Raw genomic sequence first — 69,566 nt, 5'->3', positions numbered from 1 at the left:
GTTGGATAATCCTGGAATGATGTACATGTTCACATGATCATATCAATTTTATACATAGGTGTGCTGTATGTCTCACCTTGTTGCCAAAGAAAGCATGCCTTTCTTTTCCACTTAAAAGTATTGGCTTTGCTATTTTTTTAAAGTAAGTACTCTTTACTCAAACTTCTTCTACTACATCGTTTAAGTACACGATTCAGACACAGGAAGTCTAAGCTTTCCTTCTGTCAATTTTCACCGACAAAATCCACATTCCCAATTATCATTAGGAAGCTTTTATTAACTGGCAACCAGATATGACAAATGATTTATTTTTTCTTTGCTTGTTTTCTTTTATGATTTTCCCTCTGGAATCCTGACAAGAAAAATAACTAGAGAAGAAGTATTTCTCTAGTCAAGAGAACCGAAAATGTCAACACATTCAGAACAGGTTACCATGCCTCTCAGACTGTTCTACTAGTTTAAACAGAGACGTTTCAAACTTTTTCTTCATATACATTATCATAGTTAAATTTTGGTCTGAACCTGTACTAATCATGGATAAATAAATGATCTTGCAACAACGGCACAAATAACCCCACACATTTTGCTAAGGATGCTGTGGAAGAGACAGAGATAATACGAATCGTGTCAGATAAATTTGAATTGCATAGCGAGGACAAAAACAGAGGATCACTAAACATGCTTGCTTGGTAATGCATCTATGTCATTTTTGATAAGTGTCATTATCTTATAGGAGAATCCTAATAACAACCAATTAAGCTTTTTCAGTAATAAAGAAGTTTACAAGCAAGTATCATATAACAATTGAACTGGTGAGAGAGGTCAGGTCACAACAAGTCATCAAAAGGTGCAAATGCATATTGAGGGTCAAAACCCAAAACTACAAACTATTCACTTCACAGCAGATGCATTTGAATAAAAATATTATAGAACTGAACTGGAGCCTACAATAACTACTTAAAGCGAAAAAGTGATGTCAATGTAGAAAAAAGATAGTGAAACTTACAGAAAGCCAGCAAGCAACCAAGAGAGCAGTTAATTTAGCCATCGATTGAGAGCCCATCATGACCATGACCACTGATCTCTTCATCTTTCTTCAGGTGGCCACAGACATTGCATTCCATTACATTAGAAGGAGTTCCATCATCTTTGGGGGGCAAAGGGGCCAGAGTGCCCCAGCAATTGGTTCTATTACACATGAAACTGAGGAAGAAATAGGCGTGTGGGAAATCAGATTCCACTTGGGCTTGGGCTTCTTCAATGTCACTACCCGACTCTGGTTCTGATTCTGAGGCTGCTTCCATTTCCTGGTCTTGGTCCTCGTCCATGCCCTCTGCTTCTTCCTCACCCTCAATGTTTTCCTCATTATCAGACCAATTGGCTTCGACCTTGCAGCGATCACATTGACAAGCAAACCCATAGTCCTCCGCCAAAGTCCTCTGCCGGTTAGAATAACTCTGGTTCACCGGAAAATAGCTCAAGCAAATCTCCCTTCCCGCCGGAACATCATGGATCATCCTGATCACCATATCGGTGTTGCGGTCGCCGTCAGCGTCGACATAATCGAATCTGCAGGCATTGGGGAGGCAATCGTGGTTGAAGAACGAAGCCTTTGGATAAATGGCGTAGGCTCTGCTGGACCTCTGCGAAGTTTCCGAGAAGGGCTCCATTAATCCAAAGGCATTTAGCTTGTCCTTGGCCAGCAGAGCCGCCGAGAGGTCCGCCGAAAACAGCTGCTGCTCTTGGAGAGCGGGAGGAGGAGCGCAGAGGGAAGAGATGAGATAATGCAGAAAGTGCGCAGCCGCGGTGGTGTCGGCGGCGGCCGAGTCGTCTGGCTGGCCCTGGAGAGACAAGAGCATCTGGAAATTGAACGGGGAAACGATTGCGAGGTTGTAGGCGGCGATGAGGAAGCGGGCCTGGACCTGACGCTCCAGCGGTTGGTCGGAGAGAGGGGAAGGGGAGTCGCGGAGGCGGCGGAGGGCTTGGCAGACCCAAGGAGAGTGGGAATAGGAGAGAGCAGAGGAGAGGCAATTGGAACTGCAGAAGGCATGGTGTGAACACCATGGACATACACAAGCTGAAGAACCAGCAGCTTGAGGTTGAGGTTGCTTTAGGGTTTTGAAGCAGTGGTTACAGTAAGGGTGAAGAGAAGGAGAGATGAGAGGAAGAGCAGAGTATAGGAGGATTGGAGAGTCTCTGAGAACGATTTGACCGCCCTTCAGTGGCTGAGCCGCCACCAACGCCCTCCCTCTCCCTTCTTTCTCTGTTACCCTCAATAAGTCTTTTGTCATTTCCATTTGCGTCTACGCTTTTCAGACGCTTCAGTCTCAGATACTCGGAGAGTTCCACCGCCGTTTTTTTTAGGGTTTTCTCTCCTTTTTGTTTCCCATTTCCCGGTTTTTTTTTTTTCCTCCTCCTTTTCCTTCTTCTTTTTTTTTTTGGTCCTCCTCCGTTCCCTTCTTCTTCAGGTTATTTTAAGAATACTACTAAATAACCTTAAAATTAACTTAGTGTTATAGAGAAGTGAAGCCCACATAGATAAAGCTAGATGATATTAGTTAAAAGATGAAATTATGATGTTGGGGAGAAATTATTATGTCTCCCTTAAAAGCCATTTGCTTTGCCTATAAATAGGCATTATATTTGCTTGTAAACAAACACGAAAGAGAGAAAAGAACAGAGTGAGAGTTAGAGAGAAGAGAAAGAGTAAAGTCTATATGAGGAGAAATTCTGTAAGTGTAAACACCACAAAGAGAAATATAATTCCACTCCCAATATTATAGTGGTACTTCTCATACTCTGGTTATTTTAGTTTTATAACACGTTATCAGCACGATAGTATCTCCTTTTTATTTTTGAATTCCTCCCAACTCAACACTATGTGGTTATTTCTCTGTCTCCTCTCTGTCATATGTCTACTCTCACTTTACTACTACGACGACATGCAAACTTTCTTTTTTGTGTTCTCACAATTTTTATGTTGTTATGCTTGTTTAATTTATTTCTTTGTAACGTAATATACCTCATTCTGTGATTTTATGGTAGTGTAATTTTTTTTACCCATCGCGTTGTAACACAAATTAATGTAATAAAATGATGGTGTGATCTTAAAACCCATCTATTATATCTTGAATAGTGTGGCGCAATTATATTGCCCACAATATATGATATATTATGCACTTCATATATATTAGGTGGTGGTTTTTTTATCCCCACATTTATTTTATTTATGGTATGGAGTAGGTTTATTACCCATACGGCAATATTTATTTAAAGGTGTGGCCCGGATTTATCGTCCACACAGCTACCTTTACTTTTATTTAAAAAGTATGGAACAGAATTAGTGCTCATACAAGCACATTTACTTTTATTAAAAATATGATGTGAAATTAACCCTCATACTTAATGAATTTACTTTACCGAACATTTACTTTTATTTAAAGTATGATGTGGAATTAACCCTCATACTTTATAAATTTACTTTACCGCATATTTACTTTTATTTAAAGTATGGTGCGGAATTAACGTCCATATAGCAAGCAATTTACTTCATGAATTTACTTTACTGCATATTTAATTTTATTTAAGGTATGGTGCGGGTTTATCGTCTATACCAGCAAATTCATAGCACTTTATTTTTATTATCAATTAATATACCTGAATAATGAGGACTTGAAATTCCTATTAATAAGTGATTTAATGTCCCAGATCCCGAGCCTAAAGTTTCGGATGGCAAATTTGGCAAAACTAGAGTTTGCTGCCTTGGACCTTTCCGGGGACAACTATTTATCATGGGTCCTAGATGCCAAAATCCATCTACTAGCCAATGGCCTCGGACAAACAATTGTAGATGAGAATGATGCTTTGCCTGAAGAGAATGCGAAGGCCATGATCTTTCTTCGCCGCCACATCCATGAAGCGCTGAAGTGCGAATATGTGGTGGTTGATGAACCGTTGGTTCTATGGAAAGCTCTAGGTGAAAGATACGATCACCAGAGGATGGTGACTCTCCCAAGAGCTAGATACGAATGGACTCACTTGAGATTTCAAGATTTCAAGTTAGTGTCCGAGTATAACTCTGTTATGCACAGAATTACCTCATTAATGAGGCTATGTGGGGAAAATATATTTGAGGAGGAATACAGACATAGCAGTTTCAAGAAGTACTCGGAACTTGTATCTTGCCTCTTGTTAGCTGAGCAGAATAATGAGCTCTTATTAAAGAATCACCAATCTCGCCCAACGGGCTCAGCACTACTTCCTGAAATAAATGCTGCATCTCAGGAAGTCAATGCCACTTCATCTCGTGGCAGTATCCACAAACGTGGGCGAGGGAGCAAGCGTGGCCGCTGGCAAGGAAGCAGAAAAGATCATGGTGCTCGTTCAGAGGGTTTAAGTCCAAGGAGTGGTCCATCCACGGATGGCAAAAATGCATCCCGTAATAAGGGAAAGGCACAGACGAGCCATGTGCCTAGAAATGTTAAAAGCACTTGTCACAGATGTAGTACAAAGGGACATTGGGTGCGTGCATGTCATACGCCCAAGCATTTGGCAGATCTTTATCAAGCTTCACTTAAGAACAGGAAAGTGGAGATAAATTACATTGATCATGTTTCGCCAGCCACAGATGGCTCATTAGAAATATCGCGTCAGCTAAACAAGACGCATCTGGATGTTTCTGATTTTGTTACTGAAAGAGGGAATGAAGCTTATGAGTCCGAATTAGATTAAATTTCTTAATGTACTATTTGTATTAGCTGAAGTGTTGTTTAATTTTCATTTCAATCCAATAAAAGTGGTAATGTTTTCTTCTTTATTGATTCAACTTATTTTACTTATTTGAAGGCATAGATGTAAATTATGGATGCTCTCAAAACAAAGGGTATGGCAAAGATATTTGTCTCGCAGACAGCGCGACTACTCATACGATCCTTCAAGATCGGAAGTATTTCTCAAAATTAATGCTTACAAAAGTAAAGGTAACAACCATATCAGGTCCTACAGATCTGATTGAAGGCTCAGGAATAGCCCAAATTATGTTACCAAATGGAACAATACTGTCCATTCCAGATGCTTTGTATTCATCTAACTCTAGAAGGAATCCGTTGAGTTTCAAAGATATACGTTTGAATGGCTACCATGTTGAAACAAAGAAAGAGGAAAACATGGAATATCTTTGCATTACCTCCAGTGATACCCAAAAGCGTATATTGGAGAAGCTTTGTGCTCTCTCATCAGGGTTGTATTATACAACCATACGGACAATTGAGGCACATAGTGTCATGGACCAAGAGTCCATTGACTCAAATGCTTTTAAGCTTTGGCATGATAGGTTGGGTCATCCTGGATCCACCATGATGCGCAGGATCATCACCAACTTTAAAGGACATCCCTTGTTGACTAAACACATTATGTTATTAAGTGACATCTTTTGCCAAGCTTGTTCACAAGGGAAGTTGGTGATCAGACCATCACAACCAAAGGTTGATGTTGAGTCTCCATCATTTTTGCAGAGAATTCAAGGGGACATTTATGGACCTATTCATCCCCCATGTGGACCATTTCGGTGCTTTATGGTCTTGGTGGACGCATCTACCCAATGGTCACATGTTTGTCTTTTGTCCACTCGGAATATGACATTTGCTAGACTTTTGGCTCAGATAATTAAATTACGAGCCTAATTCCCAGATTATCCTATTAAGTCAATCAGACTCGATAATGCTGGTGAATTTACATCTCAGACTTTTGATGACTACTGCATGTCACTAGGCATTGACATTGAACATCCTGTTCCCCATGTGCATACTCAAAATGGCTTGGCAAAAGCTTTAATTAAGCGTCTTTAGTTGATAGCACGCACTTTGTTAATGAAAACAGAGTTGCCAGTTTCTGCTTGGGGATATGCCATTTTACATGCAGCATCACTTGTGCGATTGAGGCCCGTTGCCAACAATCAATATTCTCCAATACAACTTGTATTGGGGAATCAACCAAACATTTCACATTTAAGAGTTTTTGGGTGTGCGGTATATGTGCCCATTGCACCATCGCAACGTACTAAGATGGGCCCTCAACGCAGATTGGGAATTTGTGTTGGTTTTGATTCACCATCTATCATCAGATATCTGGAACCCCTGACGGGTGATATTTTTACCGCACGGTTTGCGGATTGTCATTTTGATGAGACAATCTTCCCACCATTAGGGGGAAAAAAATATGTGTCTAAAGAAGAAGGCAAACTCATTCCTGAAGAACAACATGAATTATCATGGAATGTACCCACATTGTCTCATCTCGATCCTCGTACTGCTCAATGCGAAAATAAAGTAAGAAGGATCGTTCACCTCCAAAGTATTGCAAATCAGATGCCAGATGCATTTAATGATGCAGCAAAGGTGACGAAATCTCATATCCCAGCTGCAAATGCACCCGCACGAATTGATGTCCATAATGGACAAAGCAATGTGCTAGTAAATGGTTTACCTGCTGCACGCCTGAAGCGTGGCAGACCACTAGGCTTAAAGGATTCAGTTCCTCGAAAGAGGAAGTTGATGGCTAAAATGAATCAAAATGAAATAAATGGAGAGCCTGCAATTCATAATTCAAATGCCCCCAAGAGGGATAGGTACTTCCTGAAAAGGAAAATGTCATTAGTGAGACAAGTGCCCCTGGAGTGGCAACTGTACCTGAAAGTCAAGAAATCTCCATAAATTATACGTCCACTGATGAATTGTGGAATAGAAACGAGATGATCATCGATGATATATTTGCATTCTCAGTGGCTGCTGAGATCATAAAAGATGATGATATTGAGCCGTGCTCTATTGATGAATGCACACAGAGGCAAGATTGGCCTAAGTGGAAAAATGCAATCCATGCAGAATTAAATTCTTTGAAAAATAAGAGTGTTTTTGGACCTATTGTTCCAACTCCACCCAATGTGAACCCTATAGGTTACAAGTGGGTATTTATAAGAAAGCGCAATGAGAAAAATGAGATCTTAAGGTATAAAGCGCGACTCATTGCGCAAGGTTTTTCACAAAGACCTGGAATTGATTATGTGGAAACGTACTCTCCAGTAATGGACACAATTACATTTCGTTACTTAATAAGTTTGACGGTTTCAGAAAAACTTGAAATGAGACTCATGGATGTCATTACCGCATATCTGTATGGAGAATTGGATACAAATATATACATGAAAGTCCCAGAAGGATTCAAGCTGCCTGAAGCAGCCATAAATAAACCACATGGCATGTTCTCAGTTAACTTGAGAAGATCATTATATGGGCTAAAACAATTTGAGCGAATGTGGTACAATCGTCTCAGTAAGTATTTACTAAAGGAAGGATACACAAATGATCCTATTTGCCCATGTGTGTTTATTAAGAAATCAGAGTCTGGATTTGCGATAGTGGCAGGATATGTCGACGACATGAATCTAATTGGAACTTATGAAGAGCTCCAAAATACTGTTGATTATATGAAACATGAGTTTGAGATGAAAGACCTTGGAAAGACAAAATATTGTCTTGGCTTGCAGATTGAGCACAGTGCTAATGGAATTTTGGTGCACCAATCAACTTATACTGAAAAAGTATTGAAACAGTTTGGCATGGATAAAGCCCATCCACTTAGCACTCCAATGGTCGTTCGGTCGCTTGACACTAAGAAAGACCCATATCGTCCAAAAGGGGATGATGAAATGGTCCTTGGCCCAGAAGTACCATATCTTAGTGCAATAGGTGTTTTATTGTACTTAGCACAATGTACCAGACCAGACATATCATTTTCAGTAAATCTGTTAGCAAAGTATAGTTCTGCTCCAACAAGGCGACATTGGACCGGCATCAAACATGTTCTACGATACCTTCGTGGGACAACAGACATGGGCTTATTCTATTCCAGTGAATCGACCAATGCCCAGAGTATTGTTGGGTATGCTGATGCAAGATATCTCTCTGATCCACATCAAGGACGATCACAGACTAGGTATGTATTTACATGTGGAGGAACTGCAATCTCATGGCGCTCAACAAAACAAACACTAGTGGCCACATCTTCCAATCACTCAAATACTTGGCCTCCATGAAGCTAGTCGTGAATGCGTTTGGTTAAAGTCGGTGATCCATCACATCCGAAGCACATGTGCCATACCCTCAGCAACAGACACTCCGACAATCCTCAATGAGGACAATGCAGCTTATATTGCTCAGATCACAAGAGGGTATATCAAGGGTGACAGGACTAAGCACATATCACCAAAGTTTTTCTACACACATGAGCTCCAGAAGAGTCAAGAAATCAAAGTCAAACAAATCCGCTCAGCGATAACCTAGCAGATCTCTTCACCAAATCATTGCCGAAATGTACATTCCAAAAGTTAGTGCATGGCATCGGATTACGACAACTCTGCAAGCAATCAAGTTGGAGCATGCAAAATCAGGGGGAGCATTCAAGAGTCCTCTAACACAGGACATATGCGCGTTGTACTCTTTTTCCTTCGACTAGGGTTTTTCCCACCGGGTTTTTCCTAGCAAGGTTTTAACGAGGCAACATGAGCGCATTACCCTTATGTCCCAAATAAAGTTGTACTCTTTTTCCTTCGCTTAGGTTTTTTCCGACTGGGTTTTTCCAAGCAAGGTTTTAATGAGGCAACCAATCTAGGGACATGTAGTCTTCAAGGGGGAGTGTTATAAAGAAGTGAAGCCCACATAGATAAAGCTAGATGGTATTAGTCAAAAGATGGAATTATGATGTTGGGGAGAAATCATTATGTCTCCCTTAAAAGCCATTTGCTTGCCTATAAATAGGCATTATATTTGCTTGTAAACACACACGAAAGAGAGAAGAGAATAGAGTGAGAGTCAGAAAGAAGAGAAAGAGTAAAGTCTATCTGAGGAGAAATTCTCTCAGTGTAAACACCACAAAGAGAAATATAATTCCACTCCCAATATTACAGTGGTACTTCTCATACTCTGGCTTATTCTCTAATGGGCCCGCTCACAGATTGCTTTTGTGCAACACTATGTCACTAATTGGTATCTCCCTGGGCATAAAGAGGTGGGCCAACAAGGTTATGATTTGGGCTTAAATAATACCCAAAGTGAAGTGGAGCCTAATTTCAAAAATTCCTTTGATACCATCCCTAAGCCTTTTCGTTATGGGCCTGAGAAGTGTGTAGACTTAGCTTTTGAAAGGATGAGTTTCAAAAGAGATGCAGATCCAGTGTGGTCTATGAGGAAAGGGGATAACTCTCAAAGATGCAGGAGACTAGTGAGGGTCCTAGAATAGAATCGGGTCGAAAAATTAGAACTACTCGCTCGTTCAAAAACCCCAGACCATTTAGAAGACAGGAGGCAAAGTCTTCCAAGGCAAGGGTTCTTGATTTTTCTGAAGTGAGGCTTACTGATGTACATGCAGAGGCAGACTTGCACTTGAAATGGGGTAGGCATGAAGCAGATGTTCATGGTGGAAACAATGAGCTTTCGGAAACTAAAAACAGCGGCGGTGACTGACCTCAAATAGCCATACGGAGACCATGAGTTACATTTCCTGGAATTCTAAGGGGATGGGGTCTAACCAGACAATTCAATCTCTTCGGAAGATCATTAAATCAAAAAGACCCTTTATTGTGTTTCTTATGGAGACCAAGCAAAAACATAATAGATTGTCTAAGCTTGGGAAAGAGATGGGTTTTCCTTATGGTCACTATGTTGATCCGGTGGGCTTGCTGGAGGTTTGTGCTTTGTGAGTGACTTAATACTGGTGTTTTGTGATTTCGGAATTGAATTCCATACAACCTAGATTTATGGCACCCCTTATAGAGAGGAGAAATATGATTGGTGGGAATTGATTCATCATGCTATTGGTGCTAATGGTCTACCTTGGTTATGTATTAAGGAGTACAATGAGATTCTGTAGGCGTTTAAAAAGAAAGGAGGTAGGGTCTTTAGCCAAAATCAACGAAGGTACTTGCTAGACTTGATTTTACTTGGAGTGGTAGGAGGGGAGATGGTTTCGTGGTGTAGCAAAGGCTTGATAGAGCTTTAATTGATGTGGCTTGATAGGAAATGTGGCCTAGCACAGTGGCCACTCACCTCCCTACTATTGGTTCTGATCATTGCCCAATTTTGGTGAAGATGAGGTAGTGAGTTTTTCTTATAAGAAACCTTTCAAATTTGAGGCCTTTTGGGCTGATGATCCTAAGTGTAAAGAGGTAGTTGACCAAAGTTAGAATGGCTTGTATGGGAGAAACTGCTATACAAATTGAGGAATTCATTTGATGTGATGTAGGCAGGCTCTTAAAGAGTGGAGTAGGTGGAAATTCCTGAATAATCAGAAGAAAGTTAAGGAGTTATTAAATGAACTTGATGCGGCTCAACAGAATTGGGAGTCAAATAGTGATCAAATTGAGTTGCTTGGAAAAGAGATTAGTTGCCTGTGGAAGAATGAGGAACTGTTTTGGAGGTAACGATCCAAAATAAAATGACTACAGGAATGAGATTCTAACACTACGTTTTTCCACAATAGTACTTCTTAGAGAAGAATGAGGAACATAATCACAAGAATCCTGAACCCCATGATACCCAAGTCAGAGCCTCAATTGAATCCCCTTTTCAGCAACTCTTTCAATCTGATGGAAGACGTTGGCTGATGCATTTGTTTTTGTGAACCCCGTTATCTCTGACAAAATGAATGAGCAACTCTGTGAGCCTGTCACGCTTGACGAAATTAAGGCTATTATTGCTTTCCAAATGGGTGCCCTCAAAGCCCCTGGACGCAACAGTTTCTCAGGTATTTTTTTTACCAAAAATTCTGGAGTATTGTGGGTGAGGATGTCTATAGAATTGTGTAGAGTTTCTTTGTAGGTAAATGTCATATAGGGTGGATAAACAAAATGAGATTGCTTTGATTCCTAAAACCATACATGAAAGGATCAGTCCTGAATTCCCCATTGGAATCCATGACGAACCCGCTCCCTATCCGACACTAGGCATGTGTCGGCCTAAATTACTAAAATACCCTTTTTATCATAATTCCAAAACAACTTTAGGGCTTGACTTTTACCCAAAAAAATTGACAGAGCCTCCATTGAAACTGGCTCAAAACCCAAAAATTCACATACGCAGCAAACATAATTACTTCCCAAGCGTTTTGCAAGAATAAGATATAACTGACATGATAGACAAATTATAAACTTTCGGCTGCACCTAGGTTAGCCTAGGTTGCATATGTACCCTTATTATGGGATCAAGCAATACGTAGTTCTTTCTACCATAAGTCACAATCAAGATAATACATAAATGTTCAAAGTGAAACCAATAATAAAATTTAGAATCATTCTTTACCTTGATTTCAACAAGCTATATAATTGAATATCATGCTATGAAATTATCTACCTAACTGTTCAATTAGTTTATCATTGTACATCCAAACACTTACATAACCATACCTGTTACCTGAAAGCAATACCTGCAACCATCCATATAGTACAATCACATACCAATGAGTATATGAGAATATCATCAAATCCGAAAGCAACAGGGGAATGAGAAACTAGCAAACCACATGTGTTGACAAGTCGGGCAGGTGACTAAAGATTCTGGCCTAACTTGTGCAGATAATATGAACAGAGTGGTGCAGAATATCATGTTAATTGTACCACACGTTGGTACTGCACTATTTTCCACATAGATGTACCTTAAACATAATCCGTCAATTCTAAGTGCTACACATGTGGAACGGTCAACTCCACATGTGTGTCGCATCCTAGCAAAACTCAGGGACACGTGGCCAACTTGAGAATGCAAAAAATCCGTCAATTCCCCTAGCAAGACTCAGGGAGATATACTCAACCTGAGAACACAAACCGTCAATTCCCCTAGCAAGACTCAAGGAGATATATTCAACATGAGAACACAAATAATCCATCACCTAGCAGGATTCATGGACAAATGGTCAATTGAGAATGCAATTCTAGTACAGGGAGATATACTCAACCTGAGAAAGCAAATCCCGGCACCATACAGTTCAGGCGTCCCTGATACTTGTGTGGCAAGTCATATGTGCCTAAACAAATCCAACGGCAATTGAGGTGTTCGAAGACAATCCGAAGCCAACTATATGACCAAAGGCAATCGTATGTCCGATGACATTCCGAAGAAAACTGTATGTCCGAAGACATTCCAAAAACAATTGTATGTCCGAAGACATTAATATTTCCGAAGGCAACAATATTTTCAATTTCAAACGATTTAACACATATATAAAAATAAACATAAATATATCACCAAACAATTAAAATTAACTTAACACAAATTCGTACAATAAAACGTAAATATATGTACTGGGAAAGTAAAGGCGATAGAATAATAGTTCCATAAACAATTAATAAAAATCTTGAAGCAAAATACCAATTTAAAATCAAATAACCAAGCCACAAACAATTCCCAACCAATTAGTCCCAAACTTGCCAAGAAAGCAAAATGGGACACAAGTTCTGTGAGTCACACAGTTTGTTTTGATACAAAAAACAAGAAGATAGAGGATGCTTTGGAGCCAAGCCACATGAAGGATGAAGTAAAGAAAATGAAACTCAAGATGGTGGCTATAAATACAGTTGAGTACCAAGAGTAAGAGGAGGATGAAGGAGAAAAGAAGACAAAAATAGAAATAAAAGTATATTGTAGGCGCCGCTTAAAGCTTAGGTTAGGGTAGTTCTAGCTGTTGTAGCTGACTCCCATTGCAATAGTCGCTTAAGACTTAGGTTAGGGCAGTTTCTGGCCCAAATTACTAAAATACCATTTTTACCTTGATTCCAAAACAACTTTAGGACTTGCCTTCTGCCCAAAAAAATTGACAGAGTCTCCCTTGAAACTGGCTCAAAACCCAAAAATCTACATGAGCAGCAAACATAATTATTTCCCAAGTATTTAGCAAGCATAAGGTATAACTGACATGACAGACAAATCAAAAACTTTCGGTTGCACCTAGGTTTGCCTAGGTTGCATACGTGTCCTTATTAAGGGATAAAGCCACATGTAGTTCTTTCTACCATAAATCACAATCAAGATAATACATAAATGTTCAAAGTGAAACCAATTATAAAATTTAGTATCATTCTTTACCTTGATTTCAACAAGCTATATAATTGAATATCATGCTATGAAATTATCTACCTAATTGTTCAATTAGTTTATCATTGTACATCCAAACACTTACATAACCATGCCTTTCACCTGAAAGCCATACCTGCAACCATCCACTAGTACAATCACCCACTAAGGAGTATGTGGGAATATCATCCAATCCGAAAACAACAGGGGAAGGGGAAACTAGCAAATTACATGTGTTGACAAGTCGGGCAGGTGGCTAAGGATCCTGACCTAACTTGTGCAGATAATATGAGCAGGGTGGCGAAGAATATCATGTTAATTGTACCACACGTTGGTATTGCACTATTTTCCACATAGATATACTTCAAACATAATCCGTCAATTCCAAGTGCTACACATGTGGAACGGCCAATTCCACATGTGTGTCGCATCTTAACAGAACATAAGGACACATGGGCAACCTGAGAACGCAAATAATCTGTTAATTTCCCTAGTAAGAGTCAGGGAGATATACTCAACCTAAGAACGTAAACAGTCAATTCCCCTAGCAGGACTCAGGGAGATATACTTAACCTGAGAACGCAAATAATCCATCACCTAGCAGGACTCAGGGATAAATAGTCAATTGAGAATGCAATCCTAGCACAGTGAGATATACTTAACCTGAGAAAACAAATTCCGGTACCATACAGTTCGGGTGTCACTGATACTCTTATGGCAAGTTATATGTGCATAAACAAATCCAAAGGTAACTGAGGTGTTCGAAGACAATTCGAAGCCAACTATATGTCCAAAGGCAACCGTATGTCCGATGACATTTCAAAGGCAACTGTATGTCCGAAGACATTCCAAAGGTAACCGTATGTCCGAAGACATTAATATTTCCAATTTCAAACAATTTAACACATATAAAAAAATAAACATAAACATATCACCAAACATTTAAAATTAACTCAACTCCAATCCATACAATAAAACATAAATATATGTAATGGGAAAGTAAATGCAATAGAATAATAGTTCCACAAACAATTAATAAAAATCTTGAAGCAAAATACCAATTTAAAATCAAATAACCAAGCCACAAACAATTCCCAACCAATTAGTCCCGAACTTGCTAAGAAGATTGATGATGCTTTGGAGCCAAGCCACATGAAGGACAAAGTAAAGAAAATGAATCTCAAGATGGTGGCTACGAATGTAGCTGAGTACCAAGAGTAAGAGGATGATGAAGGAGAAGAGAAGACAAAAATAGAAATAAAATTATATTGTAGGCGCTGCTTAAGGCTTATGTTAGGGCAGTTCTGGCTGTTCTAGCTGGCTCCCATTGCAATAGCCACTTAAGGCTTAGGTTAGGAAAGTTTCTGGCCCAAATTACTAAAATACCCTTTTTACCCTAATTCCAAAACAACTTTAAGGCTTGACTTCTACAGAAAAAAAATCAATATCGCCTAAAATCTACATGTGCAACAAATATATCCCAAGCACTCAGCAAGTACATGGTATAACTGAACATGACAAACATATCATAAACTTTCGGCTACATTTAGGTTAGCGTAAGTTGTATACGTACCTTATTAAGAGATCAAGCCACACGTAGTTCTTTCTACCATAAATCACAATCAAGATAATACATATATGTTCAAAGGGAAACCAACAATAAAATTTAGAATCATTATTTACCTTGATTTCAACAAGCTATATCATTGTACATCCAAACACTTACATAACTATACCTTTTACCTGAAAGCCATACTTGCAACCATCCACATAGTACAATCACCCACCAATGAGTATATGGGACTATCATCAAATTCGAAGGCAACAAGGGAAAGGAAAACTAGCTAACCACCTGTGTTGACAAGTCGGGCAGGTGGCTAAGGATCCTAGCCTAACCTATGCAAATAATATGAGCAGGGTGACGAAGAATATCATGTTAATTGTACCATACGTTGGTACTGTAGTATTTTCCACATAGATGTACCTCAAACATAACCCGTTAATTCCAAATGCTACACATGTGGAACGGCCAACTCCACATGTGTATTGCATCCTAGCAGAACTCAGGGACATGTGGCCAACCTGAGAACGCAAATAATCAATCAATTTCCTATCAAGACTCAGGGAAATATACTCAACCTGAGAACGCAAATCGTCGATTCCCTTAGCAAGACTCATGGAGATATACTCAACTTGAGAACGCAAATAATCCATCACCTAGCAGGAATCAGGGACAAATGGTCATTTGAGAATGCAATCCTGCCACAGGGAGATATACTCAACCTAAGAAAGCAAATCATAGCATCATACAGTTCGGATGTCCCTGATACTCTTGTGGCAAGTGATATGTGCCTAAACAAATCCAAAGGCAACTAAGGTGTTTGAAGACAATTCGAAGGCAACCGTATGTCTAATGACATTCCGAAAGAAATTGTATGTCCGAAGACATTCCAAAGGCAACTGTATGTTCAAAGACATCAATATTTCCGAAGGCAACAATGTTTCCAATTTCAAACGATTTAACACATATATAAAATAAACATAAACTTATCACTAAACATTTAAAATTAACTCAACCCAAATCCGCACAATAAAACATAAATATATGTATTGGGAAAGTAAAGGCGATAGAATAATAGTTTCATAAACAATTAATAAAATTTTTGAAGCAAAATACCAACTTAAAATCAAATAACCAAGCCACAAACACCTCCCAACCAATTAGTCCCGAACTTGCCAAGAAAGCAAAATGGGACACAAGTTTTGTGAGTCACACAGTTTGTTTTGACACAGAAAATAAGAAGATCAAAGATGCTTTGAAGCCAAGCCACATGAAGGAAAAAATAAAGAAAATGAAACTCAAGATGGTGGCTATGAAGGCAGCTGAGTACCAAGAGTGAGAGGAGCATAAAGGAGAAGAAAAGACAGAAATAGAAATAAAAGGTATATTGTAGGCACCGCTTAAGGCTTAGGTTAGGGCAGTTCTGGCTGTTGTAGCTGGCTCCCATTGTTATAGCCGCTTAAGGCTTAGGTTAGGGCAGTTTCTGGCTGTTGTAGCTAGTCTCCCATTGTAAAGAAAGATCTCTGTTCAAAGGAAGAAAGAAAATGGAAATGTAAGGGCTTATATTTAAATGAAATGAAAATTTCTTTTGTTTATCTCAATCTCCCTGTTTTGTTTTGTCTTTCTATTATTCAGTTCCAAAGCCTTGGAGACAATCGAGCGCAACTTGAAATCCTAGATTCGATCCTGTATGTGCATCAGCCTCTTCGAAGCCTAACAATCTCACGCCTCTTACGAATGGTACCCTCTCTGTTTCTCTACCTCGTCGATCCTGGTCTCTCTCTTCATCTTCTTTTAATTTCAAGCTCAGGCCATACACTTCCGTGCCTTTAAAATGCAGGTAGCGAGAAGACCTCTGAGTCTAGCAGCACGTTTAAAAAGCTTGAGCTCGGGGAGTTGTTTGGCCTCTGGTACCCATTCAACATCTAATTTAATATGCACAACAAGCAAGTAGTGTTTGTTTATTTGATTATTATTATTTTGCAGAAATATGCAATTGCTACGAATTTGTTGTTTTTAGTGTAGTTTTGGATGAACGTTCATGTTTTTGCAATTGAGATGGTGACAATTTCTTATTAGAATTGATTTGATTTTGTTTTGACTCTATTTTCTTTGGCGGAAAAAGTTTCCAGGAAAGTTTGCTTGATATCTGACTTTGTTTTTTCTCTTCAAAAATGTGAAAGAAGATGAAAAATGTGGATTTTATTCATTATTGAATAAAAGGAAATGTAATTTTAAAAATATAGTATGCTGAGGAGCATAAAATCCCGACTAAATCAACGTGATTAACTATGAATATTGATCATTGATATGTACAAATATTTAGTTTATTTCATTCCTTTTATATAGACGTGTACATTAAGGAATAGCTCATTTAGGCTAGTTTTCAGTATCTTAATTGGCTATTGTATTTGTATAAAGGTTATGTGTCAAGCCCCAGACTCGGGGGTAGGTGAAAACCCCGTGCCCGGTGAGTGAGAAAATATAAAGTATAAAAAAAAAAAAAAAAAAAAAACCCGAAACATGGGTTTAAAATAAACTTCTCTTATAAAAATAGCTCAGAAATCTTACAACTTTACAAGAAATAAATAAAGCTCTACTACTCTCATCTAATTCAGCCTAAATTGATTTAGTCCTCGTCTTGCCCACTAATTCATCTGAAAAGTTAAACAGGTGAGGGGTGAGCAACCACCGCTTAGTAGGGATATGAGACCTTACCACAGTAGATTGATATAACTAAATTAAGTGACATGCAATCACACAAGGAAATATCACGTTAATAATAATAATAATGCATGAATGCTCTTCAATTCTACCTAACCCGTTAATTTATAGAATAGGGCAAGCAAATCCGCATGTCCCATACCATGCATTTTACCACTGTGATTCCGAATGACCTATTATATAAACTAACACCCATCTCAGTTATCCCATAATTCCCCTTTTTGCTGGTCATCTTGTCTATACCATTGATCTCCAAGCCCAAATCACCCAATCGATAATTATACCTCCGATTTTCTAGTCTACTGTGCACACGGGCTTGCCTGGACTTGGTCCCTACAATGGTCAGACTCAACTATACAAAAGAACCTTCCCATTACCCTATTTTCCATAATTACTTTATCAACCTAAGAATTCTAGCCATCACCAATAACATATGAACATGTCAATATTAATCAAATTATAATATCATGCATAATATATTGCTCACGAAATTTAATCAGATCAATCTTTGTAAAAGGTCACCAAGAAACCCCTACCTCAATTCCAAAGCATTGCTCCAATTTAAGAAAATACAAGCTAAGCCCTATATCTCCTCCAAGAATTTCATCATATATATATATATATATATCTCTCTCTCTCTCTCTCTCTCTCTCTCTCTCTCTCTCTCTCTCTCTCGATTCATTTGCTATGCACATAATGTCCTATATATATAAAGAATGTGTCGGCAGTGACTCTCTTCCTATTGGATGGTGTTTGGCGGTTTACAAATACTTACCATCCAAGTTATATTCATGTGGGGGTCTAGCTTTGCAGATAAGGTAGTTCCCAATTCCTCAAATCCTATACAACCTTTCTTGGTGAATTGACAGAGCTAGTATATAGCTATGCTTACTAAGCATTTGTTTTTCTTTGACACATACTACACTAACAATGACTAAGCATATCCATAATAGCAATGACTACACGTAGCTACACTAACAATGACTAAGCATATCCATATATAATAGAATAGGATATTTATGCAATACACACATATATAATATAATATAAATTAAATGGCAAAATATTAAATCTTCAAACTATATAATTTTATAAATACGGGGTTTCACATTATGTACCTCATTATGAAATATATGAACATATACGAATTACCAATTCTATCATGGTATCATCAGCCTAAGGTTACCAATAATCCTACACAAACTCAAACCCTAGCCTGTCCTCTCATTAACCTCCATGGCGATCAACGACAGCGAATCACCTCAAGTCTCAGCCAAGCCTGAGCAACCCAAATATGATTTTCAAGCCTCAGCCAAGCATGAGCAACCCAAGTATGATGATTCTAATGATCCTCTTTACCTTCATCACTCTGATCAACCAAGGGTTGTCCTTGTCACACAACTCTTGAATGACGAAAATTATCCAACATGGGGTCTCTCCATGCTCATGGCGCTCAACACCAAGAATAAAGAAGGTTTCGTCAATGACACCCTCAAGAAGCCTCTGCGTGATTCTTCCACAACTCTCCAACAGTGGACACGTTGTAATAGTGACTGGTGGCCGGGAAATCGAACAACCACTATTGCTATAGTGACTGTCGCGAGAGAAAAAAGAAATGTCCCCGAGGGGGAGGGGAGGGAAGAAAGAAGAAGGAGAAAATAAAAAGCAGCCTGGTACTGTAGCAGGTACTGTAGCAGTAATAAATTTGAAAATTTCCATTTCGTCCTTTTGTTTCTAAACATTTCCTCCTTTGTTACAACTCGGAATTGGGCGTGCCGCCTATCTAAGAACTCGTAAGCTCGAGCACTGTGCAACAGAACCAAGAAATATTTGCAAAACTATCCCCGAGCAAAAAATCAACTCTAAACCACAAAGGAACCTTAAGGCTAAAGTCGTCCTTTCACTTCATAATTTTGAAAATTAAATTAAATTTTGGGACGGGATGTTACGCTATAGCCGGAGTTGGTGACCCACTTCAGACCCATTGCATTATGCAAATTCTCTTACAAAATCATCTCCAAGCTTCTTGCGAATTAGTTGCAGTCGCTTTTGCCTGACATTATCTCTCCACAGCAATGCGCGTTTATTCAAAACTGTCAAATCCAGGACAACATCGTGACTTGTTGAGACTATTCTTAACAACTAAAATAAGTTATTAAAAACAGCAACTTTAATTCTCGCAAGTAAATGAACCGTTTATAGTATAGCTTATGTAAATACGAGGTTGATCCCACGAAAAATGGTAACTTGGTTCCAAGTTAAATTACTTAGAATGCTAGAAAAACATAGAACAAAGTAACTGACTAACTAGCTAAAGGTAAGGTCGAATTCAACAATGCCTCTTGCTAATTACTCAATGTCTAGGACAGAATCCTAGCACCACACACGCACTCGAAATGGGGGGTTTTGTTGTTGAAATGAAAAGAAGAAAGTGAAATGAAAGTGCTTGAAAGTAAACACTGGCAGCAATCAACAAGTTGTGAAACAATGATTGAGAGGTGTTAGAGCCTTGGAATCCACCACTAGTTTTTCTATCCAAGTTATGAATGCATAGAAATTGACTCAAGCTTCATCAACAATAGATTATCGCATACAAGCCTATGGTATCTAGGTGCAGGATGCATGATTCTCCTAAGGCATGCAATTGTGCATGGTATCTACACAACACGTGATCTCTAATATGCAACTTAAGCATGGTATCTACTTAGAATAAAGCATACAAGAGTCATTAAGCTCCATGAGAATATGATAATCACACAAGTCCTAGAACATGGTATTGGTCCTAGTCAACCTATGGTTATTAACCCCTTGAATGATTCTTAGGCCATTCATATGTTGCTTGTGAAAGGAGAGTAGAATTGGTGAATCTAAACCCCTTCCCAACCTGTGCTAGATCCATAAATTCCTAGTTAGCTATTCCAAGAAAACATACATCAAGCATATAATAAACTGGAGATTAACAACTTGATAATAAAAGCAAGGAAATCAATTAACTATAAAATTATCCATAACATTGAACATTCATGACCAGGGCATCATCCTAAGCCCTAACTAAATGGATTAGTTAGACATAACTATGAATACAGAAAAGAAGAAACACATAGATAGGATAAAAAGAGGAGAAGAACTAGATGATGAAAGCAAGGAAGTTCCCAGGACAGCTCCAAGCTCCCTTCTCTCTTTGTGGTGAATCTGAATGTGTGTATGAGAGTAATGGATGAAGTGAATGTGTGTGTTTGCCCCTTGCTTGAATAAGTATGCAGCTCTCTATTTATAGAGAGCAATTTCGTCCTCCCCTTTGGCTAGTGAAGCACACCTCTCTTAGCTGCACCCAACTGCTCCAGCTGCCTATACATGCCGACTGCTCCAGCTGCCCATTCTTGCCAACTGCTCCAGCTGCCAAATACATGCTTTGGTATGGTTTCTTTATGGAAAGCTTGACTTTTGTTCATCCTTCTGAGTTCCTGAGCTGATTTGACTCCCATGTGTAGCACATGGCTCTAGGGATGTAGCCACATTAAATGTGATGGCAGCCAACATGACATTTCTGTGAACTTGGTTCAGTCATTTACGTGCTGAGGGCTCCAGATTTATCCAATTGGTTTGAAATTTGGAGATGTTATAATAGACACCTATTGGAACAACTTTTATCAAGGATGTCTCCTCATCCGACCTGTGTAAGTTGCTAAAATGAGGCCTGCACGATGACCTACGAAACTGGACTGACAAAGAGTGTGGCTCAAATTGGTTTTGTCTTTAAGCTCATATTCCTCTTGTGCCACTCAGCCCTTAACATGCATGAATTGTATCAAATGTCATCCCTTTGCTGTCTTAACCTACAAAACACACAAACACAGGTAAGAGACTCAAAATAAAGAGAAGCTAAATAAAATTACTAAGCAAAGAAGGCATGCAAATGTGTGAAATTATGACCTTATCATGACTGCTCACAAAACTTTCCATTCTTTGAAGATCCGAAGGAAGACAAAAATATTTGAAATGCTGTTGTTGGTAAATTTTAACAACAATATTAAAACCTTGCAAGTGCACAAATCAAATGATAGTATAGTAAGCAAGCAAGGGTCGATCCCACGGAGATTGTAATCTAAAGAGATGTTTGTCAATGTCACGCAATGAAAATCAAAACAAAGGACTTCCAAACACACGCCAACACCAAGGGGGGTTTTGATTTGTTTTTGTGAATCAAACAAAATAAGGAAAAGGAAACAAAAGAGAATTTAAATTAGAGTTTAAGAGAAATTGGTTTAAAATCAATCAAGAACAATAGATAGGACTTACTATCCACCTCCAAACAATCAATCAATCCATAAACAACAATAGATAATCAATTTCTAGCAAGCATATGATGACGACACTCACAACAAGATCATGGCATTTGACTCAAGTTGTATGGTTCTCTCTTAAGTGTATGTAAAGTGTATGGCATTTACATCAATACGTGTATTCTTAATTGAAATCTAGTATGGCATTTACTCAAATTAACAATCAAGAATCCATTAAGATCAAAGAGAATATGAGTGTCACAAAAACCCTAAAACATGGCATTTGTTATTAGGAATTCAAGAATCGATTTCTCATAACTAGTTCTTAACCCAATTATTCGTTGCAAACAAGAACACATTCAATATGGAAATTGACCTATGTTCTACAACAATTTAATTCCAATACATGCTTCTAAGTTAGCTACTCAAAGAAACAAAATATCAGAATTCACATAACATAGAGAAACCGAAATCATCACGCTTGTAGAAACTAAAAATCCATTAAACTTGTTTATAAAATTGAAATCATGTTTAGGGCTTCAAGATTAAGCCCTAACTAACAAGAAATTAGTTACTCATGGTCTTGGATGAACTCAAAAATAAATACATAAGAACTGAAAATTAAAAGAAGGAAGGAAAAGAAAGAACTCGTTCGCAGCTTTCTCCTCTTGCGCCGTTGATCTCTTTAGGACGTGAATGCTTTTTTTTCAGGCCTTGGCTCGTCTTTTATATCACTTATATCAGAGTTCTAAACCCTCAAATTAACTGAAAAGTCGTCCAAGAAGTCTTGGTAAACAAGGAATCCAAATAGGAAAGTAAAAATCACAATTCCTAACTCCACTGGGAAATACAGCTCAGCCCAATGTTCACACTATTTGGGGATCTTTGACCTTGTAGAAAAATCATTAAAAATATATTTTAGAAAGATAAATGTCTTATCTTTCCAACCATATATAGCACGTAACTTGAAAAATTCGGAAAGGCTTCCGTTTCTTCACATTCACATAACATGTACGAAACTGTCCTGTCTGCACGTGGGCTAACTTTACTTGTAATACTGTACCAATTGGCTTAGTAGAAAATTCTAGAAAAATCATAGATTGAACTTCAAGATGTTAGCTTTCATCTCCAATTGGTCTTGTGCTAAAATTCCTCCGAAAAGTTGATTTTCCCTCAAAAACCTTCTAAGAGCGCAGAAAAGCTGAAAATCAGAAAAATAAAGTAATAAGCCCTTTTAAAATCTAATTCTCTTACAAAACCAAAGTAAAAAGAGTACATAAATTAGTATATTTATGGACTTATCAGCTGTTGAAGGTGGATATGAATAAGGCGTATGACATAATCAAGTAGGATTTTCTGAGAGCTGTCCTGGAAAAGATGGGTTTTGCTAGTGCTTGGGTCCAAATGGTTATGAGCTGCATCACTTCGGTAGAATTTGTGGTTCTTATCAACTGCAAGAAGGGTAATAGTTTTAAACCCTTAAGAGGCCTGAGACAGAGGGATCCCATTTCCCCATATCTATTTATTATTATAACTGATGTGCTATTAACTATGATAAACTGTGTTGTGAGCATAGGCCTTCTTCAAGGAATAAAATTCAATAGGGAGGGTCTAACCTAATCACATCTTTTCTTTGCGGACGATTCCCTTTTCTTCCTCAAGGCTTCAGATCAAAATTGTAGAGTAATGGAGAGAATTCTTCAATGTCTGGACAATTGGTGAATTTTGAGAACTCGAACATGTTCTTTAGTCCTAACACTCCTATGCCTATACGTGCCCAGCTGCAAGCCATTCTGGGAGTTAACACTACGATGGACCTGGGGAAGTATTTAGGTTTCCGAACCATGAGGGGTAGATAAAAAAAAGATGTCCTATGTTTTGTGAATGATAGAATTTTGAGCAAAGTGCAAGGGTGGCATCATAGACTCCTTTGTTAGGCTGGTAGAGAAGTGTTAATTTAGTCTGTGGCGTAGGCTATCCCTATGTATCTTATGGCAATGTTCCTTTTCCCCGGGGGGGGGGGGGGGGGGGGGGGGGATGGAGTCTATGTTATTAAAAATTGTGGTTTTTCCCTTTTTATAAAATTCTTATTCAAAACTTTTAGATATAAATAATATATAAAATAAATATTAAACAGTAAAGTAAAATAAAGAGCCAAGTAAACAAATAAATAAAACAAGTTAAGATTAAGAAAGCAAGCCTGGTATAGTGAAAGCACGTTAAAGACGCTGTCCTAAAGCCTTTGTAGCCTCCCTACGTGTAGGTAATGACGGTCTACAAGACTCTAAGATACGACTCAAATACACAGGCTTAAGATCCGCTATGAGCGCATTCACAGTCGGATAGAAAACTCCAAGCCACAGAACCGTTGCCCAAAAATAATATAGAAAATATGGAATATGTGAAAGTATGAGAATAGAGAAATCTCATTGTAGTATTTTGAAATGTGAAGGAGGAGTGGCCTTTTATAGGCATCCAAAACTCGTAACATCCAAACACATTTAACCATAAAAGTTGGTGGCAATGAATAGAAAATAAAAACTGAAAATTAAACAATTTGTAACTCCTATAATAAATAAAAGAAACTAGCCAAAAATTAAAACAGAAAATAAAACGTTTTAAAATTTAAAATCCTTTCAAATAATAATAGTCTATGCAAGGAAATTGATAGTGTTCTTGCTAACTTCTGGTAGGGGCAAACGGGTGATTCAAAGAAGGTACACTGGATAAGTTAGATATAAATAATATATAAAATAAATATTAAACAGTAAAGTAAAATAAAGAGCCAAGTAAACAAATAAATAAAACAAGTTAAGATTAAGAAAGCAAGCCTGGTATAGTGAAAGCACGTCAAAGACGCTGTCCTAAAGCCTTTGTAGCCTCCCTACGTGTAGGTAATGACGGTCTACAAGACTCTAAGATACGACCCAAATACGGAGGCTTAAGATCCGCTATGAGCACGTTCACAGTCGGATAGAAAACTCCAAGCCACAGAACCGTTGCCCAAAAATAATATAGAAAGTATGGAATATGTGAAAGTATGAGAATAGAGAAATCTCATTGTAGTATTTTGAAATGTGAAGGAGGAGTGGCCTTTTATAGGCACCCAAAACTCGTAACCTCCAAACACATTTAACCATAAAAGTTGGTGGCAATGAATAGAAAATAAAAACTGAAAATTAAACAATTTGTAACTCCTATAATAAATAGAAGAAACTAGCCAAAAATTAAAATAGAAAATAAAAGTTTTAAAATTTAAAATCCTTTCAAATAATAACAGTCTATGCAAGAAAATTGATAGTGTTCTTGCTAACTTCTGGTGGGGGCAAACGGGTGATTCAAAGAAGGTACACTGGATAAGTTGGAAGGAGCTTGGGCTTGGTCGAGCATCTTGGAGGGGAGGGAAGTTATTTTGAAGGGTACTCGTGTCACGACCAGATTTGAGAATAAGGAATATTCCCGAATCAGGGTGTGAGTCATACCATAGTCATAAGAATAAAATCCTACAACCATGATATGATGAGAGATAAAGTCACAAATAATGCAAATTTACTTAACAACACAGAATCAGAGTCACAGTAACTCGTAGTTAAATACACACTAAGATCCTTAACAAACGGTTGACTACTTACAAATACTAATTACACAATTCAACAATAAAGGCATAGTAGCTTGGTTGAAACTCGCTTCCTTAAACTTCGCCTTGAATCCTACACAATTTATTAGGGTATGAGCATTCTAATGACCAGTAGAGTACCATCAAACACCTCAAGGTCAGCTATCACAGTTAATCAGAGTGTCATGCATCAAACAACACAAGATACATAAGTTATGCAACCATACTAGATAAATGAATTTGCATATGCGGTGATGCCAAGAAGTCACTCCCCTCTAATCTCACTAATTCGTACTTTAGGGCACCAAGCTTGCATGTCTCATACCATACATTTTACTATTGTGGCTCCGAATACCTTAAAATATAAATTAGTGCCCATCCGTCCCTTACCCAATTTTTCTTTTGTATACGAATGTCTCAACTTTCACTTTTCATTAGAGCCCCTGCTCCCATCACCTCAATATATTCAAACCTTGCTCTTGTCACCTGAATATATTCCACATATTTTTTCTTCCAAATATATCTAAGGCATTCTTCCACCCTTAGATATACCTCGACCCAAACACAAATCCAAAATACAACCGTATTTATGGTGCATACGTAATGCAGCTCAAACATCATTTATCTATGCTAAATAATTATATAGATAATAACAATAATATTTCAAGTTTAATCAAATGAATAATAATATTTACTCAACACCAAACAATTTTCATGGAGAAACATCAATAATAATATTTACATAATATCAATTAGAATTTCATCGAACATCAAATAATATTCACCGAGCAAAACAACAATAATATTCATATTTACAGTACTATATATAAGCACCAAAATTAAAAGTGACATAGCCCAATCATCGGGAAATCAAGAAACCCTACCTCATGTCCAGCTAGCTAAAGTACCAATTTACCATTCGAAAGTTCTCGGATTCGTTGAATCTACACTTTTGATCCAATTCCTTAGAAGATTTTTCCTTTCTTCCTCCTATGCTTCCTTCTCTTCCACACCCAAGTTCCATCTCCTTCCCCTCTAAAATAATATCCTAGAGTAATCATCATTATCTTTAGCTTAGACTGGATGATTCACTCCTAATAGGTGGACAACTCACCCTTAGGCCAATGACTCACCTATACCAACTCAACTCCAAAATGATTGTGGATTTGAAAACTTGAGGCAAGGGGGAAAGAATGGGAGAATGGTGGGTTGATGCCCTGCACATTTCAGATGCTTTTTTTTTTTTGGCCTACAAGGGTATTTTGGTAATTTTCACACAGGGGGTATTTTGGTAATTTTCGCACATAAGGGGTATTTTGGTCATTTTAGCCCAAAATTCAGAAACTATTTCCTACGCATTCATTGAGTCGACCACTATCATACTACCTAAGAATCATAATGGTCTCACTTCAATGTCTTAAATGTCATTTGAAAAATTCACAAATGTTACGTAACGACATTTTTGTGCAACTTGAAATTAAACACACTTAATCCAATAGTCTCAATCCAAAATCACTTGATAAAATACCCATAATCATTCTTCACTATAATACTATTTTCACTGAAATATGAAAGTCCACCTTTAATTTTTCGAAGTATTACAACTCGTTGGCAGATTCTTGATGCCATCCGAGTCAGGCTTTGGGTTGATAAATGGTTACCTTGCAATCAGGACCCAATTCTTCACCCCAGTCCTGGCCATGATGTGAATTTGAAAACTTTTATCACCACAATTGTTAATCCAATCGCCAAGGATTGGAACATTGAAAGCATAAGACATGATATATGAACATGATGGTAGAATGATTCTTTCTCTTCCACTTGGAAATGGCGATGAAGGAGATAGACTTATTTGGCCTCTTAACTGGAATGAGATATACTCAGTAAAGTCTGGATATAATATTATGACTGATGCTCCACCTTCCCAATATCATGATCGGCCATCTAGCTCAAGGGAAAATTGTCCAAAGTTATGGAAGATTATATGGAAGTCCAACTTGATTCCCAAACTCAAGAATTTTCTATGGAGGATTGTTAGAGGCTGTTTGTCGACGAAGGAGGGCTTATTTAGGAGGCACTTGGGAGCCAGCCCTTTATGCCCTTTGTGTCACGAGTGGCCGGAATCAAAGCAGCATATGTTCTTATTGTGTAATTGGGCGAAATATGTTTGGTTTGGTGGCATTAAATTACAGAGTTGACCGTTAGAGCATAACCTTTATGGAAGAGTGGCTACTTAGTGTGTTGGGGAATCAAAATCAAAATAAGCTAGAAAGGATGAGGACTCTTGCGCTGATTGCGTATACATGTTGGATTATCTGGTGCAGCCGGTGTGATGCAGTTTTTGAAAGTAAGGGTGTATGCCCAAATCAATCTGTAGTGAGAATTAGACAAATTCTTGGGGAATTCCACTTTGCGTCAAGCCCTGTGACTACTCTGTCGATGGTGCATGCTCCCTCTAGTATAACATCTGAGAATACTTGGTCTCATTTTCCCCATGGATGGTGCAAGGTTAACGTTGATGCAAGTTGCTATAAAGTCTGCATGAAATCTAGTTTGGGTGGTGTGATTCGAGATGAAGATGAAATTTTTTTGAGAGATTATGAAGGCTTTAGATTGTCAGCCTCTATGCTTGAGGTTGAGACTCATTATGCGTTAAAAGGAATTTCTTTGGCTGCTGATTTGGGTGCCACCCACATCATCATTGAGACAGACTCAAATGAGCTGGTTCAAAATGTAAACGACGGAATTGGTAGGAGCGTGTGGTCTATTTATCTTGTCATTTCTACTGTTACAAGATGTTGTAACCAGTTCAACTTCTATAATTGGCAGTGGATCCCTCGTTGGTTAAATGGAATAGTCGATTCAATTGCGGCGAATGCATGGAGGAGGATGAGCGAGGAAGTCTAGATTCACACACCCTTATCTTCCCTGGTTTTTGTTCTGCAGGTGGATGGATTACCTTGTCCTACTAGATTGTAGGTTGTTGCTGGTTAGAGGCTGATGTGCACTCTTTGGTGGCGTCCTAGTGGCTGGCCGTTTAACTGAGCTTCTTTACTTGTCTTTTTCTCTAGTTTGTTGTTTTCTCTTCTCCTGGCTGTTTGGTTGAAGTACGTGTTCCTGCCTTCCCAATGGCTTTATGTATGTACTGTTTGGTTGCCTTTATCTTAATGATAATCTCTTTGCCCAAAAAAAGAAAGAAAAGGTTTATAGGTTTTACAACAGTGATTAAAAATATTAAAGTGGGCTTGGTTTAACTTCCAACAAATAGTCATACGAAAGTCTAAATAGGGTGTATTAAGAAAAAATCAGGGATATTTTTTATAGTTAAATAAGGTGTACTTAGTTAATTTTACATTTTGATTAAAATATTATGGTGTACTTAGATTATAGGGTGTACTCAGTTAATTTTAGGGTTCGTTTACTAGCACTCTACTTTAATTACAAATAAAATTGTCTATTATTTTTTGCCGACCCAATTAATCCAAAATTTTGTATGAAATTATTTGTAAAAACCTAAGAAATATGCTCAAGCAAAAGCAAATACGTTACCTAAATATCAAAGTCACTAATAATCAATTGAGCCATTGAGAACTTATATTTTGTTTCTTAAATATCAACGTCACTAATAATCGACTACTCGATTAAGATAAAAATATATGACTAATACCTCTTGTGGACCATGGCCAAGTCAAATGATTTTGAAGTTTGGGTTGTGGATGAATACTTGAAATCATGCTTCTTTCAATTTGAATTATGTTTTCCCTACAAAAAAAGGTAAATTTCACTTTACTACCCGCAAGTTTACCGAAATTTAGACTTTAATATCTAAAGTTTTTTTGTTATTTATTTATTTTTGTTTTTTTGTGTCAACTTCGTACCCGAAATTTGATTTTCCTACTACTGTCATACATGTCAATTCTTCTATTAATAAATTAACATGAAAATTAATGGGTCCATGTGGCCTCACCCATATTATGCCATGTGGATTGAAAGAATATATAATTAAGGAAAAAAAAAAAACCCTCACCCGCCTCTGTCTCTCTGTCTCTCTCTCTTTTCAACAGCCACAAACTCAACCTGCACCCCCTCCTATTCTCTCTCCCTCCTCCTATCTTCCCTCCTCTCTTTCTTCAACAACCACCTCCACCTCAACTCCACAAAGACATCCACCAAACCCATCCAATCCAATTCAGCTTCGACCCGAACTCCACCCCACAAATTTTCAAACTCCGTCAAGTCCAGCTATGATGTTCTTTTACAAACCAACAACCCAAATTTTCAAAACGTACACACTTTGAGATTGTATGGTGTATGCCATTATCAAATAATGGTTCCTACCACTTTGTGATCGTACGTATGGATCTATTCAAAATACATCTAGATCCCCAAAGAAGACCCACGATTTGAAGATCTTGTCGGCTAGCCATGGTGGTTTTCTTTCTTTCTTATATTTCCTCACTGCTTTCTTTGTAAATTCTTTGAGTTCTCTATCGTCATTAATGGTGGCAAGGCAACGGTATTGGGTTTGGTTTGACTGGGAATGTTGAGGTAGGGGGCTTGGGTATTTGGCCGTGAGGTGTTGCTGGGGAAGAGAAAGAGGTATGATGGTGGGGTAGAGAGAGAGGGGCAACGAGTATTGACAAGACCCAACCCAAATTCCACTTTGGAATTCAAGTAGAACCCTTTGCGTGTTTGAAACCTGGAGGGTGTCGGGCACAAATGACTAAATTGTCCTTCTAACTAAAATCCAATTTAATTACAAGTTTGACTTCTGCCGAAAATTCGGCAGAGTCTCCCTTGTATTTTGATCATTTCTCAAATTCTTCTACATGTATAAAACACAATGTATGTATCCCCATCCATTCAGCATGTACCAACAATGGAATTCATACAATCAACATACGTCCCATATCAACATCCAACGGTATTAACACGATTTATTCATGAAAAACTAAGCAAAAAAAAAAGAATAAGTACAAATAAACTGGGACTGACATATTTATATATATACCATAATCGCCACTTAACCCAAACAATATCATAATAGGCTCACAAATGAGGATGATAATAAAGAATTTATAAACTTTCCTCAAATATTGGAACTTGTCAATCAACCTCTCATGACCTCAACCAGTTTTCGAGCATAAAAGAAAGTCCTCAGTTTCTAATATAAATCTATGAGATAATAAACATTTAAACTTTAAAATATCAAAGGCATGAAATGAACCTTGCCATTCTATCATTACATCAGGCCTCTTAAGATTAGATAATTTGTTCTGCCAACTGAGATTGGCCCAAACCTTTAGTTCAACAAAAGTACGTTAACATATTTCAAATAAACTTAACTAAACAGCGTTTCTATAATCACTTGACCTTGTGGTTGCACCTAATAATTCTAGGTTGCCTACGTACCCCATACCAGGGATCAAGCCACACGTAGTTCTAAAATATATACTTCTCAATTAGCTCAATTCCTAGAATAGTTAATGCTCAGAGCACAAGCAAGCCACTCACTGAACTTCCTCTAATTCATAACTCAATTATATTTTACTAGCTTATATTAATATATATATATATACATATATATAAAATGAACACAAAGATGAAAATAAAATTAAAGAAACAAAAAGTAAAATGATCAACTGCCAAAGACGCCTTTATCCTTTCCTTTAAAACTTACATAAAACCCAATTATATATACATACGTATATATGTATATATATAGTTAACTTTTATCGAAAAGTAGGAAAACAAGAAAAGTATAAAAATAACATTGATCAAGTGAAAACTTAATGTCAATGACAACAACTTACTGAAATATAGGTTTTACTATTTAATTTATAAGACAAACTCATAGCTTAGGAAATTGGTTGTAATTTATATAAAATTCTTTATCTTAGAAAACTCTTCACCCGCACGTTACCCTATCCATTCCGTCAATTCCATATATCTGTCAATTCCAATAACAATCCGTCAATTCCAATATTAGTCTGTCAATTTCATCCAAGCAAGCCTCGAAAACACAAGGTTAACCGAGCCGCATCCTCGCAGGTCTCGAAAACACAAAGTTAACCGAGCCGCGTCCTCACAAGTCTCGGAAACACAAAGTTAACCGAGCCGCATCATCGCAGGCCTTAGGGGATCATTAGTTAGCCTGAGTCGCATTCCTCACACCACATGGTTCAGGCGTCCTCGAAACTCGTGGAGCATTGTCATAAATGGCAAATCCGTTTCCAAAGGCAACTAGGGGTTACTCCTGTGGTGGGTTTGAAAAACTATATCTGAAACTTATCACAAATTTATCCTTTATTCCACAAATACGTTTTTCGACTTTTATATCAAAATTCCCACAAATCGATTCTCAACTACACTTCAAATATATATACCATATTTTGATAAAACCAAGATCCATGATTCGTCATTTTCAGCTACTGAGTATATGGATTAAACATCGACACGCACTTAAGTATTTAATTAGTTTATTAATCACGTTGAACTTCGTTTAGCAAGCCATCCTGGTACTATAATAATAATCTTAGTTGCAATGAATAATTAGACAAATAGTTAAATAAGTGTTTAAATAACTAAATAAATAATCACTTCTCCTAGAGATTCCATCAAATACTATAATACACTACCAATTAGCAAATAATAGAACTATGCACAATTTAGCAATCTACATATAAACATATCTATGTTTATTCCATAACCATAAAAATCCATAATAGAATACATGTATGAGTTTCAGGACCAATCCTATGCTCATTTAAACCTTTCGGATGGTTGGTATGGTCTAAGAAAATCCAAGACCCAATAAGCGATAAATTTCCATATTGATCAACCAGGGACCCTGTGGGGTCCACAACCTCCAAATATCAATACAAGAGTTCCTATAGGTTCTTTACATTTAAATAACCTTATCTTGCAAGTTTTGTCCGAATCGGACGGTCGGATTAATCACGATCGGATGATCATGGTTAATTAGCCCTAGGATTCACTATTTCGGAGTATCCGGGACTCCGATTCACGATCCGTCAAATCCTCTACGATCCTAGAAATACGGGAGACAACATATGTAAATTTGAGTTCGATCCAACTATCCAAACCTATCAAACCCAGAAATCGCACAATAGGCAAAATCCGTTCAAGACTCTAACGACATCTGAATTGGAATCCAAGCACACCTACGCGCTCGTGACAATTAAGGGATCGCATCGGCACACAATGTCCCTTTGCTACAGTGCCCATGTGCCACCACACGCACTGGCTATGCGTGGGTGTCCAAAGCGATAACGATCGCAGGAAAAATCTCAAAATCAAGGGCCAAGCTTCCTACCCTAGGTTCAGAACATCCATTGGAGCCACTTTTGTTCTAGACATACCCTAGAAAATGGCCGGAACCTCAACCCCAAATTTGGCCAAACTTTGAATCCAGAATTGAGCTATCAACACTAGAAATTGATCAAATCCTACCCAACCATAAGCTAGAACTTGAAGAGTAGATGAGATTTCATACCTTGCTTGCCGAAAATGGCGACCGGAGGAGAGAGATCGAGGCCGGCGAAATTTTATGAAAAATCGTTCATTCTCGGGCCTTTTCTAGTGAAACAGACAGTGGCTGGCATCGGGGAAGGGCTGGGGCTTGACGGCAAGGTTGGGGCGGTGCTTTTGGCACCGGTCTCGTGCTCTGCCATGGCCGAAGACGGTGGTTCGAAGAGAGAGAAAAGGTCGGGGCGAGAGAGGGGGAGAGATGAGAGAGAGAGAGGTCTGTGTGCTTAGGGGATGAGAGAGGGGTTTTAAAATCTGACTGGCAAATTACCATTTTGCCTTTCAACGTATTTTGATTGTATCTCCCTCGATACAACTCGGATTTGAGCCCACTACATGTCTACGGACTCGTTTCGTGGCGCTCTATGCAACAGCATAATCGGAATTTCTAAATTTCTTTCCGGTCAAAAAGTCAACTTTAATCCCATTAAAATATTCTAGGGGTATAATTGTCTTTTCTTCTAATAAATTAATAATTAAAAATTAGTTAAGGACCGGGTTGTTACAGGCATGGCATGAATCAGGAGAAAATGAGAGAAGAGAGAGAGAGAGGAGGGTGGTGACAAGATGAAGGAGATAGAAAATTTTATTCTTTTAATTAATAAATAAATTAAATACATATTCATGATTTAAATTTTTTTGTTTTTCATTATTTTATTTATTGATGATTTTTTTAATCCATGTGCCACAATATGGTGAGTACACATGAATCTATTAATTACCACGTCATCGTTTAACAGAAGATTTGACGGTTTAACTAACGGATGTATGAAAGTGATAGGAAAATCAAATTTTGGATACAAAGTTGACAGGAAAAAAACTTTAGGTATTAAAGTATAACATTCGAAAAATTTGCGAGTAGTAAAGTGAAATTTACCCCCAAAAAAAAAAAATCAAATAGGCTTAATTAAGTCTTGTTACTAGTTGCCACTACATGTAATACCTAAAATAATTTTTTTAAATACAAATAATAATCTAAATTAATATAATTTATCGAAAAATAAATTCGAACTTAAGTGCAAGTGGGCTTAACAACTAACAATGTTGCTACAAATTTATACAATGAAATATCAAACTCTAGTCTCATCATGCACGTACGGAATTCGAGGAAAACCGCATGGGCTCATGGGCCCTCATTCTTCCTCTGCAACTTCCATCACGCCTAAATAAATAAAAAGCCCCATTATCCAACAAAAAACGAAAAAGAAAACCCATTAAACTCAAGCTGGGTTTAGTTGGCAAATGAAGCCCAAGAGAAGTCCGGGTTGAAAACTGGTGACGTGTCTACATGGAGAGCACCCTCACCCAAAGCGTTGAAAGTTGAACATACGACTACTTGGTGTAGCGTGTAGTCCAGTCCAGTCCAGTGGTTGGTCGTGTAGCGAGTGAAAATTCCCCGCGAGGAAGTAACGTCGGTTATAGAATTCCAAAATTCCAAAATTCCAAATGGGTGGTGGACCGGACGAGTTGATTTAATCCAACCACGGTTCAAAACCTGGGTTAGGGTTAGGCCCATCGGCTCCAGCACCAGGGGACTTGCTATATATTAAGAGAGCCGCCTTCATCTCTCCTCTCCCTTAATATAAAAAAATATCGTCCGCTGATATCTTCTCTCGACTCTCGACTCTCACGGCTGCGTGCTTTCCCATCAGGTGCTCCTTTCCCCTTTTTATCATCTTCAATTTTCTCTTCTTTTTTGGTTTTTCGTTTTCAGGCTTATGCGATTTCTTCTCTCGATTGTTTTGGATCTGCTGATTGTTTTCTGTCGAATTTACTTGATTCTGCGAATTTGCGTTTATGTATTTCGTGTGAGAATTCATGGCTTGATTGACAATTTCCTTTAAATTTTTGCAGTCAATAGGCGTTTATTTGTTTATAAGATAGTTCTTGCGGATTCACACATATGATTATTGAGATAGTCTTGCGGATCCACACATATGATTGCGTTTTTTGACTATTATTTTGTCTCCTGTTGAATTTGTATTTGGATTGTTTGTTAGCTTTGCCATATAATTGTTCTTTCTCTTCGTTTGATTTCACGTACTTATCCTTTTTAGCTAGATGTCCTTAATTAGTGTGGAGGGATGTGTGGTTTTGGACATGTGTATGCATCTCATACACATAATAGCCGTAGATGAAATCATTTGATTTGTCCCTTTCTAAACTTTTGTTTTTGACATAAATGCTATGGCTTGTTTTGGATAAATTGTATGAAGTTTATAGGTGTGGAGGCCTTCTGATATGTTATAAAATTAAGAGTTAGATTGTATGACTCTCAGAATTACTGGTAACATGTTTATGTAGTCTGCTTTCTTGCTCCTTTTAATGTGAATTGCATGGTTCTCTATCTTCTTCTCCAAATCTATGTGAATTGCGTGTCCCTTTTTTCTTTTTTTCTTTTCTTTTCCTATCTTATTTCTGTTGGCTTTATTTCCTCTGGTTTCATTGTTTTCAAAACCTTTGCGCTAAATGTATAGTATCTTGCAGGCCATTAATTGTTGTTTCAGCTGTTGCTGTGATTCCTCAGAATGGCAGATGGTCATGAGACTGATAAGAACATCGAGATATGGAAGATTAAGAAACTGATCAAGGCTCTTGAAGCTGCAAGGGGTAATGGAACCAGCATGATTTCTCTCATCATGCCTCCGCGGGATCAAATCTCTCGTGTTACTAAGATGCTTGGTGATGAATTTGGAACTGCTTCAAACATCAAGAGCAGGGTGAATCGTCAGTCTGTTCTTGGTGCAATTACATCTGCTCAGCAGAGGCTCAAGCTGTACAACAAGGTTCCTCCTAATGGGCTGGTGCTGTACACGGGAACAATTGTAACTGATGATGGGAAGGAAAAAAAGGTCACAATTGATTTTGAGCCTTTCAGGCCGATCAATGCGTCTCTTTACCTCTGTGACAACAAGTTTCATATTGAAGCTCTGAATGAACTCTTAGAATCTGATGACAAATTTGGTTTCATTGTCATGGATGGTAATGGGACACTTTTTGGGACATTAAGTGGCAACACTAGGGAAGTGCTTCATAAATTTAGTGTGGACCTCCCAAAGAAACACGGAAGAGGAGGGCAGTCAGCTCTACGTTTTGCTCGTCTTCGAATGGAGAAGCGCCACAACTATGTTAGGAAGACAGCAGAGCTTGCCACACAGTTCTATATTAATCCTGCCACCAGCCAGCCCAATGTTTCAGGATTAATATTGGCTGGGTCAGCTGACTTCAAGACTGAGCTTAGTCAGTCAGATATGTTTGATCCCCGTCTGCAAGCCAAAATACTGAATGTGGTGGATGTTTCTTATGGAGGGGAGAATGGTTTCAATCAGGCTATTGAGCTGTCATCCGAGATCCTGTCCAACGTGAAGTTTATACAGGAAAAGCGCTTGATAGGCAAATACTTTGAGGAGATTAGCCAGGACACAGGAAAGTATGTTTTTGGTGTGGATGACACACTAAAAGCTCTGGAGATGGGTGCTGTTGAGATTCTTATTGTGTGGGAAAGTTTGGACATCAATAGGTATGTGCTAAAAAATACCACTACTGGTGAGATTATAGTTAAACATTTCAACAAGGACCAGGAAAACAATCAGAGCAACTTCCGGGATTCTACCAACGCTGAATTAGAGGTTCAGGACAAGATGGCACTGTTGGAGTGGTTTGCTAATGAGTACAGGCGGTTTGGTTGTACTCTTGAGTTTGTCACCAACAAATCACAGGAGGGGTCACAGTTCTGCCGTGGTTTTGGTGGCATTGGAGGAATTCTTCGCTACCAGCTTGATATGAGGTCATTTGACGAGTTTTCTGACGATGGAGAAGTTTATGATGACTCTGAATAGCAATCAATCAACTCTTCCCCAATACTGGTGCAGGAAGGTGGGGTGCGAAAAGCCTGCACCAGTGCGCTCGGAGTCGTGGTTGCTGCCGCTGCTCCTGAGCCATGCTCACGAAATTTCGCAGGCTTGATCCAGGTTTCTATTTCCTCTTTTCATCTTGTAACATTATATTATTTAACCATAACCAGTCCCTTTATCATCTTTTATCTCTTGAAGGACATTACATTGTTATCTGATCCTGAAAAGCTTGACCTGGTGATTTCATCTGGATCGCAAAAGAGGCTGGGCATATCGATCATCCAGAACGAGCACATGATGCTAAGAGCTGCTTCCTTTGGATCGAGACCTTGTGAACATATGCATCCATGTTATGAGAACCCCATGAACGATTCTGGTCTATGGAGTAGTGCTTTTGGTTAAGTTGTTATTGGTGGTTTTCTTATGACTTACAGTTGTGTCATGTCAAAACAATTTACTAGTAGCATTGTGGCTCATCAGTGAGATAGCCGGGCTGAATAATCATGTTTTAACTAGTACTACTTTATCTACTTGTGGTCATCTTTTAAAGTGTTCTATTCTAGGGTTATTGTCTTATAAACCCTTTTTTCTTTGTGCTATGAATACCTTTTGGAGCTTTTATATGCAATGTATGTGGATTGAATATTTGCATAAATTTGGATTTGCCAATCCCTCTGGTACAATTTATCCAAGGCCAATATAGATAGAAGGGATTCAAATTGTTAGAAGTAATTTTTGTTCAGTGGATGCGTATTTGTTTTGGTATTTCCCAATATTTCTATCAAAATTTCCGTGTTTTTGGACAATCGATGTTTTTAGACCTTGATTCCACGTCATTTTTCTTACTTCAATGTTAATATGTTGCCTTTTGTTTTCCAAGTTCCCTATCTTCTCCTATTTTTAAGAATAATATATTTTGGTTATCTTCCTTTTATATTGCATTCACGTTCACCTTTTTTATCTCGATAAAAGTTTAAAAACATTGAAAGAATGAATCAAATAAAAAAAAAAAAGATTTTCCTACCATTTGAACTTGTATTCTATGAGCGGTTGTGTTTGTTAGATTGACAAGTTCATTATTCTCTATTAAGTTATAAATTAATGAACAAGTTCATTATTCTCTATTAAGTTATAAATTAATCACAATTCATTGAAGTGTATTTTGAGTTTTCACTAAGATGTACTTGCTAAACAGACCGTCACATGATTAAACATGAAACAGATTATCTTATGAGTTCGTGTGATGTGAGCAACATCATTTCTAATACTTTCATGGCATGTTTACCAATCCGTAATTGGATTATGAGGAATTGAATTGAGGAGGAGTTGAATTGAGGAAAATTAAATTTTAGATTCCTGTTGAAGTTGTTTACTAACCAATGTGGATTGAGGGGAGTTAAATTCCAAATTTCTATTGAAGATGTTTACTAAATCATATGGAATTGGGGTAGGAGTGGTAATGATTACTAAAATGTCCTCATTGTTAGGTTAAAGTAGATGATAAATTTGAAAATTTGAAAATTATGTGAGGATATAATAGGTAAAAAAGATGAATTCCTAATGGGTTAGTTATCTAGGAATTAAAATACTACATTCTAGGGGTGGGCACGGTTTGGTTTGAACTGATTTTTGCCTCAAATTGGAACCGAATTCGATATTATTTACCCGATTCGGTTAGGTCCGATTTTAACAAAAAATTATAAAACTGTCCGATTTGGGTTGAATCGGATTATTATTATTATTTTTTCAAATTATTTTTTAATACAAATTTCAAATGAAATTTTATTTTTTTGGCTTGAAAATTAACAAATTATTCAATTTCATACAAAAAGAAATATTAAGGCTAGAAAAGAGAGATGTTTTGAAATTGAACTTGGGTAAATATTAGTTATGAGATTAAAAATATAGCATTGGATTTAAATAAACATTAAAATTATATATTTTTTAATTCAACAGATTTGGTTCGGCCTGTTTCGGTTTGTTGGGGTATATAATCGAAACGGGATCCGGTTAGAATCGGTTCAGTTCAGTTTTTTGAGTTGATTTTGACTTTTTAGTCAACACGGTTTTTTCGTGTCCAGTTTGGTTCGGTTGATCGATTCATTAGTTCCGATGCCCACCCCTACTACATTCTACCCAAGAATTGAATTCCTCCAAAATCAAGAATTCAATTCCTAATTTTGTGTGGGCCTCACTTACTTTTCAATTCCTTGATGTAAAGTAAACGCTCTTCTATAGGTGAAATTCAATTCTTGATTAGTAAACACACCATCATTTCATTCATTTTATTTTATTTATCTATATATATAAAGTAAAAGGAAGAGAATGGTGAAACATTCAAAATACCAGAAAATACCCTTGGTTAATGCAAACATTAAAAATTGAAATTATTAATTAAATGAGGATAATATGGTAAATTAACACTTTTTCATATTAAAAAATTTTAATTAAAAGAAAAATTAGATAATATATTCTATTTTTATGTAACACAACTACCCATTATCTTTTTTAATTCTAAAATAAATTTAAAATTAAAATTAAAAAAAAAAAAAAAAAAAAAACTCTCGCAGGCTTGGAAGCCTTGCAGAGAAGCTAGTTTTTAAGAAAAGAAGAACCGAAGAAGAAGCCCACAAGAAAATAGACCCAACAAAAACCACAAGCCCACAAAAATGACACAACAAAACAACCCGGGTTAGGTCTAGAGTTCATCACGGTTACGATGTTTAGGCTATAAAAGGGGCCTTCATTTTCATCGATAACAATCAATCCCGCAGCCGCCGTCTAATGGCTGAACTTGAAGGGGACATCTTCTCCAAACCCCCTTTGTTTGCTTGATTTCTCCGTTCGTTGATATTCTCCGTGGCTTGTCTTTTCTTTTCAGCCATTCTTTCGTTTCATTTTCCCCTATGCGAACAAATTCTGACATGTATATGTGCATATATCTTTGATTCGATGTGTTTTTTTTTTGGTACCCTTTCGTTTTCATTGATTCTTTTCATTTTGTGCATCACGTTTGAGTTGAAAAAGTTGATTGACCAAAGAAAATGTTTTACTGGGAGTTTGAAAAAGAGTGTCTTTGATTTGATGCAGCTCCCAATGATTGAACGCCAAATATATATAAGTTTCAGCCTTGTCTAAATCAATGTCATGTTGAAGATTTTACAAGTTCTGAGGGAGCTCTCTATTATTTTACTACACTTTTTGCACATGTGATTTTCTGCCACTCAAAACAATGGTGGGAAGGAATCATCTAATTTTTAATCTTTGTGGTTATGTTTGCCATAAGTGCATAATTCGAAGGAGACCCATCATTTTCCTTTGCCATTTGGTAAGTCTGCAGGCCCAGATGCAGTCTCTTTACCAGGCTCCACATTCCTGCCCTAACACCCATCTTCACAACCTCCCTCGGGAGCCCTATATCTTCATGATGAAACAGAAGCACTTCTGATGCCATTTTATGCTGCTCTCCATTCCTAGGCTTCACTGAAATAGTTGTTTCTGTATCTGTCTGTCACTCAAAAAAGAGATTTCTACTGGGTAAACAGAAATATACCAAAATCTAAAATACGTACCTGATTTTATATGCCAACTCGAATAATAATGATCTACTCGTCTTGGTCTTTTAGACCTTGGTAGGGGTGGATATGGTGTTCCCTTGTACATAAGAAAACATATAATCAGCAGATGGCATTTTGTCACAGGACAGGACCTATAGAAAGAAAGCTTGAAATATTTGAGCCAAAATCAAACCTTTGTTAGGCAGTAATATCCAGAATCAGATTCCCAAATGCGACGGGTTATGACATATTCTCGATCACTGCAGAACAATGGCAGCTGTGGCATTTAGGGAGAAAAACCCTAATTGCAATTAAAAAAATCTGGGTTGGGAGAAAAACACAATAGTTCTAGCAAATTCTGTGTAAAATCAGATGTGGTTGTACCTTTCTAATCCAGTGGACAGTCATGGAACCAGTTTTGGGGCAAACTCTGAGAGTTTGGAAGTGAATGAGCGTGTTATCCCACTGGGGTCTAAATTCATCATCCCAGAAGAAGTTCCTCAGCAACTCAGGTGATACATTTTCGAATACGGTTCTTGTACGGTACTGCGTAGGGCCCAACTGAAATTTGAAAACAATGTTACAAAGAAAGACACATTCGTGGTGAATAATGGACATGATAATTGGGTTTATATTACCGGTGGATCCCTGTACCAAGCTTGGTATGTCAAAGTAGGGGTAGAGCGCTCCATCATGAGCTTCCATGGTGGACCGCCATCGGTCTCGTCGATGTGAGAAACCAATACCTTCACATCATCCTCGTTCAATTCAGAACATTCTTGTTCGTGATGTGGGTGAGTGCAGCACTGGCCACTGAAGGTGGTGGCTGTGAGCCGAGGACGGCTGACAGACTCGGATGATATCTCTCTGTGCCTGTGGCTGCTGAAGGAAAGAGTGGGAAATGTTAGGCGCCATGAACATAAGGTCCGTGACCAAGACCATCCCTTTAGAAGACTCAAGCACACAAGTGGCATCCATGCTGCAACAAGACATAGTAGAGCCAATGCCAATTGGGCTATCATAATTACAGTTATAAGATGAAAGGGCAGCAACAGCTTTATTTGTTTACAAATTTTTGTTTGGCTGCTCTGGTTTTTGCCTCTTGTTCTCCACAAGACCACACAATGTGCACAAACAGAATTTCCCCGGCACTGGAGCAAAGAATTTCCTGTTTTCACTTCTTTCCAAGACAGCTTGATGAAGAAACAACTGACCAGGGAAACAAAAAGGGATCATTGCAAGAGGAAATGACTTGAAATGTAAGTGACGAATATAATATGGGCAGCACTAGGTTGAACATGTATGATCTTCCCCCATCACACAAGGATATTTATTCCATTGTTATCATAAGACGATATCTGTAGGAGTTCAATTTAAGAGCAACAGCAAACCCCTCCAAGTAAAGAATATGAAGACACACCAAACCAAGAAAATCAACCCTTTTCCTTCTTAATCTGATCAAGCTTTTTATTTTATATCAACAGGAAAAAGGTTTTCGCATCTAAACGGAAAAAGGCCAATGTTTACCCAGTTGATGATGTTTTTAATTTTTCTGTTTGTATTTTGATAATTAAAGAAAATTTGAGATGAGAGAAAAACGAATATATAACATTAAACAGTTTATAATTAACTATAACGGCCCAAACAGGACTAAAAATGGTGCAATCTACTTGAATCTCGAAGTAAAACTTGTATCATAGAATACATAGATCTGAATCAAACACGGGCTCCCACTCTCCTCCCAGACAAATGTTAGAATGGGAAAAAAACTTGCATTAGTTGACTACGGCAAAAGAGTTGTTCTCATGTCTAAAAGGCAGAAGTTCCTGATATATCGAACACAGTTCCAGAAATAGCAGCATTTCCCAATCATAAAATACACCGGTCGCCACCAACGGATTCAAATAGGACAAGCTTTATGCTACCGGAATATGAACCAATTCTTCTACTCCTGCAAGGGAGAAGAAAAAAAATCAACCAATAAATACCAACAAAATATCATATCATATGAACTAACCAACCTACTTGCAATGAATGGAGGGGGGGTCATTGAGGTGCAAACACTTTTCCTTGACAGACGGCATTTAGGATCATACAGACAACAGAATATTGCACAACAAATGCTGATATACTACTAATTTACAACAAAGATCCATCTTGAAATGGATTCATCTGTAACCTTTTACACAATCTAACATATCACAGAATTAGCACACAACCTAAGCCTACAAAACTGATGGGAGCTATAATTGTATGTTTAAGGTGAAATGAATTCAACTGAAGAAATCAGCAGATAAAGGCTCAAAATAACTGTATCCTATTTACTTCTCCCCAGTCCCGATGCTCTTACTTTATGACAATTTTGTAATCCAACACAGTTCCTGTTCCTTCTAAAAGAGGGTTCTCTTTTTACAGGTGCAATATTTGGAATCACAACACTACTACCATCAAACTTGCATGCACCTTCTTACCTAGAGAAAACAAGGACCTTTCCACAATATCACTGAGATGAAGAAAAGAATAAAGATTAAGATAAGATAGTTCAAAAGTCATAGGAAGCACATTGGTACCTGTTCCATGGGTTCTGCTTCATCTTTCTTCTGTTCATCCACATCTTTTGGTGCATTAGCCTCATTTTCACTATTGACTTCCATTTTATCATCATTTACTTTAACACTATTTGTCTCGGTATCATCATCCAAGATTTTCAAATCCGCAGGAAGCTGACCTGACTTCAGTGCCTGCTCATGCAAAACGAGTATAATGTCAATGTACAAACAATAAGAAATAAACATTCATGAAAACAATGAGTAATTTCTCTGGTTAAGAAAAGCACCTGTTCAAGTCTTGCAACTTCTTCAAGAGTCTGGGAATTCACTATGGCAGCCTGGACAAGGATGAAACAATACATGAAACAACAGAAAACCTAAGATGACCCCACATATTAGCCATAAAATAGGGGAATAACCCCAGAAATAAAACAATAAATATATCACAAAAGAGAAAATTTTCTACTTTTCCAGAAGAAATAAAATTTTCTGTGAATTTCCACCATTGGATATCTTGAAATATCTAATTTTACTTGAAGCGACTACTGATGTAATGTGTATGAGATATCACTCCAATATACAAACAACATTTACTAGTAGGATTTGATTAATCAGTGAAGAGCAGAAAATTTAGTATGGACATGCAATGTACCACTTTACAGGAGTTCATCCCAAACCAAAATCTGGTTCTCTCAAAAGAAAAACAAATTGTTCATTTTCATTGAGTCCAAGCCTATTCAACACAATTTGTTTCTTAAGTAAAACCATCACTGCTTGATTATAAAAGTAATTGAATGGTGAACTTTGCCTCTCCCTTGTAAATTTAAATAAGATTTTTATTCATTCATTAACAGCCACAAGGTGAGAAAGACATGGTTTTCCAGCACCTGGTCACAGAATATTATGATTGATGCAACTAGGTAAAAACTTGATAGCTATGATTACCTTGATAGCCATAATTTGCTCGGGAGTGGGGGCAACTACTTTTGGTGTCTGTTGTTCCTCGGCAACGTCTGAAACATTTGGAACCTCAGTTGGCACGAAAGTTTTTGCGGATACCTTTTTAGTCTCTTCTTCAACTTCTTTAGATGAGAACAAAGTTTGTGCTTCCAATCTCTCCTATGATTGATGGAACAGGACCAAAGAATAATCAATCCAGGTAAATAGATACAAAAGGCACTAGCTAAATCTTATAGTCAGAACAGATTTCCATATTTCCACCTTTTTTTTAGGACTCGAACCCAGGACCTTTCCTGGGGGAGCATTCCATATTTCCACCTTTTTGGTGAAACTAGGTCGAAAATAAGCAGAAGCCTTTGATTCAACAGATCAATCATTTGAAAGGAGCAAAGCTTTTTGAAGGTACAAAATAAGAATAATAGTGTGTAGTCCAAAGTTTGGGTGAGCAGACATTACAGAAACTTATTTTTCAGTAACCTAAACTACAAGTCTGGCTGACATCTTAAGGTTTAGGATAAATGATAGTTGGAATTGCAAAAGATAATCAACCATAAACAACTTTAAGACACAAAGTAGTGGGCGTTCCATAAGTATGTTATACCAGCTCATAATTGGTACCATAGAGAAAAGAAGCATCATGCCACAAAACAAAAAACATGAGTTTGACAACTTAAAATGACTCACCTTGTTTTTCACCTTCTTAAAATCTAGAACCCGAAGTGACTTTAACTTGTGGATCACATACAGCCTGTAATTGGGTTTCTTTGTGATGTTGTTATCCAGCAGGCTAAGAAACTGCAACTTCGGAAGGGATTCAAGAGGATCAATCTCTACCAAGTTGACCAGCCTGTTGTTGGTAAGTATTAAGGTGTGTAACTTTGGCAAGAACTCTGCAATACATACAACTCAACACTTAATATTTACCATACAAAAAACATATAAAATTACTAACACAAGATAACATTCTGGGCATGAGAGTGAGGTGAAAAAAGTATTTCAGTTACCTCCAATGTTGGGATTGATACGGGTAATTCGATTGTTATTGATAATCAAAGTACCCAAACGATTAAGATAGGGTAAATTCTCCAGCTTGACAATTTCATTGTCAGACAAATCAATGGTGTCAAATTGGTCCTGTTCAGATTAAAGGGAAAACATATATCACTTAACTAAATTCAGTAACTTGAAGCAGCTTCACATAAATAACCAACCATCTACATGAAATAAACTACGGTTTGAGACGATAACAAATTCAGTTGAGTAAATTGCTGACCTCTGTAGCTCCCAAGTTTTCGATTACAGCTATCTTATTACCTGAGAACAAAGAGGGGAAAGAGTTTTGAATTATAAACCCCAACACAATCAATGTAGGGTTAGGAATTGAGAATTGGGAATGGCGGAAGAGGGAAAAGAAAATACCTCGAAGATCTAACTCTCGCTCCTTAAGGGCATTGAAAAAATGGGGGCTTTTCCATACCAAGTCTGCAGTGAGCCTCACCATCTCTCTCTCTCTCTCTCTCTCTCTCTCTCTCTCTCTCTGTGTCTTGGTTCGCTGCTCTTCGCTACTTCGCTATTTGCCTGGCCTTAAACCCTAAACCTTTTCCCTATTCTCTATCCTCTGTGTATTTTAGTCGGAGCTCGGAGGTGGTTGAAAACCTAACTAAGCCACAGGCACACTCTACTGTTGGTTAATTGCGCTCCTAGTCGGCTGCTACGGCGTCGTTTTGTATTCAAAACGCACCGTTTTGCTAAAAGGCACAAAACAATTGCCACGCAATCAAACTTCAAAGAACCGTCCGATCCAAGATCAACGATGCACGTTGTACGCGATGATGTGTATAATTATTTTTTTAGACTAAAAAGGGAAAGAGAGGAGCAGGGTCTGTTTCACAGTCCACTGAAGAAGAAGAAGAAAGAGATGGAGCGCGTGAACTCATGGATGTTAGTGGTGATGGTGATTTTTATGGCGGTGAGGGCAGAGCGAAATATTAACAGGTCGGGAGGGGTATATTGGTCCACTGCAGAAGAGGAGGCTCTGGCTCAGACTCAGACTCAGACTAAGGCTCGGGACGACGACACCGCCGTTACCGACCTGGACGCCGACGGCGGATTCTCCTCGCTCGAAGGAATGTTACAGTGGGCCATAGGCCACTCCGATCCCGTTCAATTGAAAGAAACGGCGCGAGATGTTGAGAAATTGTCTCCTACCGACCTGAGCAACCGTCAGGTCGAGATAAAGCAGCTCATGGACGAGCTGAAGACGCCGTCTGATGCGCAGTTGATGCAGGTTGCGATAAATGACTTGAGCAATTCGTCTTTGTCTCTGGAAGATCGGCACCGCGCGCTGGAGGAGCTTCTGATACTTGTGGAGCCAATTGATAATGCAAATGGTAGGTGCGATTTGTGATTTTTGTTATTTGGATTTTGTGTCTTGTATGGTTGTAAATTGAAGTGAGTGAAATGGTTGACTTGGGGTCTTGCAGATTTGAACAAACTTGAGGGGCTTGTTGTGGTTACTCGAGAGCTTGATCATTCTGATGCAGATACAAGGAAAATGGCTGCATGGGTGCTTGGGAAGGCCAGTCAAAATAACCCAATTGTTCAGAAGCAGGTATGCTCTGCAATATGCATAAATTTTTTTTGAATTTTTTGAATGTTTTGTGTGCGTAGAGGTTTTACTTTCGGGTGTTGGAGTTAAGAAGACTTGTTTGACTAAATTGCAAGCACATCAGGTTCTGGAACTTGGGGCACTGTCCAAGTTAATGAAGATGGTGAAATCTGACTTTGCTGAAGAAGCCACAAAAGCGTTGTATGCTGTTTCGGCCTTAATCCGAAACAATGTAGCTGGCCAAGAGTTGTTCTATGAGGAAGCTGGGCATTTACTCCTTCAGGTGACTAATTAAAATGAATAAAGCAAAGCATTTTAATGAGTGGTCTATTTTTCTAAACCGGTCATTTCTGTTTGTAGAACATTATGAGTGAATCAAGCATTGATATCAGACTTCGTAGAAAAGCTGTGTTCCTTCTGGGTGATCTTGCTGAGTGTCAATTGGAAAATAGGGAGAAGGATGAGCTACCCTTTTTCAGTAGTCGCATTTTCTTGAAGTCTGTGGTTGATCTGACATCATCCGCTGACCTTGATCTGCAAGAGAAGGTCTTTTCTTAAGCATTAGTGTAATTGCATTTTGTTGTTGTTGCTGAATTTCAATTATCATCTTTATGACATGCCTGAGTCATTCTAGTTATATTTTGATGTGCTTACTGCACTTGCTTTGCTGATTGGTTAGACTAGAACGTAGGTGATTCTGTAATGCCAGTAATGATAATCAGTTTTTCTTCATTTGCAAATAAGCAGGCGCTTGTTGCACTTAAAAATCTTCTGCAACTCAAGACAACTGAAGCTCTGGTTTTTAAGGACTTTTGTGGGTTGGATGGTGCATTGGAGAGATTGAGGCAGCGGCTGCAGGATTTAATGGTAGAGGAAGAGCACAGGGATTATGTGATGGATGTGGAAAGACTCCGGAGTGAAGTGCAGCAGATTTTTGATAGAAAGCTGGAAAAGGTGGCTACTGGACTAAGTGGTTTTGGATTGTAATCTGTTTACTAGTCTTATCTGAACAAGCATCCTGTAATTTTGTTTGACTTAGACTCTTCTGAGCGACAACAGGTAGCATGGCGGGTTCCCATATGATGGGAATGTGATCCTTCACCAACATTACTTACTTGGAGACGTCTGGTACTCATGTGTTTATGTGATGCTTTTGATCATGGATCTGTATATATCGAACATTTTGATGTAGTCTTTCCCTTGAAGAAATTTAAGGGCTAGGTTTTGGTTGTAACTCGTAGACATAGATTGACAGATGAAACTTCATGGGCAGAAATGTTATGTGTTAAACTTGATCTTTTTGGAAAATGAATTGATATTGATACATTCATATCCTTCCAGATTCATTCCGTTTTTGCACATGTGCATTGCTCAATGTGATTTCATTTTTCATTTTGCACATATCCACATTTATGTATGCATTCTTGCATGTGTCTTCTGTTGCATTTTCTTCTTTTTTGGAGAGTTCTTGATAAACTGTTAAATATAGGCCAAATATGGGTTTGGAGATCGGATAAAAAACAATGTTTTTTCTATAAAATTGTACCAAGTATTTATTGATGAGGTAAGAAAGAAGATTCAGTTCCTCTTTGTTGTAGATTGCTGCACAAAAGTCTACTTGACCTGATCAACTGATCAAGGATCTTCACTCTAATTAGTCGACTGACTTTTGGTGTCAATTAAAAAAGCGCTGTCGACCTCACGTCAACTTCAGTTTGTCGTGCTAAAAAAGCATCTTGACTTGGGCAGCGGGGCCTGAGCATTCGTGAACAAGTTTCTAACGGATTACCATTAAAATTACTCCAGCGCAGAACAAAGAGAAAATTTTCTTGCATCCTCAAATAAGAGGCCGTCTTTAAAGAACCATTCAAATTTACTTTCTGCAAATTTGACAGCTTATTTGAGTATTTGGTAAAAATAATAAAAAGATTTAGTCCTGTCATCCCTAATCGAAAATGATATCTTCTGTAGAGACTTGAAAAACAAAAGTAGCAGTTTGATGCTTGATCCCCTTTCTAGTAGAGTAGTTGAGCCTCGTCCAATCAACAATTTTTTTTTTTCTTTTCGCAAAAACATATTTTTATATTGAAAATAAATGTCCAACTAAATTGCTGCTTATTTAGTTCGGGGTAGGTATAGAACCATTTATATTTTTAAGGTACCGCAAATATTATTTGCAGGGACAAAACAATGATGGTTTATAAATACAATTGGGGCCCAATCAAACCAACTAAACCAAATCCGGGTTGAAGAAATTTATTATTATTATTATTTTTATTATAATTGCAAATATGTAAATGGTATTTTAGGAATAATAATGGGTGGAAAGATAGGTTTGTGTTTTTTTAAAGAGATTTTTGTACAAAATGTCACATAGACTTATACCTTAGTTTCAATTTGTCACCTTAAAGAAAAATTTAACAGAAACGTCTTAATTTTTCAAAATTCATGATTTGTCATCTGACTTTAATACTATTCAGTTTTTCATCCATTTTTAAGGGTATTTTATTCTTTCCATTTTCAAAAAAAAAAAAGAGAGAAAAAAGTGACATCTCTCCCTTTCTCCCCCACACCAACCCCACCTGTCTTCAAAACACATCGCACAGGTGCCTCTTCCCCCCTCTAGTCCATCTCTCTCTCTCCTTTTCTCTCTCTCTGAGACTCTATTAATTTTTTTTAATGGTATTCATTGAGAATGGAAATGGAAAAATACCCACACAAAAAAAAAAAAAAAGGTGGACTCGGTTTGGGTGGGTTGAGAAAATTTGTGTGTGGAGGATATGTGTTTCATGGTCGATAGAGGAGGAAGGGGTTGTGAATAAGGAAGGGGGAATGCTCATTAAAAAATAGAAAAAGGAAGGAGGAATGGATTTCAAGATGAACAGGGTTGGTTGGAGCCGCCAGTAGAGCATAGGGGAGGGGGAAGGTGATTTTTTTTTTTCAATTTTAATTATTTAAACTATTAAAAAAATTATAATGATTTTTCCATTTTTAAAATATCCTTGAAAATAGAAATACTAAAATACCCTTAAAATCTATGAAAAATTAAAGTCAGATGATAAATTATGGATTTTTTTAATGATTTTCTTTAAAGTGACAAATTGAAATTGAAGTATAAATTCATGTGACATTTATTATACGGTGAGTGAGAATATAAGATTAGTGAAAAAATAGAACATGTGGATAGAAATAACAGTATTCTTTATAAGATATAGACGATTCAACTATCCAACGCTGGTAGATATGACACAACGGCTGCAGTATGTTTATTCCCTTTTTAGAAAAACTACCTCTGTTAGTCCTTTCACAACAACCAAAAAACAATTTGAGATTAAGAGGGGTTTGGGATCTGGATCCATTTGCGGTTCGGGTCGGGTATTGTAGTAGGTCTGTCACTGTCAGAGAGTTTCAGACAGGAAGACTAGTAAGTAAATGAGAACACAAAGCCAACGAAAAATACTCAGAAAAAAAAAGGTGTGATCTTTGCAGACACATCTCGCAATTTTGTTAGAATTTGAACCATCGATCGATCATCTTTGCATCTACCAGTCCATCCCAGACTTTGTATCTTTGAAAGAGAGACTTTCTGTGTTGCTGTTGTTGTTGTTGCTCGTGGACTTTCTAATGGCTTTGCAGACCAATAGCAGCAATGCCTTGCTCCCAAAGTGCGTACCCGTTTTCTCTCTGGCCGGTGAGGTCCGGCTCCGGACCCGACTGGTCGGAGATGGAATCTGGGCTCGGAGGAGAGCGGGAGGGGTTTGTATGATCACATGCAAGAGCAGCAGCAGCAGCGATGGCGGCAAGAAGGCAGGGGGAGTGCCCAATTCCAACTATGTGGTGCCGTTAGACAAGTCGTTTTCGTCTTCCAACTCTTCCTGCATCACCCGCCCTCTCGCTGAAATCCTCAGAGACCTCAACAAGAGAATCCCTGATAACATCATCCAAGCACCTCCTCACCATCACTCCACCTTCATCCCCTGGTAGTTTTCATTTTCTGTTTTTGTTGATTTTCTCTGTTCCCAATCAAATCTCATGTAAAGTTTGTGTAATTTTGTATTGGGTAGGTACCATGCGAACCGGATGTTGAGCTTCTACGCTCCTGGTGTGTCCTCTCTTCACCTCAGCTTCTCAATTTGACCATTGTTATTATCATTTCAATTTTATTGTTGTAAAAAATCCAACCTTTTTTTATTATTATTTTCAGACAATATTAGGCAATCTATTACGCCCTTCTATAACCAATGCGTAGTAGTTCGTGTGTTTTCAACTGTTATTATGTGTTCTATAGTACCATAGCCTATTCATCAACTTATACATCCATCCATGTCTGCTTTCAACAAGCAATTAGATATCTGCATCTTCATTTTTCTCATGCATTTTGGCAAGTACATGTCATATTATGTGCACATACAAATGCTTGGGCCCTCTAGCGGTGACTAGTGAGTCATTATGTAGTTATTGCATTCAGCATTGTACTCAATTCAAATTCGTTTGGTTTGCAAACCCCAATGTGTTATGAGTTTGAGACAGAGTCTTAAGGTTACCAACCCATTTCAAATCTATTAGCAGGAACTTCGCCAACTACTCTCTTGCCATTTAGAGTGGATTTCCGATAGTAAACTTATTTTAATTTCCTCCACCCTTTAAATGTTTATAATTCTCTATATGCTATTACTTGTTAACACTCTTTTGGCAGGATGGTGTGGAGAAATCCGTGATGTAATATTTTCTGACAATGGAAGTGTGACTGTGGTATACCGTGTCACTATACGTGGATCTGATGGAGAGGTATTGCTCTTCTTCCATTTAGAGTGGTGTATTTCTATATTACCTTATATCATGTCTATTAACTAATAATGCTGTTCAACAATACTCATTCCACCTTAGTTGTTACTTGATTACATCTGTTTTCTGTCTCTTGTTGTGAGTGGTTTCGGCGGTGGTTGACTAGCACTTTTGGGTCTTATGTTTAATCTTATGAAAAATTCCCTTAGTATTAGTTGGTTCTTTTATACTCCACTAAAAGGGGAACGTGTTGGTTTTGAAGGTTATGATCTATAAACTTTAATTTTGTACACATGTCTGAATAATGATTTCAGTTGAATCCAAGGTTATGAAAGATGCTAAGCATGATGAAAAAGAGATGGCATAAGAACTTGGGAATCTGTTGATCTCTTTCAGAGTATTCTGTATTTAATTCTGAGGGATCTCCATGAATTTTCCTTAAGTGCTAAAGCATCTAGGGACCTCCTTTGGTTAGGGAGACAGTCTATTGAAACCTAAGGTTATTCTGATGATGATCCTTGTATTCTGGGAGTTAGGTGTGGTGATTGCCTTTTGTACTACATTAGGTGTATGATATGCAAAGGGCTGGAAATCGCTGAATTATGTCTTTATGGGAAGTTGTGATTGCAGTCTTGAGAGTAGCCAATTGACTAGATACTCTAGCTTCCACACAAGTTGTGGGTATCTTATTTGTGAATAGTAAGACATAGAAGATGCTGATAGTGTAAAGAGGATTATTTACAGAACCTCTTTCCTCTAGTCAATTTTGTTTGCTGATGTGCTTTATAGCATTTTCATAATGGTTTCTAAGATAGACTTGGGTGGGATAGAAAATGTTTTTGCAGGCGAGTAGATGATATCTAAAGGGGCACAAAGCCTTTTACCCTGGACAATACACTATTGAAACAAGGCAACTGAATGAACTGAAGTAAATAATTAGAATTTGTCTGTCTCTTCCAGTTGAAAACTAAAGGCAGTGAGGTAACTTGGTGTTCAATTACTCCTTGGATGCTTTTTTTTGGGAAGTGGGGTTTTGACCCTGTTTAATGTGATTTAACTGCCATGGATTCTTTTCATATCCTTTATCTCTACAAGTTCAATTGTAAATCTCATATGCTCTAAGGTGCCCCTAGTTCGATCTTTCAGTTAACAAGACACGAGTGACCTAATTAAAGAAAAAAGAAGTCAATCCAGTGTTACTTTGGCTATTTGCGACTTAACCGTAGGCCGATGGAGTTGAACATGAATGATGTTTTATTACAGTCCTAATTTCTTACAGATGTTCTGACACACCAATTTCAGGCACACCGTGAGTCAACTGGAACAGTATCGCCCAGTGATGGCCGCAATGCCGATCCAGTTACCGCAGCGGAGGAAATAGCTTTCTGCAGAGCATGTGCTCGGTTTGGCCTTGGCCTCTATCTGTATCATGAAGATTAGACGCAGGATGGCAGGAGGGTTGACCTTCTCATTGTGGCATCTTTTTGTTTAGTTCGTTATGAAGTCAGATAGTTCTGCCTGTTGATGTAAATATCTGACAAATGAGCTGTCATATAAAGTTTATAAACTGGTCTCATATTTATATGGTTCAGATTGTGGGAAACAAATAATGGTGCGAACACTGCAGATCCATTCATGTCTAATGCTGTAGACATTAGATACAAAGTCAGATATTTATGAATCAAATGGAACAGTCTTCTCCTTGTTTCAAAATGCTGCTTGTTTCTGTTAAACATTACAAACCACAATGATGTACATCTGCATTTAAACAAAGGCTTTGGTGTGTAAAAACATGTTTGATTACTTCTATAATTGGGCGTCTCTGAAATTACATGAAATGAAGATAAAACTGAATATGAACAAGACTTTGTTTCCAAATCAATTCCTTTCATTGTCCTGTTAAATATCATATCCTTGTCTAAGTGAGATAACAATTGCTGTCTCTCATGTGTATGCTATTGCTTGTCCAACTCTTCACGGCTTCAAAAGCTTTGGACCTGTGTTGGAAGCTATCCAAGATACAACCACATCCACAAGCAGGCCTATGTCTTTAGATATTTCTGCACGAAGGATCTTTGAATCCACGCCTAATGAGTTGCCTACTTCTTTAGCAACTGTCTCCCATGGTGTCCCCACGGTGAGATTGGCCAAAATCTCACTTCCACGATTTACTGCATCTGCCATTGCTGGAGGCACGTCTGGGAGAGCCTGCATGATAGAAATATTATCTAAATTGCTTGTCTCTTTGACAGAGATGGACAAATTGGAACTGCACTCAGGGATTCTAAGCATACATTTCCAGAAGTAAAAGCTACGGAAATATATTCCCCACTAAATGGTTGGCACAAAAATCACCTGTTGCAAAGGAAGCCCGTGATCTCCAGGCAATAAGCGAATTGACATGTCTAGCATAGAACTGATGGCTGAATCTGAACTTAGCAACTGTGCTAATATTGAAGTCTCATCAATTGTATCATCCTGAAACTTCACCAGAAGATTCCTGGAAATACCATAGTACGATTTTATCTGAAGAAAATGTCAATAAATGGAAAATGTAAGTTGTAAACCTTAACTCAAATTTGAATTCTTATAATAAAAAAAGTACAATGACTTGATTAAGGGAAGCATAGAATTAACTTGTAAATAGTTATAGGTTTGCTTACAAGTCGCCGAGTTTCTTCAGGTTTTGGAACAAAATCTTCTCTTCCCTTAACTAAGTCCATATACAAGGGAGGGAGCTGCTCAACTAAAGGAAGAACTTGCTTCATGATGGGAGGGCTAAGGTTTTCAAATTGCTTCAAAGTCATTTCTGCCTGCAAGCATTTTCATAAGAATTGATGAGACAGTTGTTACTAAACATATTAATCGCTAGAAATGAATAAATGCACTTACTTGATGAGATGATCATATAATCAAGCTTTATGTGGCATGGTTCAAAAACTAAAATATACAGATATATAGACACGCACATATATAAGACATTAATAATATAACTCCCACCCCAAAGCGGACTGTTGGTGATGATGCAATCTGAGATAAAATTGGTCCGAGGCCTTGAGCCACTGGAACAAGAACAGGTGAGAACAGAGGAACAGCTGAGCTTGCCTCCTGTTAAATCAAGGAAGAACAAAAAATTTCAATCTCAAATGTTCTACAGAAATAGTTTGAAAAACCATATGTAGAGTGATTCTGCGGGTGTCTGCGTGTAAGTTTTACTTCTTATTTTTTGTTCCTTTTCCATGAAGTAAATATGATGCATGTGTTGAGGGCATGAGATAAGAAAAGAACGTGTACAATTCAACTGGTTTCTGCCTAAATAAATAAGGAATTGGAAGAAAAATGTAAAAGTTAAAAAAGAAATAATCTTGAAAATTTCTATCCACTTGGTCACACAAAGAAACTAGGCAAAAACAAGGGGGAATATAAAGGATGTGCTGCTAAATTTCTTTCTATAGAATTATGAGCTGAAATGCTGCACCTCTAAATTTTTAAAAGAGAGGATTCCACCTCTAGTTATCTCAATTTCTTCTCTTCTCACCAAGTTCTGACATGTATAATAATGAATTCAGGAGGTAAAATACCTTGTTATTGAATGCCATCAACACATTCCCATTTCTTTGAACAGCATATCTTGAACCTGACCGGAGTCACTAACGTAGTGAATTTCTAAAACCCCAATCATTTGCACCAGTAAGAACAGTTTGTTAGGGAAAAACTAAAAGGCAATACCGATCAGAAGGTGGATGACAGATCCCAAAGAATGGCCAATGCCGAAAGTAGGAAGATCTTGAACCTGTATAATCAAGAATCTTAGGTTTTGTTTACCTAGGGAAGAAAATTAAGCAGAACAACAAACATACAGATTCTGAAAATAATAAATAGAAACACACCGTCTCTTTAAGAAACCGATAACACCGATCAAATTTGAATTGGACTTCATCTGCAATGAAGAAGTGATCAAATCCACTAGCATATGGTGTTGCAATCACCAAAATACCCCTACAGCACAGAAAAGGCTGAATCATATTTTTCTTCTTTCTTAAAAGCAGAAAACTCCATCATAATCTACCAATAGTAGATAGACTAGGACCAAACACAACTTTCTATAACAACCACAATGCTCTGGACCTTTAAAGAATCAGATTGAATCATGTAACATAGGGATCCAAAGTGTACATACATAGCTATACTAGCATGATATGGACTATACAAGCTCATTATTAGACAACCAAAGTTTGAATTGAATCTCACCTTTCTGAGAGGCGCTCAAGAAACATGCGGTAGGTAAGTTGAGGGGCAGCTCCAACAAATATGCCACCAATAAAATGTACAACGGCCTTGGGTTCTGAGGTTTTTGGTTTGAGAACCCATGCCCCCTGAGATAGATAATGATAGATTGGTTTAGTGTGGTTACGAATCCTTCACTGAGAGAGAGAGAGAGAGAGAGAGAGAGAGTGGCTGCTTTTGTACAGACACTGTCCAACATATACTCCTTATTCCTTGAAACATTGTTAGCCGGCTTTCAAGTCAGACATGAAATGCTAGAGAAAGTTTCTTGGATTAACACTCGCAGCCACTACCTGGTTGTGTGGGGTGTTTGACATATATTGTTTGTTTGTATGGTTTTGAATATTATAAATCTTGCTTTTGTATCTTAACAAAAAGAATATGCAAATTCGATCAAGTTTCAACCTAAAGCCAATTTGCACCTAGAATTCACCTGCATATTCTACTTTTAACTAATAAACAACCTGTAAATGATTCCCAAGACATAATTCATCACAGCAAATAAACATAAGAGAACAAAATTTGAAATCCTGTTATTGGTCAACTTATCCAGAAAAGCTTTGTGCATTAAAAAAAAAAAATGTAAACGTGTGATCATCTGAAAAGCTATAAGAGAACGAAATGAAATTACACCTCCACTTGAGTCCAGTCGCTTGAACCAGCCCAGCGACCTTGGGATTGCCTTACAGTCTCCGTAAGTAATCTGTACGTAGATAAAAGAACAAGCTTTGAATTGGAGTGTAGATTTAACCCGAGGGCAAACAAACAATTGCATCAGCCATCATAACAAAGCTGAAAGAAAGGGGCATAATAAAACATAACCTCTCAATCTCAGAGTAGAGCTTGATCCCAGTTGGCTGTGGAGCTTGCGGCTGTGATTGTTTCTTGGTGGCATCGTCATCATAGTTACAGTAAATTCTCCTCCGAAGATGGCGATGGGAATTTGAAAGCCTGAAAGTACGACTTTGCGGTTGAATTAGAAGCCGCTTGTTGAAAGATTGATGAGGATGGAGATGGGGATGAGGCTGCGGGCTCCTTACCCAACTGGCCATGCTTTTTTTCTTACGTCAATTGTTGTAACCCAACAACGAAAGCTTGTATATTCTCTGCAAATTCCACTCTCTTGTCACTCTTCTTCAGAATGGGTAAGCTGGTTTCATCTTCCTTCTTCAGCTTTCAACATAAATAATCAGAAAATATGGTGATGTGGCCCAACCTGAAGCCCCACACCCTCCAAACGCCCCTCTTCATTGGTTCATCGTGATGAAGTCAAAAGCCAATATAAATAAACAAGTTTTAGTAAATAATAAGAAAATTAGGCATTTCCTATTACAACTCAATTATTTTGGTGCAATTTATATATATTTTTCCTTTTTTCTTTTTTTTTCTTTTTCTGATATGTTTCTTCTTTTTGGCATGGAGTGTGAAATTTGCTTGTTTATTTGCTCATTTGTCTTCTTTTCCTTCTTCCATCTCCCTTTCTCACTTCTTGTTATCTTTCTCCATTTTACAATTTAACAGTTCACTTAGCATGTTTGTCGTCATTAAGGAGGTATTACATTTTTATTTTCTATATGATTTGTTTTTCTTGGTAAATTATTCAATATTCATTCCTATCGGGAGCTTTTTGAGTAATGACCATTCATTAGATTTGTTAGTGAGTTACATATTTCTCATACATGCGATTCAATTAATGAAATTAGAAATCCTTAACCATCTCACCATAAAATTCTTATTGGAGTATATTCTTACTTTCGTGTATCAAAATTTGCTTTCTTTCCTCTATATTGTATGCCAACTTCGGGTTGCTCAACGAAATACCAAAAAATGGTTGAATAATTTCACATATAAATGTATTTATTAGGATTTCAATATTGTAGATTTCAGTTAATTAGAGATTCATATTTAAGTTAATAAATTCATGTGTAAACCAAATCTTTGAAGGTGTCAATTAAAAACAAATAAATGGCCTGTTTTGTAATTTTAGGTGGATTTTGTGTTTTTTTTATCATCCTTTGCATTATTTATCGTCGGTTTGTGACCCGTCAGCGAGCGTCTCTATGCTAGCAAGTCTGGATCGACAGACAAGAACCAAAGATGAAGCCTGCGTGCTTATTTCTGAACAAAATGCCTAAACTCAAACGCCGGCTGCTCCTGACCGTGCTGCTGCTGCTGGCAGTCTCTTCAGCTTCCTGGTTTGCCATCTTTCTCCTTCATTCGTCAGAAGAACAAGGCAGCCCTTCCAATTTGGGTCGTCTCTCAGCTTCTCCTCCCACACCACTTCCTGTAGATTCGGGTCCTTACCACAACTGGCAGCTCTTTGCTGCTGACTTTGAAGACATGATCCAAAGCTTCAAGATTTATGTTTATCCCACCAATTCTGCTTCTTCTTCTTTTGCTTCCTCTGCTTCCATTTTCCTTCCCCACCCAAACCCATTCGATCCAAAACTCGGAAACTACTTCAGCGAGCACATGTTCAAGCTGTCTCTGCTTAGCAGCTCCCTCATCACCACCAACCCAGAAAAAGCCAATCTCTTCTTCCTACCCTTCTCAGTCAATCTCCTCAGAAACGACCCACGTGTCCATTCTGAGCCGTCCATTGCAGATTTTGTTGCCCGATACACCACCAGCATCAGCCAAGATTTGCCCTTCTGGAATGCCTCTCTAGGCTCTGACCATTTCTATGCCTGCTGTCACTCTGTTTGTCGAGAGGCCTCCTCCAAACATGTTGGGTTGCGCAACAATGCCATTCAGCTCACTTGCTCCTCCAGCTACTTCCAAAGATTCTACGTTACCCACAAAGATGTTGCCTTGCCCCAAGTTTGGCCTCGCCCTCCTCAGCATGCCCTCAACCCCCCACATGCCAGGTAACCCTTAAATCACTCACTTTTCTCAATTGAGATTTGTATTTGTAATCCAACATTTTTGTTGATATATTTGATTTTTGATTTTTTAGATTGGCAGTTTAACAACATAACATAAGATGTGATATTTTTCCGGATGCAGGGATAAGCTTGTGTACTTTGCGGGCCGAATTCAAAACTCTAATATCCGGCAGCAGCTGGTAGATTTATGGGGCAATGAGACATACATGGATATATTCCCAGGGCAACCATCTTACCCTTATGAGGAGGGGTTTAGGAGGAGCAAGTATTGCCTCCATGTTAAAGGCTATGAGGTCAACACTGCCAGGGTGAGCGATGCCGTACATTATGGGTGCGTTCCTGTTATAATTTCCAACCACTACGAGCTTCCATTTGCCAATGTATTAGACTGGAGCAAGTTTTCAGTTATTGTCAACAATGGCGATGTTGCCTTGTTGAAGAGGACATTGTTGTCGATAACAAGACGAAAGTACATGAGCATGTACCATAATTTGTGTGAGGTTCGAAGGCATTTTGTTTGGCATGAGACTCCCAAGGGCTATGACTCTTTCTACATGACTGCTTACCAGTTGTGGCTCAAAAGGAGCTCCCTGCGTCTGTCTTCCTAATTGAACGGTTGAGGCTTTGAAAATTGTATATTTTACACTTGTGACGCATAAAATCTTGCCATGCCATGTATGGCTTGCACCATATTCTGAATCACATATTCAAGGCCAAAATGTAATTCATCCACAGTGAAAGATTCAACGGATTCTTCTTCACAATAAAAGGGTAAATAGACATCTCAGTGAATATACAAGTAGAAACAGTCTTCTATAATTCAGTTACACAGCACGCTTTTGGAGGTTCTTATAACATGTACGTTTATTTATAATTAAAACTACATTTACTGTCCTGCGGGCTGTGACTGGTATGTGCGCCGCCTCAGCTGAGACTCTGGAGTAGGCTGCTGCAAGAAGATCCTCGTTGGATCATTAGGATCGACATACCTGCAAAATAAAAAATCATAGTTTAACCAGTGATCCTTCTCTAAATCCATTTGACTACAAGCACACATGGCAATTATGTGCAAAATATGTCACTTACGCATGTCTCATCATCTCATCAACAGGAGTTTGCGCTGCCTGTAAAGGATCCACATGAGGCTGTGGTCCTGCATTGGGGTGTTGATGTTGATTATATTGTCTCACTGAGGAGATCAAGTTGAAAAAAAGCGGAACAAACGTTCCACAACCCCCTTCTTTGAACAAAATCTTGAATGAGTGAGTGGAATAAAGAGCCCCATGCTGATTTTCTGGAACTACCTAAAATTAGTCATCAAGACAAATAAGATCTCCAAAATCATAAAAGGGTTTATGTACAATAATTGAAATCCTTCTAACCGATATACTTACAGGCTCCACTTGACCAGAAATGTTGTTGCAGAAAAAAATTGGTTGATTGAACTTTTCACCATGGACATAAAGCTGAAGAATGAATCAACACAAAGGTCAGTGAGATGCAAATAAATGGATATAAAAGAGCGACAGCAAAAGACATCAAATTTGTGCCAAAACTGCACCAAGACAAAAGAATCCTTACAAACTTCAAACAAGGAAGCCGATCATCACAGACAACAGCACTTTTTAGCCTTACACATAATAATAATAGCACTCACCTGAGCCCCTAGAATTAGGAACCAGCGAGCACCTGAAACCCAGCAACTGTTGGATAGGATAATATCCAACGGTTGTTAGAAATAGTGGCAAATTACTGCTGTGGGATAAAAGTGATTCACTGGGAAAATTAGGATTGTTGTAGTGGTGGATCATGGCTGGCTGTAGGTTTGTGACAAAATTGTGACATAAAAGGTTGATTAAATATATTATAATTTTGAATTACTCTTTGTTAGATAATGGAAGTTAGATGCCGGGTTTTCAAAATCAGGATCCTACCTAAGAAGATCCACAAGAGAGCACTTGAGATCCAATCATAAGATCGTATCAAGGATTTTACAAACTATGTTAAATAGCCCAAAGTAACATATATTGCAGAGAAATCATCAAAGTTCATCTAAATCACACTTATAATAAAAGGGAAAGAAGAACTCAGAAGTAACATCAAATACAAGTATTTGACATATACAAAGTCTGAATGTAGCTCACAATACTCTAATCTTAACCTAAAAGCTATTTTTTTTTACCCTGAACATTTCCCCTGTGTAAATGCTAAATCTATCGTAGGAAAAATATCCCAATCTCTTCTTGAGACCACCTTCCACAGTTAAAATCACAATTAAAATAAGAACAAAAGTCCAGAGACTTACACCAGAGAACAATAAATGTTAAAACTTCCTTTGTTAACATATTTTGGCATCAAAATAAAAGTCAGAATCTTTGGTCAAGATACATTCACTATGCAGGAAATCAAAACCACAAGTCATGGAAACCCACAATCACAGAAAAAGGGTTACAGAAGAATCATTAGGTGCAAAGAAACTTTGCGAGTTGACTCAGTTACAAGTGAACCTCTCAAAGAAAAAGCAAAATAACGATGGAAGGAAAGCAATGTTGACTTAAAACTACGTATCACATACCAGGGGCATATCAAACGCAATAAAGTTTCCAACAGGCTTGTTTGAAACAAAGACCATGCGTATATTTGACAAGTAGATTGTCCCCTTTGCTTTAAGACGACCACCATCAGATCTGAAAGTCGAAGGCAATGCACAATTCAACACCAAATTAGGCAATTACTACACTGCCATCTTCCCACTCCAATAGAACAGGAAATGGGATTAAATTAACAATTTACTCATTTTTATTCTTGCACCCTCCCAACACAAATCAATCAAGCTACGATTTTGGGCATACATTCAATCAAATTTCAAATCAATACCCCATAATTTTTATTTATTCAAATTGGGTACTGAAAGAGCAGAATGAATGAATGAATTAGTGTTGGCAAAATCAAATTAAAGCGCAAGGCCATGTTTCAAAGAGAAAGAGAGGCATCAATTAAATCAAACTTGTAAGAGAATATGGCAAATTGAATGACGATGAAGATGACTGAGGAGAAGGGAATTGAGAAGTGAGAACGAACCCAGGAATCTTATCGACCTCGAACTCGACGCCGTCTCTGGCGAGAACGAACATCTCGTTCACAAAAGGAACAGGCATGCCATTAGGGAACAGTTGAGGGTTCACAGCCATCTCTGTCTTCTTTCTCAATTTCTCAGTTTCTGTCTCCTTCTTCGTCTGCCTCCGCTGCAGAGGTATCAAAATCCACCACCGCGTTGCTTTGATTTTGGTTTGGGATGGGAATTTACCGAATAGAACACGTCTTTAAAATTGTTCCCACGCTCTGACCGAACGCTCCAGCACTTACCCGCTTTCCATAACCTTCTCGAATGTAATCTATCATTCCCAACTCTTGGATTACAACGATTCAAGCGATTTGTGGTTACACGATTGGATATAAATTGAACGGTTTACTCATTCACTCATCATTAGATATAAATTCAACGGTTCTCTCGTTCTTGCACTTCTTTCAAGAAACTTTTTTGAATCATTGGATTAATATCCAACTTTGGATGACCACAATCTCTTAAACTCCTGTGGTTCAAGTTCAAGAGATAAATTTACTCTCCAAAGGAGACTTTGGAAAATGCCAAAAGAGAGAGAAATTTTTCAAAAGAAGCCAACATAAACAAAATTGCCCTTATTTATTTTTGAATTTTCTAAGGAAGTCTTTACATTTGCTTGTCTTTGATTTGAAAATTGAGAGGTTTTTCTGTCTTTTTTGAAAAAGCTTTTGTTTTTTCCAAAAGTGAATTTTTTTTTTTGGGCTGAAACCTAAATTTACTCTCCAATCTCATCTCGTAATCTCTCTGTATCCTATACTATTTTCCTATTTGTCCTTTTTTCTTTATCAATCTTTTTTCATTTTCTTTGGGATCTTATTTACTAATTGAGAAACATTATCCACAAAAGTAACTATGGTAAATAGGAATTCATTCATAACATTTTGCACAAATTTAACCAGCATCAATAGTAGAAAAAATGAATACAATTTTTTTAAATATTTACCTTAAAAGCTAAAAATAATAAGTAAATTTACGTTTTAGCTACAAAAAAACTACTTTCAATTGATTATTACTTTTGCTTTAATTTTCTTATTGTTTTAAGTAATTCACTCTCATCTCATCTCATCTTGTTACACATGGCGAGGAAACAAAACCTTAAGCCCCCTCTCTTCCCGAAAACGCACTTAGCGCCGTTTTCACTTTGAGGGGGAGGAAGCCATTGTTCTTCTCCCTCTCCTCTTCTTTCTAGGGCTGACATTTTAGACCGATATACAACAAAACCGCAGTTACCGACCGATTATTCACCGCAATCTAACCGTCATCGCAGCAAAATCGACCACAATTTGCTGTTTTTTAAACTGATTGCACTGTGCAGTTGTCGATGCGGTTATGAAAATCTCAATTTTGTGATATACCGCAAATAATTTAATTAAATATTTATAAAGAAAAATGCTAGGCTTATCACATTTTTCGTACCACATTGTGTACCATCTCTCTAATAGAGATGGGCCCAATTGTATTGGTGGGCTCCATCTCTATTAGAGAGGTAGTACACAATGTAGTATGCTTAGCATTACCCATTTATAAATATTTTATATTCACTAACAGCCATTAGATGAATCTAACAACTAGGATTTCTTAGTTTCGATCAATCCTAGCTGTCAAATCAATCACTTGCACATCTCATCTCTCTCTCTCTCTCTCTCAACTTGTCAATCTTACTCATCTCTCTCAAACCCTTCGCGAAAACACCACAGACCTCGTCGCTTCTCTCTCTCTCTCTCTCTCTCTCTCTCAATCAACCAATGTCGCCACCTTTCTCTCAGACAATGTCACTGCCTCTCTCAGTCACTCATCATCGTCCCCGCTCTCAATCTCTTAGTCCACCTCGCTGCCTCGTCTCAGTCTCTCTCTAGTCTCTCATCTCAGTCTCTGTGTGTGTCGTCTCTTCCTTTCGGAAAGAAACTCATCAACCTCGTTGCCTCTCTCAGTCGCTTATCATCGTCTCTGCATCGTTATCTCCTCATCTTCAAGTAAATTTTTTACCCAATTTCTGAAATTGAACTTTGAATTGGGGTTTAATCTAGCAATTATGTTTTGTTCATTATGTTTATAAATAATTTGTTAATTATATTTAGGATACGTTTTAGGGTTAATAAAATTGTGAATTGATCAGTACTGAGGGTTTAGGGTTAATGTGAATTGATTGGATATGTTTTAAAATGTGAATTGAATAGATTATGTTTTTAAGTATAATTTAATTATGTTGGGCTATTTTTTATTTTAATTTGACGGAGTTGTTTAAATGATATTTTTTTTCATCAAATAAAGGGGATGGCTGTCTACGTGGAAATTTATTAAAAGTGAGTGACCACAAAAATAATTCATCCATATGTAAAGGAATAAAAGTTGTTTTGATGCAAGGGTTGTACTTAGAGTGTTTTTATCAAACACTAAGGCCAAGGAGTGATAGTTTACTCAATCTCAAACTCCTCAAGACTCATGGCCTATAAAAGAGACACGCCTGCGTTTAAGAAAAAAAAAGAGGAGTAGAGAAGAGAATAGCCGCAGAAAGAAAAAGAAGCATATGAGAGAATAGCCGCAGGAAGAAAAGAAAGAGAGCAAGCACGCCAAAGAAAGCAAAAGTCATCTCAAGGTAAAATCATAGTTTCATGGCATAATTTTCTTGTTTGCTCAAGACTTCAGGTTTCAATCAACCTGAGGGGTCCTGGCGATGATGATTTCTATCATCATAAAAAAGGTCAAGAATCTCTCTAAGGGACGATCTGCACCCAGCTTTTTGATCAGTCCACAGAGATTCTTGGCTATGATGATTTCAATCATCATAAACAAAGTTAGGAATCTCTCTCCAAGGATTGGCTTCGTTAAAATAATTCCATCGATGTTTTCAGTCCACAACCAACAGGGAAGATTGTCTTCCATGATGATTTCAATCATCATATTTCCAACAGGCAACTCTGGTTAAATGCTTCCAAATGCAGGGGATGTCTCAAATCATGGAGAGTTGAGGAGGATATGGTGGTGAACCCACCATGGAATCAAAATCAAAGAAGGAGGGCATGTAAAAAACTCTGTATGGAGCATCTAAAAATAAAAGGGTCTCACGGCAATTGAATTGCCTCCCTATGGGCACTTGCTGCCAGCAAGTCAACACAGAAAAAAAAAAAAAAGAAAAAAAAAAAAGAAGAAGAGGAGAGCCAGCGGTTGAAGAGATAACGGAGCAAAAGAAAAGTGGTGGGTGTGTTTGTTGTATTTTGTTTGCAACAAGGGGCAACCAAAAAAAAAAAAGTAATGAAAAAAAAAAAAGGGATATTCACTATTATACCTAATATAGGAGCCCAAATTATTTAAAAAAACCATATATGAAATGGACTTTAGAAACACACCTAAAGTCCATTTACAATATAACAAACAAACTTTTAATTTCTTTTAAATTACAAAACTGCTATTAATTTCTTAAAATAAACCCAACTCCAAAACCTCATAAAAAAAATCCAAAACACTCAATAGGGCATCAAAGTAATTTAATAATCAAAATTAAATTCAATACGTCCAGCTGTCATTTTTTTGGATATATTTATAAAAATTAAATGGTGTAGGGTCTATTTATAATTTTAATTCTAAGAATGGGTATATAACTAAATATCTGTAATTGTTTCTCTTGTTTTGTCCTTCACGTGGTAGCATCCCCATGCCTTTCTTTAATTCTTTTATATATATATATATATATATTTATTGATTGAACTAACTTGGCTTTTTTTTGCATGGACAGCAACATCAATAGCAATAGAAGACGCTCTAGTCAATTGGATGCTTCTGGGATTCAGCTTCGCAAGTGACTTGGAACCAAAAGAGGCAAATTCTCTTATTGTCCTTTGTGTGCTGTAACTTTCCCAAGGTCAATAACCAAAGAAAACCTTTGAGACTTTCAATTGGCAGGACGTAGAGTTCCACCTCCCTTTTTCTTGCTCATCGCCAGCTACACACAAGGGGAAAAAATCCTCTTACTTTTCACGTGCTAACCTATGCCCATAAACTCCATTTTCTTTTTGTTTGCTTATATGTTTCTGACATTTTGTCTTCTCTTTTTGTATGTACAGATTGTGCTGCCAGATTGAAGGCCTTCAGATTTCTTTATTTGGTGGAGAAAACAATCTGTCCTTTTGCTTCAGAGACCAAAGAGAAAGCTTGCGGTTTTTGTCTTGCCAACTCCTCTTCTTTTTGTTTACTATTGCTATACTTTTACTATTGCCCATCTCCTTTTCTTTTATTCAATTTTCAGTCAAAGAGAACCATTCAAGACAGCCCCTTTATATATGAGATATTTAGTCATATACCTATTCTTAACACTAAAACTATAAATAAATTCTACACCATTTAATATTTATAAATATACCCACAAAAAACCCAAAAAATGACAGCTGAACCTATTGAATTTAATTTTGATTATTAAATTACTTTGATGCCCTATTGAGTGTTTTGAGTTTTTTATATGAGGTTTTGGGGTTGGGTTTGTTTTAAGAAATCAATAGCAGTTTTGTAATTTAAAATAAGTTAAAAGCCTTTTTGTTTTGTAAATGGGTTTTGGGTATGTTTCTAAAGTCCATTTCATATAGGTTTTTTATTTTTTATTTTTTATTTTTATTTTTTTATAATATGGGATCCTATATTAGGTATAATAGTGAATCTCTCAAAGAATTATCTCTAATTGGTAGCAGAGGTCAAGCAAAGTCTATGGTTTGATAAAGAGAAGTTCTTTGCTTTAGTTTACTGTCGTGCAAACGTATCTATTTAAAAATAGATGCATGCGTGGTCTAAACCTATATGGAGAAGGGCTGCTGTTCTTCTTATCACTCCAAGGTCTTCCAATTCAACAAGGAACATTTGGCTCATTCAAAACCCACTGGGAGAAGGATTTTCATTTTGGGGTGCCTTAATTAAATTTGGGACCATGTGATTTCGGCACCAAGTCTGAAATGAATGGGATATGAGAAAAGGAAAAAATATATACCTCAAGTTGCAAAATGTCTTGGCAAGTGGACATTTGATATAAACTCAAAATAAAATATTTGAAGACATCGTACATCCTATGTCTCGATAACCGTCCGTTCATGTGGGTTATTTCTTAAATATGTCAAAACCTGACAGTCTCAAGACAATATTCTAAGATTTGGCGACCTCAAATACAATGGACTTGTTCATTACAAATCTCAAGCCCAATGGACTTGTCCATTGAAAACAATCCAGTTGGCGAACAGTTGATGCAAAGTCTTAAGCTCGCAAATTATGGATTAATTGGCTTAAATTGCTAAAATGCCCATTAATTCCCAAATCAACAAATTGAAGCCCAAGTGGTACAAAACCACATCAAAGGCCCAAGTGGTACAAAATCACGCAAATTAAATCAAATTTTTGGAACTACGTTGGTTTGATCCCGTCAAGGGTATGTAGGCAGTCTAACATCCCAATAGACGCAACCATAACCAAATTTAAATCCCTGGTTTATCTTAACCAAATTTTGCCAAAACACTTTCCCAAGTGCAATTGTCAATTTTAGGAAAAATTAATGGGATAATCAAAATTACTCATTATTTTTCTTGGACATTGACAACAAGAAAAGTGGTACAAAATCATCCAATTTTTCATGGGTCATCTACCCATGCAAATTTCAATTCAAATCTCTCAAACACAAATTCTTAATTAGTGGGCCACACTTACCCGCTAATTTCTAAATCTTAAATCCGAACTACGTTGCTTTGATCCCTTCGAAAGGGTACGTAGGCAATCTAGGGATTCAATCTAGATGCAACCGTCCAAAACACAATTCCATATCGAATTCCTAGTTTATTCACACTAAATTCACTCAAATGCTTCTTAATACAATTCAAATCAAATTTCCCTCGCAAAGAGTCATTTATTCATTGCGATTCTTTGAACTACGAGTGGCTTGATTCCCGCAAGGGATACGTAGGCACCTTGAGGTTTGACTTAAGGGCAGCCACAAAACCAAATACACACGTTCTATTTCTTTATGATGGAATCAAAGGGTGTTCCCTTGAAGCAAGAGATTGTAATTAAGAGACACTACGTCTCGAATAGGTTGATCCTAAAATAATAAAACCCCATTAATTAATTAGTGGTGGTGAAATTATGTTGAGAGGTTCACATTTTCCTTCAACAGGAGTTTAGGCTGTTTAGGGTTAATTAAATAGTTCAATTGAATTGATTTTGCTTTGGACCTTTTATTTTATTGTGTTTACATTATATAGGCTAATTTTGAGGGTTTCAACATTAGGGCTTTGAATTGGGAATGGAATTGGAAATTATGATTTTCAATTGATTTGGTTTCTATTTTTTTAGTTTAATTTGTTGTTTTGTGTTTTAATTTGATTATGTTTTAATATATTAATATATTAATATACTTCTATGTTGTTCTTGTTGTGTTGTGTTTAATAGATGAAGTCTAGCCACTCTAACACACCTAATGCCTCTAATCCCTAAACACAAACCGAAACACTAGAAACACAATCTCCAACTCAAACACCACACCCCCACACACGAGGGGATTATTGTGTGAGATAGGAGGAAAAATCGAAAATTGAAGGTATGGTTACATTGCACAAAACAAATAAAGAATGATGGTAATCGGGTAGAGAAGATTATAGGGGGTTGCAATTATTGCAAATTGGAGACGCTGACGGACCCTAAAAAAATGGGACAATGAGTTTAAACTTACATAGAGAGGAGATGCAAGCTCTTTCCTCTTTATTAACAAGGTGATGTAAATCAACCTTCCTTGACTTCGGATACAATAGGTAGTGGATTGGTCCCTCACACATTTAATAAATAAAAAAAAAGCATGAGTTAAAGATTGTGAGGTACATCATTAAGGATGAGCATCCTTTTAGAGTCGTTGTGGGCTCGGGTTTTAAGGAAATGATGTATGAGGTGCAATCTCGATTGAAGGTACCAAGGGGATGTGGGAGTTATACATGCTTGAAAAGGCAAAAATAATGTGTGATTAGTGAACAAAGAGTTAGTATTACAATCGATACTTGGACATCTATCTAAAACATAAATTACATAGTTGTGACAGTTCACTTTATGGATAGTGATTGGAACTTGCGAAAAAGAATAATTAGCTTCAAAATGATCACTAGTCACAAGGGCATTGACATAGGGAAAACCCTAGATGCATGTTTGACGGATTGGGGTATACACAAGGTGTTCACAATTACCGTTGATGGGGCAGTTGAATATATGGCACAAACCCTAAAGGCAATGAATACCTTAATGTTGGATGAGAAGTACTTGCACTTGAGGTGTGCTTGTCACATTCTTAACTTAATTGTTAAGGATGGGTTGAAGGAGCTTAGTGCCTCAATTGAGGGTATAAGAAATTGTGTAAAGTTTATTCACTCTTCTCCGGCGAGGTTGGACAAGTTTAGAGAGTTTGACATTGCATGTAAGATGGATAAGATGACAAATGTGCCAATAGATGTGCCTACAAGGTGGAATGCAACCTACAAAATACTTGAAGGTGCATTCAAGTATAGGCAAGTCTTTAAAAGGATGTCCATGGTTATAAAGTGTTTCAAGCTTACTTTATAGAGGAAGAGAATGTTAAGAAAGTGATGGTTAAGAGAGTAGGACCTCCAAATTATGATGATTGGGAGAAGGCATTAGCTTTTGTACATTTTCTCAAAAAGTTTTATGATGTTACATTGAAGTTTAGTGCAATCAAAACTCCACAATAATTTTCCTAGAATTGGTTGGGTTACAAGTTCTAATAGAAACAAAAATGAAGGATCCTAGAAATCCTACTATGCAACAGGTAGCATCTTCAATGAAGTTCAAATTTGACAAATATTGGGGGAGCTTTGAGGTTGTGAATAAGTTTATATTTTTGGGCAATGTATTATACCTAGGGATGAAGCTTCAAATGCTCCAAATAAGCTTTGGCAATCTTGGGGCGGATGCTAGAAAGCAAGATGAGGTTGTAAAGTGTTTGAATGATTTATATAATGAGTATAAAGGGTTGGGGATGATGTTGTGAGCCAAATTGATGAGGATGAGGTTTCACAAATTGGTGAAAATGTAGATGCCACATTTCAACTAATGCAACAATTTGTGCAAAGAAGGAAGG

The 69,566-nt window shown here is 37.6% G+C and overlaps 9 protein-coding genes and 1 long non-coding RNA gene across 14 annotated transcripts in view; 5 read left to right on the top strand and 5 right to left on the bottom strand.

Moving 5' to 3' along the window:
- LOC18793277 (histone-lysine N-methyltransferase ASHR2) overlaps positions 1-2,919 on the bottom strand; it is a 4,013-nt gene extending 1,094 nt beyond the window's left edge. For all 3 annotated transcript variants that reach the window (XR_002269567.1, XR_002269568.1, XM_007222590.2), the window contains exon 1: positions 1,007-2,919. Coding sequence is in view for 1 of the 3 variants with exons in the window: in XM_007222590.2 (XP_007222652.1) it covers positions 1,041-2,297 (1,257 nt within the window). In the remaining 2 variants the exon portion in view is untranslated. The remainder of the gene's footprint in view (positions 1-1,006) is intronic.
- Positions 34,373-37,402, top strand: LOC18790707 (eukaryotic peptide chain release factor subunit 1-3). Its single transcript, XM_007222265.2, has 3 exons — positions 34,373-34,502; positions 35,338-36,821; positions 36,903-37,402. The coding sequence occupies exon 2, from the start codon at positions 35,379-35,381 to the stop codon at positions 36,687-36,689; it is 1,311 nt and encodes a 436-aa protein (XP_007222327.1). The 5' UTR covers positions 34,373-34,502; positions 35,338-35,378; the 3' UTR covers positions 36,690-36,821; positions 36,903-37,402.
- Positions 39,220-41,816, bottom strand: LOC18790649 (stAR-related lipid transfer protein 7, mitochondrial). 2 transcript variants are annotated; one of them, XM_020569009.1, is made up of 5 exons: positions 40,900-41,816; positions 40,646-40,822; positions 40,455-40,538; positions 40,277-40,358; positions 39,220-40,202 (listed from the first exon to the last, which is right to left on the bottom strand). In XM_020569009.1, the coding sequence occupies exons 1-5, from the start codon at positions 41,281-41,283 to the stop codon at positions 39,955-39,957; spliced, it is 975 nt and encodes a 324-aa protein (XP_020424598.1). In that variant the 5' UTR covers positions 41,284-41,816; the 3' UTR covers positions 39,220-39,954. The 2 variants fall into 2 exon arrangements, with proteins under 2 accessions (XP_020424598.1, XP_020424602.1); XM_020569013.1 differs by having other exon boundaries at positions 39,220-40,187; positions 40,900-41,813.
- Positions 41,849-45,442, bottom strand: LOC18789473 (U2 small nuclear ribonucleoprotein A'). Its single transcript, XM_007224178.2, has 8 exons — positions 45,190-45,442; positions 45,044-45,084; positions 44,775-44,904; positions 44,455-44,660; positions 43,756-43,929; positions 43,098-43,148; positions 42,832-43,002; positions 41,849-42,212 (listed from the first exon to the last, which is right to left on the bottom strand). The coding sequence occupies exons 1-8, from the start codon at positions 45,269-45,271 to the stop codon at positions 42,207-42,209; spliced, it is 861 nt and encodes a 286-aa protein (XP_007224240.2). The 5' UTR covers positions 45,272-45,442; the 3' UTR covers positions 41,849-42,206.
- On the top strand, positions 45,633-47,721 carry LOC18789881 (hsp70 nucleotide exchange factor FES1). Of its 2 annotated transcripts, XM_020569003.1 has the most exons (6): positions 45,633-46,160; positions 46,254-46,381; positions 46,503-46,661; positions 46,739-46,924; positions 47,126-47,332; positions 47,438-47,721. In XM_020569003.1, the coding sequence occupies exons 1-6, from the start codon at positions 45,689-45,691 to the stop codon at positions 47,459-47,461; spliced, it is 1,176 nt and encodes a 391-aa protein (XP_020424592.1). In that variant the 5' UTR covers positions 45,633-45,688; the 3' UTR covers positions 47,462-47,721. The 2 variants fall into 2 exon arrangements, with proteins under 2 accessions (XP_020424592.1, XP_007223010.1); XM_007222948.2 differs by having other exon boundaries at positions 45,634-46,160; positions 47,126-47,721.
- LOC18788792 (DNA repair RAD52-like protein 2, chloroplastic) lies at positions 49,739-52,844 on the top strand. Its single transcript, XM_007223382.2, has 4 exons — positions 49,739-50,358; positions 50,443-50,480; positions 51,075-51,166; positions 52,466-52,844. Exons 1-4 carry the CDS (start codon positions 50,003-50,005, stop codon positions 52,601-52,603), a joined length of 624 nt encoding a protein of 207 aa, XP_007223444.1. The 5' UTR covers positions 49,739-50,002; the 3' UTR covers positions 52,604-52,844.
- LOC18792904 lies at positions 52,866-56,701 on the bottom strand. Its single transcript, XM_007222226.2, has 10 exons — positions 56,273-56,701; positions 56,084-56,153; positions 55,415-55,539; positions 55,054-55,162; positions 54,893-54,956; positions 54,745-54,800; positions 54,164-54,271; positions 53,827-53,976; positions 53,519-53,689; positions 52,866-53,371 (listed from the first exon to the last, which is right to left on the bottom strand). Exons 1-10 carry the CDS (start codon positions 56,500-56,502, stop codon positions 53,138-53,140), a joined length of 1,317 nt encoding a protein of 438 aa, XP_007222288.1. The 5' UTR covers positions 56,503-56,701; the 3' UTR covers positions 52,866-53,137.
- Positions 57,466-59,025, top strand: LOC18790283 (probable glycosyltransferase At5g03795). The gene is made up of 2 exons (XM_007226495.2): positions 57,466-58,317; positions 58,457-59,025. Exons 1-2 carry the CDS (start codon positions 57,548-57,550, stop codon positions 58,941-58,943), a joined length of 1,257 nt encoding a protein of 418 aa, XP_007226557.2. The 5' UTR covers positions 57,466-57,547; the 3' UTR covers positions 58,944-59,025.
- On the bottom strand, positions 59,060-61,760 carry LOC18793244. The gene is made up of 5 exons (XM_020554955.1): positions 61,417-61,760; positions 60,911-61,022; positions 59,730-59,801; positions 59,422-59,639; positions 59,060-59,324 (listed from the first exon to the last, which is right to left on the bottom strand). The coding sequence occupies exons 1-5, from the start codon at positions 61,524-61,526 to the stop codon at positions 59,222-59,224; spliced, it is 615 nt and encodes a 204-aa protein (XP_020410544.1). The 5' UTR covers positions 61,527-61,760; the 3' UTR covers positions 59,060-59,221.
- LOC109946644 lies at positions 63,584-65,808 on the top strand. Its single transcript, XR_002269745.1, has 3 exons — positions 63,584-64,654; positions 65,193-65,435; positions 65,521-65,808. It is a non-coding gene; the product is annotated as an uncharacterized LOC109946644 (long non-coding RNA).

This window comes from Prunus persica, chromosome G1 (genome assembly GCF_000346465.2).
Source record: "Prunus persica cultivar Lovell chromosome G1, Prunus_persica_NCBIv2, whole genome shotgun sequence".
NCBI lineage: Eukaryota > Viridiplantae > Streptophyta > Magnoliopsida > Rosales > Rosaceae > Prunus > Prunus persica.
This window is presented reverse-complemented; position numbering and strand designations above follow the sequence as displayed.

Excerpts from the sequence above, each read along its gene's own strand:
- LOC18793244 (XM_020554955.1), bottom strand. The coding sequence starts at position 61,526 with ATGGCTGTGAACCCTCAACTGTTCCCTAATGGCATGCCTGTTCCTTTT. Across the intron at positions 61,023-61,416 it reads GAGGTCGATAAGATTCCTGG|ATCTGATGGTGGTCGTCTTA; the intron begins GTTCGTTCTCAC and ends TTCGACTTTCAG. Across the intron at positions 59,802-60,910 it reads TTGCGTTTGATATGCCCCTG|CTTTATGTCCATGGTGAAAA; the intron begins GTATGTGATACG and ends TTCATTCTTCAG.
- LOC18790283 (XM_007226495.2), top strand. The coding sequence starts at position 57,548 with ATGAAGCCTGCGTGCTTATTTCTGAACAAAATGCCTAAACTCAAACGC. Across the intron at positions 58,318-58,456 it reads CTCAACCCCCCACATGCCAG|GGATAAGCTTGTGTACTTTG; the intron begins GTAACCCTTAAA and ends TTCCGGATGCAG.
- LOC18789881 (XM_007222948.2), top strand. The coding sequence starts at position 45,689 with ATGGAGCGCGTGAACTCATGGATGTTAGTGGTGATGGTGATTTTTATG. Across the intron at positions 46,382-46,502 it reads ACCCAATTGTTCAGAAGCAG|GTTCTGGAACTTGGGGCACT; the intron begins GTATGCTCTGCA and ends CAAGCACATCAG. Across the intron at positions 46,925-47,125 it reads ACCTTGATCTGCAAGAGAAG|GCGCTTGTTGCACTTAAAAA; the intron begins GTCTTTTCTTAA and ends GCAAATAAGCAG.
- LOC18788792 (XM_007223382.2), top strand. The coding sequence starts at position 50,003 with ATGGCTTTGCAGACCAATAGCAGCAATGCCTTGCTCCCAAAGTGCGTA. Across the intron at positions 50,359-50,442 it reads CACTCCACCTTCATCCCCTG|GTACCATGCGAACCGGATGT; the intron begins GTAGTTTTCATT and ends TGTATTGGGTAG. Across the intron at positions 51,167-52,465 it reads TACGTGGATCTGATGGAGAG|GCACACCGTGAGTCAACTGG; the intron begins GTATTGCTCTTC and ends CACCAATTTCAG.
- LOC18792904 (XM_007222226.2), bottom strand. The coding sequence starts at position 56,502 with ATGGCCAGTTGGGTAAGGAGCCCGCAGCCTCATCCCCATCTCCATCCT. Across the intron at positions 53,977-54,163 it reads CACCAACAGTCCGCTTTGGG|GCAGAAATGACTTTGAAGCA; the intron begins GTGGGAGTTATA and ends AAATGCTTGCAG. Across the intron at positions 53,690-53,826 it reads CTGAAGAAACTCGGCGACTT|ATAAAATCGTACTATGGTAT; the intron begins GTAAGCAAACCT and ends CATTTTCTTCAG.
- LOC18790649 (XM_020569009.1), bottom strand. The coding sequence starts at position 41,283 with ATGATAGCCCAATTGGCATTGGCTCTACTATGTCTTGTTGCAGCATGG. Across the intron at positions 40,539-40,645 it reads CTGTCCACTGGATTAGAAAG|CTGCCATTGTTCTGCAGTGA; the intron begins GTACAACCACAT and ends TAAATGCCACAG. Across the intron at positions 40,203-40,276 it reads GAGTTGGCATATAAAATCAG|AAACAACTATTTCAGTGAAG; the intron begins GTACGTATTTTA and ends AGACAGATACAG.
- LOC18790707 (XM_007222265.2), top strand. The coding sequence starts at position 35,379 with ATGGCAGATGGTCATGAGACTGATAAGAACATCGAGATATGGAAGATT.
- LOC18789473 (XM_007224178.2), bottom strand. The coding sequence starts at position 45,271 with ATGGTGAGGCTCACTGCAGACTTGGTATGGAAAAGCCCCCATTTTTTC. Across the intron at positions 44,905-45,043 it reads AAAACTTGGGAGCTACAGAG|GACCAATTTGACACCATTGA; the intron begins GTCAGCAATTTA and ends TAATCTGAACAG. Across the intron at positions 44,661-44,774 it reads TATCAATCCCAACATTGGAG|AGTTCTTGCCAAAGTTACAC; the intron begins GTAACTGAAATA and ends TATGTATTGCAG.